The sequence below is a fragment of the Sander vitreus genome, chromosome 9 (assembly GCF_031162955.1).
Source record: "Sander vitreus isolate 19-12246 chromosome 9, sanVit1, whole genome shotgun sequence".
Taxonomy (NCBI): Eukaryota; Metazoa; Chordata; class Actinopteri; order Perciformes; family Percidae; genus Sander; species Sander vitreus.
Genome location: NC_135863.1, coordinates 27371392 through 27441828, shown reverse-complemented (window position 1 = coordinate 27441828; position 70437 = coordinate 27371392). Strand labels below are relative to the sequence as shown.

Here is a 70437-nt window from a genome sequence, read left to right as displayed (position 1 = left end):
GCATGTAATAACTTTAAAAGACCCTCAAAATAAAACCTGAAAATAACCGTTAAAATATATAACAGCTGTTACGTCAGTTCTACTTTACTTATGTTCATTTATAATACAATCACTCAATACTTGTCTTTATTGTTATTACTGTAAAGTCTTAATTTAGCTGTAGCCTGCTTTTCCCATTGTTAAGTCTGAGTTAACGTTATTTTTGACTGAATCAAGCTGTCAGTTAGCGGTTAGCTGAATTAGCTGTTAGCTAAACTAACGTTAGCTTGCCGGTGGAGAACAGATTGTGCAGTGTCGTATCCTAGGTAAAACAGGATTATCAGCCGCGCATGCGCGAACATCTTGCGCATGCGCATGACGGATGGTGCAGGCAGCACAGATCGTGTACCGACAGCAGCGATAGCAGAACACAGATCCAGAAACACTGACCAATCAGAGCAGACTGGGCTTATCAGGAGGAGGGCTTAAAGAGATAGGCGCTCAAACAGAGAGGGCGAATACATGTGCAGTAGCCATGGGCAGTAGGGAACTCTGTACTCGTCATTTAAAGCCAGAATCTGGGCAGTAGTGATCAGAATCAGAAAAGGGTTTTGTGCCACAGTAAGTTAGACTTACATGGAGTTTGCCTTGTTGATTGCTGCATACATAAACCAACATATTAAACATATTAAACCAATATATACAAAATAGCTGTTTTGAATAAGAAAAAGGAGGCTGAATGGGTTGAGTGCAGAATGTGTAAAAATACAAAAAAATCGGGTCGAGTCACAGTACCAGAGTCCTGCCCATACACCCACTTGACCAATCATTAGTCAATTACAGCTGTCAATCATGATGTTACACCCCATTTTTATGACACCAAATAACTAAATAAAAACACGAACATAATGTGATAAGAACTACCTAAAATTATAGAAACCTTTTCTTTGGGGAAAATGTATTTGACGTGTAGATTTTTTTTTATTTGGCCCATTTCCCATTTTCCTCGACACCACACAGCAGGGGTGTAGAAAATAAAAAATAAAAAAAGATGTAACTTATGTAAATTGTTGCATAAAAATTCACCAGAATGCAGGAAATTAAGTGTTTGACGCTCAAAATGTTCTAATGAAGGACCCCCATACCCCCGCCCCCCGGTTATAATGTGTGTCTCCCCCCCCCCCAATGTTGACACAAAACCCAAGCCATTGGTGGGCTGTATATAGTTATATGGATTAAACAAAAGACTAATCAAATTATCGAGTTACTCAAGGAATTGTTTCAGCCCTTTTCACACATTTTAACCTCTCCCACACACTATTTGATCTTCACCACAAGGTCATGGTCATGTCTTTCCTGCCTCAGAAACCTTTCTGTGTGCTCTGCATTCTAAGGGCTTGTTACCTTTTAGGGCATTGTCAGCTCTGTTTTGTTTAGGTCGTAACCGAGCAAATATTGCCCTTGGGATGTGAAAACATACCTTTCTTTGACAAATCTGATATACAGTATGGACACCATTCTACTGTGTGATACACCACTCAGTGATTTGAATGTTCACATTGTCTTGTCATGTTTGTTATCTGCTGTAATGCAAAAATAAATAAAAAATCCCCTGCGGCACAAATACCATTTTCCCCGAAGGTCACCAATATAAAATATACTAGTTTTACCAGACAAAGGAAGGCTGTGGTGGCAAACACCCTGAGCAATATGTTTTATTGCTCATACATGTAAAATCCATTAGTAAGAGGAAAGTTTTATTTCTGACTTAAAAAGTAACTACCGTTTTTTTCACCCTGAATTATTTTCCTATGTTTTTGTGTCTAAGTGACTGATGGGAACAACAATCTTTGACTTTGGTCCAGTATTAAGCAAGATTGCTGCAGTCGGCAGCGGCGAAACAAGCTACAATGTTAATAGGACAATTGTCAAGCTTTTATTTACCTTCACAAAAGTGCTCGTTTTGCCATTGACAGGCTCAGATTAATATTCTAAGTGTCTGACAACATTATGGAAAGGATTTCTAAGGAGGTCTACCTTTCTGTTAAAGAGTAAGATCCTTTTTTCAAACACAAAAACATCCGCGATATTACGTTCGCTAAACCCACCAGACTCTATGTAAATAAACAGTAATTTTAGCATTGTAAAATACACTTCATTCAAAGTCGACAGAAACAAAATAAAACAATGAAAAGCCGTTTTGGGTCATCTTTCCACTTCTCCAACCATCACGACTCTAGTTGTGGTTGAAATAAACACATAGTTTACTGATTTACATGTCAAAATATGTTGGCTCTATAAACTCTAAAAGTATTGCTTTTTTAAATGGAGTCTGGTGGGTTTAGCGGAAAAAACTTCAGAGCTGTTTCTGGTTAAACGGAAAGGTCTCAACAAGGTTTTAAAGGTCTATCTCTGAAGGGATCCTTTCCATAATGTTGTCAGACACTTAGAATATTAATCTGAGCCTGTCAGTGGCAAAAGAAGCACTTTTGTGAAGGTAAATGAAAGCTGGACAATTGCCCTATTAACTTAAATTGTATCTTGTTTCGCCGCTGCCAACTGCAGCGATCTTGGTTAATACTGGACCAGTGTCAAAGATTGTTGTTCCCATCAGTCACTTAGACACAAAACATAGTAAAATAGGGTCCAGGTTGAAAAAAATGGTAGTTACCCTTTAAAGAGTTACACAGTCCTGCGTTAAGAAGCTAAGGAGGGAGCTAAGGGCCTGTCATATATTCATATGTCTTGCTATAGATTTATATGACATGTACATCAGCATCCAAGAGGATTATGGTACATTTGTGAATGTCAGCTGTAGTAACAAGGGGGGTATTGATTGTGTGATTGATAGCAACAATACAATTTTACAGCTCAGTGATAGAGAATATATCTCACTTATCTTAGCTATGTTGTTTGCTTTGAAGATCTCTTAAGAACTAATGCACACGTCTTTTGTTGCATGTCATACCCTTCTCTCTCTCTCTCTCTTTCTCTCTCTCTCTCTCTCTCTCTCTCCCCCATTTCTACAAGGCGAAGATAATTAGACTGCTTTAAATAGCATTTCACATTGTAAAAAGATTTTGTTGGGCCCTTGGCTAAGTTGTATAAGGAGAAGTTGTTCTGTGAGTGAGAGTTAAAACAAACTGAACTTTGAAACACAAAGTCACTAACCTTTCAATACACTCAGTGCGTTTACATTGAGTTTAAAAGAAACGATTATATTTGGGTTAAAGTAATACCCCAATTTCTCAAACACCATGTAAACACCTTACCCCGGTTAAAATCGGAGTTCTCATAACCCAGTTGACAGAATTTGAGAACTCCTTCAGTAACCGGGGTATTCCTTATTGAGGGAACTGTGCCTGGAAAGTCCTGGAAAAGACTGTCAATTTTATGTTTAAGGTGTGGAAACCCTGAATATTATATTTTACTAATCATATTAAGAAAGAAAGCCACAATAGTTCAAAAAGTTCATGTTCAAAGTTTTTTTTTTTTTTTACTTTGACTTCTAATAATTAAGTATTTAATATCAGACAATTACTTTTGATACTTAAGATACAATAAGACTTTTACTCTTAAGTAATATTCTAAAAGGTGACTTTAACTTCTACCAAAGTCATTTTCTGGTAAGATACTTGTACTTTTAGTATTGGTCTCTCAAGTACTTTAAAAACAAGTGATATAAATACATATTTTACCTCAGGGCTAGAAACAGCAGATAGGGCTTAAAACACCACTGCACAATGCTGAGTTAGTGTGATAATAATGCTGAATTGTGGACTGAGATGAATGCACTGCCTGCATGCTGCTCCTGCAGACCTTTTAAAGACGAGACACAGCATATGGTAGGAGCTGCTGCGAACAGCCCTCTCACTCCATTTCGTCAAAGTGTTCTCCACAGAGCAGCCCTATTTATAGAAGTCAATCACAATCTGTCATATGACATGACACGGCGCCCAGAGCCGAAGATTATCAGACTATTTCAGGATACAGAAGACACCATTTTTGATAATCAATTTATTGTCACTTATCAAATGTGACTATTTGTGATGCTATGTCATCCTAAGTATGTATGTACAGTATGTGTATGTATAGTTGTATGTGTATATATGTATAAGTAAAAGCAAATGTGTGTATGTACATGAACATGTATGTGCATATATGTGTGTGTGTATATATATTCAGACTTTTATTCAATATATTCAACGTTCATTCAATATGTTCAGACTTTCATTCCATATATTCAAACTTTCATTCCATATATTCACACTTTCATTCCATATATTCACACTTTCATTCAATATATTCAAGGTTCATTCCATATATTCAGACTTTTATTCCATATATTCAGACTTTCACTTTCATTCAATATATTTAGACTTTCATTCAATATATTCAAACTTTACATATATATATATATATATATATATATATATATATATATATATATATATATATACAGTGGGGAGAACGAGTATTTGATACACTGCAGATTTTGCAGGTTTTCCTACTTACAAAGCATGTAGGTCTGTAATTTTTATCATAGGTACACTTCAACTGTGAGAGACGGAATCTAAAACAAAAATCCAGAAAATCACATTGTATGATTTTTAAATAATTAATTTGCATTTTATTGCATGACATAAGTATTTGATCACCTACCAACTAGTAACTGTTAGTTTTTCTTTAAGAAGCCCTCCTGTTCTCCACTCATTACCTGTATTAACTGCACCTGTTTGAACTTGTTACCTGTATAAAAGACACCTGTCCACACACTCAATCAAACAGACTCCAACCTCTCCACAATGGCCAAGACCAGAGAGCTGTGTAAGGACATCAGGGATACAATTGTAGACCTGCACAAGGCTGGGATGAGCTATAGGACAATAGGCAAGCAGCTTGGTGAGAAGACAACAACTGTTGGCGCAATTATTAGAAAATGGAAGAAGTTCAAGATGATGGTCAATCTCCCTCGGTCTGGGGCTCCATGCAAGATCTCACCTCGTGGGGCATCAATGATCATGAGGAAGGTGAGGGATCAGCCCAGAACTACACGGCAGGACCTAATCAATGACCTGAAGAGAGCTGGGACCACAGTCTCAAAGAAAAACATTAGTAACACACTACGCCGTCATGGATTAAAATCCTGCAGCGCACGCAAGGTCCCCCTGCTCAAGCCAGCGCATGTCCAGGCCCGTCTGAAGTTTTCCAATGACCATTTGGATGATCCAGAGGAGGAATGGAAGAAGGTCATGTGGTCTGATGAGACAAAAATAGAGCTTTTTGGTCTAAACTCCACTCGCCGTGTTTGAAGGAAGAAGAAGGATGAGTACAACCCCAAGAACACCATCCCAACCGTGAAGCATAGAGGTGGAAACATCATTCTTTGGGGGATGCTTTTCTGCAAAGGGGACAGGACGACTGCACCGTATTGAGGGGAGGATGAATGGGACAATGACCCGAAACACACAACCTGGTCTCAAATATTTATGTCATGCAATAAAATACAAATTAATTACTTAAAAATCATACAATGTGATTTTCTGGATTTTTTTTTAGTCTCCGTCACTCACAGTTGAAGTGTACCTATGATACAAATTACAGACTTCTACGTGCTTTGTAAGTGGGAAAACCTGCAAAATCAGCAGTGTATCAAATACTTGTTTTCCCCACTGTATATATATATATATATATATATATATATATATATATATATATATATATATATATATATATATATGTTTTATATCGTAATTAGTTAGATATAATTTGGACGGTTGGTCAAACAAAATGTCAAATGTTGTCACCTAGGGTTCTTGGTTGTTAATTTACCCTAATTTTATGGCCACATGCAGCAGTGGGTGTAGCTATTTTGGTTGGCCCTGGTTTCGCAAGTATAAGATTTTGCTATCTCTGTTCTTGGGATTTATTGGTGTTTGGAGTTTCAGTGGAAGACGACTTCTCATTTTAAGCAGCCAAAATCAGTAACAGTAACAGTAACTGACACTTGGTAGGTTTAATAACTCAGGTTTGTTTGCACACTCTGGGATTTATTATTGGTGTTTTATCCTACCTCCCTCTAAGATCACTCCTCTGTCTTTTAATCTCCCTTTCACTCAAGAGAGTCTTTAACTGTCTGAGTTGGATTTCCTAGTTGTAAACGTTAATGTGTAGCGAGGTGAGCTGGGATCGATGTGGATATTAAACTGACTTTCCTCTCGTTGTCTTATCAGCCTGATAAGGCAGAACACACCATGCCTCTTTCTCATGCGTACACACACACACACACACACACACACACACACACACACACACACACACACAAGCGCAAACTTTCACTTTTTCTTCTCCCCCTTACACACCCAGATAAAAGCCCACACAGACTCATGCAATTTCTGTTAGTCTCTGTCTCCATCTCGGCCGTGCTAAATAATTTAATCACTTAACAGCAACAGCCCCCCATGCTGTTCCAGTCTCCACCACACAGGGTAAATTATAGCTCTGTAGGTAGAGAACAGACATTACTGTAAGGCCTTATGAAGACATATTATGGAGCCATGCTTTGTTGAGACCTTGTCATTGTCAAAGCACTAAAAATGCCAGAGGTGGAGTGAAGTATTATGTCCTTTAAAGTGGATATAGTATAATGCTGGTATGGGTATTTAAGGCCGAGGCTGTTATTGTTGAATGTACAATGAATGAAAAAAGTTGTTAAAGGAAGTGTGTGTGTGTGTGTGTGTGTGTGGTTCTTTTTGGGAAATGATTGTAAAGTATGGAGAGAGAAGGGAGGAGAATGGAGAAGGGAGAGTACAGCAAATCTGGTCTCAAGTAGGCCTATAATGTGTCTTATATATATATATATATATATATATATATATATATATATATATATATAGATATATATATATTTCCTCTTGTACCTCTATCTGTGAGTGTGTATTTCTAGTATTAGGGCTCTAGTAACTCTCACAGTCTTTGTTACCCACGGTGTGTTATTGTGCAGTGCCGTCCAAACTCTCTTAAGTTCCTCTTTCCGTGAAGGTGTATTTAAAGTCATTCTGGAGGCGTTAACGTTTAGCTGAACCCTCAATGTAAACAAAGATATTGCAGGCGCCAAAAACATAGTTGCTAAAGCCTAGTTCAGCCTATCTCTCTCTCTTGGAAGTATGCAAAAGTGTGGCTGGCCCACTGACCTCCAAGAGGAGACAGTCCTGAAACAAAACATTCCCTTATCATGCAGCTGCTTAGATTCCCTGAATCTGTGGAGGTACAACGTTGAAGTACTTCTCTGCCTGGAAAGGTTATGAGGTTATGTTAGACACTAGTCTCGCATTGCCAAACCTTCCTCCGCAGCGCTGGCTAGTCCACACAGCATTCTGGGATGGGAGAAAAACGTGCACTGGTTTATTGGCATTTCTTTAAACCAATCACAATCGTCTTGGGTGGCGCTAAGCACCAGACAGAGCAACGGTGCCTCTGCAAAATAGCCTCAGGAAGGAACTTGTTTTGGTGGAACGTGTACGTTCAAAAGTTGTTTTAGTCATGCAACAGAAAACTCAGATTGGACAGATAGTCTAGCTAGCTGTCTGGATTTACCCTGCAGAGATCTGAGGAGCAGTTAACCATAGTCCTCATAAATCCACCGGAGTTTAGGACGCCAACACAAAGAAAGCGGAAGGTGACGGACATCTAAATCAAAATGAGGGACATCCTCACAAAAACTGTTTGGCTTGCCCAGCTTGTTAATAGCCAGTGCATGTTCATTTTGGCTGCCCAGTTTGTAGATGTTAGTAAGATGGCACAAACATTTGGCCTTATCACTAGGGTTGGGTATCGTTTTGATCTTAACAATTCTGATTCTGATTCCAATTCCGATTCTTCATTTCGATTCCGTTTTTCGATTCTTGTTTCCGGTTCTTCGAGGGGTGGAGATGAAGTGGGTCACATGCTTATTTCACAGATAAGAGGAAGATTTGATTTTAATTCAATGGTGATTTACAGTTTTACCGGGCTTTTTCAATGCAAAATAAAGCCACGCTTTAAAGCGCCGCTTTCTGTGCTCCTTGGCTGCAACATAACGTCCGAAATTCCATACTAACATGGTATTTAGTAGGCTAAAACAGTATGTGAGATTTTTGAGTATGTCCGAAACCTTAGTATGAAACCAATAGTATGCAAATTGCATACTAGTTCCGGTAAAATATTACAGTATGCAATACTGGATACTACGCCGACATAAATATCCTACAATGCAATGCGTTAGTAACGACAACGTTCATAACAGACAAACAGGCAGAAACCAAGGAGCTCTGTAGCGTCAATAACACTCTAATTTACATTTCTACATATTTAAACGACTGCTGGTCCAGGTATTCACCTCTTTCAGTAATTTAAGCATTATTTGGCGATGTCGCTAGAGCGGAGGTCGGCATGGGTTACCATGGTTACGCAACTTCAACAGCAAGGAGGCTTTCAGGAAGTGACGTTGAAAATTACAGCTTAGTGCGTCCGAAAAGATACACACTATTGTTTATTTACGCAAAAGTATGTTGACCGAGTATACATATTGAATAGCTATGTAGTGCAGAGTATGTGATTGCGGAAGCAACCCAAAACTTGCCTGTGTTAAATTTGGAACCGATGATCAGATTCCGAATGATTCCAATAAAGAAACGGTTCCATTGGAATCGAAATTTTTTAAACGATTCTCCAATGCCCAATCCTGCGTGACACAGATACAGAAAATGAGTTTGTTATAGTTTTAAAATCACATCACAGTCACATTTCACAAGATACTTTATCAAAGTATAATCTCATTAGTATTGGTATTGCTATCTTAACGATCTAAGTGCATGGCGTGAAGCGCATGGCGCAGGTGCGTTTATGGCGTGTCCAAATCCACTTTTGCTAGTTTGATGGCGGAAAAAAGGGTCCGTGCGCCGGGTGCATGGTTCAAAAGGGTTGTACTTGGTGTCTTCATTAATTCAAAGGTGTGTTTTTGGGCGCAACATGCAATAAACCAATCAGTCTCTCATCTCCTATTCCCTTTAAAAGCCAGGCACGTTTGTACCTTGGCGCATTGCTATTATGATGCCGGATTTGCACCGTAATATTTTTATTTGTAATCTTTTGCATGTTTGTGTGCTGCTGCGCTTCCCTGTGTGTGTGTAACAAGCATAGTGTGCACGCGCTGTGCATAAGCCTAGGCTGTTAAAATAACAATGAAATGCTGTGCTATTGACTTTAGACCAGCTTTTTGTTGGTCAATGACGCGATCACTTCCCGCTGCCTCAAGATAGCAATACGCCAAGAATTCACCTGAACACACCTCCCTGTAAGACCATGGGTGCAAAGATGGGCGCAGGTGCATTTGCGCTGGACGGGAAATTGACAACTGCGTCGGTCTTAAACTAGCAAAGACACTTGTGTTGGGCTTTGCTTTGTGCTGCGCCGGGTGCAAGGCTGAGTGCTTCATTGAGATGGTGTGTTGTGGTTTCCCAGAAAGTCATTACCCAGACAGTGGACTGCTTCGCCTTGAGGTGCTTCACTTCACAATTTTCCACACTGGAGCGGTTTTCACATCACTTTTTTCCCCCTCTTTATTCATTCAGCAGTGATGGGAAACAAAAGCAGCAACATTACTCACCACTGCTGGGATAGCTGCATTTCCTCCCAAAACAAAACAAGCACAGGAAAAAAAAGTGTTCAAATTAAAACAATGTAAAATGATTGCCATCATCCAAACTGTAGGGGCCCTCTTGTACTACAAACCTCCCTAGGCATTGAGAGTACAGGCTGGGGAAATACACTGATGCCCCCCCTGTATAAAAGTCATTACCCATCCTCCACTCAACTGTTACAGCCACGCTAAAGCTCACACTACACACCACCCTAGGGCTTTCTGTCTGTGTGTGTGTGTGTGTGTGTGTGTGTGTTTGTTTGTCTCAGCTGGGCCTTATCTGTGGTGTGTGTGTGTGTGTGTGTACGCGCATGTTGATGATCATATGCTCTCAGTTAATGCATGCATGCCTGAGTAGTTATCTCTTTTTCATTGTTTACGTCTGCAGAATATGCATCTGTAGGCCCTATGTGTCTTATGCATCAGTCTAGCAATGGTTCCCACTCCAGTCTCTCCCTATATGATGTAGTTAACATTGAAAATATGCTCCCACCTCCAACTGATGACGATTTGTGTGTTAAAATTAAATTCTGCTTATATAAGATGACTGAAAAATCATTCCAGTTTTCGGTGGGGGAGGGGTGGAGCATTTCACAGTTTGATGGAGCGTCAATGTTGCTGGAACTTAATTTAAAAGTATTTTTGTTATCACTGCTAATACTCATTTATTAAGGCAATTATGTAGTTCAAATATTAAACATAAACAACTACATCACATTAATTTAGTGTTACACTTAAAAACAATTCAAATAGAATTTAGGGCTGAACAATATATCGTTTTTTATTGTCATTGCGATATCAACTGGCGCATTAAAGACCTCATATATATATATATATATATATATATATATATATATATATATATTTATTAACAGTATAGGCGTGCCACGCCAGCAGCTAGGCGAGCATTATAACGCGTGTTACAAAATGACGCACATTCGTCACAGAAGTAAAGGCTGGACTACAATAGAGCTGTTTGGAGCAGTTTGTGAACAGTGTTTTCTGTTGGAGATGGTAATTCTCTTTGGGATGGACTTTGGGCTTTTTCACTTTGTAAACCTATAACATGCACAAAAGAAGATATATAACACAGTAAAGGAAGACATTATATGAGCACTTTAAACACATCGTGAAAGGCTGCAACACATATCGCGAAAGACACTGAGTGTTGGTGTTAGTTGAAAGAAAATATCAGTTGAACACTGCACTTTAAAATGGTGGTGCCTTTTATATTCAATTCAATGTTCAATTTGTTCAATAAAAGAAAATTATTTCCTTTGTTTCATTTCAACTAACAGTTTGTTGTATTTTAGCAGAACAGCTACTGAAAGCAGCAGAAATGCAGAACCGAGTAGCTACGCTTTACTATCTGTTCATTTATTACAAGTAATATCATTATTGCGATATTCAACCACGTTATTGCATATTACTACTACATCATATCATGCAGCCCTAATAGAATTGTAGCCTAGTTTATACTTTCACTTTACTGTAGATGGCACTTATAACAGCAAAGCTAGAATGCCTCTACAGCTACAATCCAAAAATAGCTATGCATTAATCATAATATTGAGCTTTAAAAAAAAATCATATAAAATCAATTTTAACTTCAAATTTGTATTTTATTTTTTGAAGAGTTACCGCCAACCTCAGCCCTACACTATCCTTTTCCATACTGCGACACCCATTTTGATGTTTATGTGACTGGAGTGTGCTTCCTGCAGCGAGGAGCTCAGGCCTACCTCATTTTCGCCTGGCAGGTCAGCTGCTCTGTGTTTCAGTCTGAAGCCGTTGGCTGCTACTGAACCGTTTGGCTCTTTTCTCTACTAGCGAGCAAACCTACATTCTAGACCCAACTGTCCATCCAGCCCATTTTTAAGGGGATTTATCATTATATATGCCCGTGTATCCAAAACACATCGGTCATTGGGGATTCCTAGCACCGGTCGGCCGGGTCTGACGGCCGTTATAACGCTTTTTCGAGGTTTAATTAGAGCTAGAAAACAACGGTGGTGGAGGAGGAGGAGATTCCATATTAGGAGCACAGAGGAGAAGGCACCCCCCTTGTGTGATTTGGAGCTTTTGGTGAGTGTTTATCGTAATTTCACGTTATGTTTGCCGTTATAAATTATACCCCTGTGTAGCGTGACCACATATGACTGTAAATACAAGGTTTGGGCGGGTTATTGCGCTGTTTTGGACGTTTATTTTTGTATTTTCTCTCGGAGTGGGGGATGGGCAGCGTCAGCGCGTGAGTAGGCGCGCGCACTATGCATGTGTTTGTAGGGCAGTTCTCGTGGCTGGTTTGTGTTTGTGAGCGCGCCCTTCCTTCCTGCAACTACTGCTAGCTTTGAATTAAAATCACTTTAGTGATTTTTGATCTCAATCATAAAAATATTTTTTTTTATAACTTATCAATTCTACAATCAACACTGGAAATTTCTGTTTTTTTTTTTAACTTAGCAATCTAACTTTTTTACTTCACTAATTTGTTTTATTTTTGTTCATTTAGATACTTTTCCAGTGATAGATTCATGCTTTAATTTGAACTTACTTTGATTACACTGTGTTTGATTGCACTAGTTTTGATACATACTTAAGTGTTAAAATAAGTTAGTGTTATTAAAAAAACAACAGTTGTGAATAGTTATGAATCTAAACAGAAACTGTAGTTTCAGCAATGTTAGCATTTGTCCCTTACTTACTTACCAGTTTGAGGTATTTTGCTTTGCAGGCCCATAGTTATTACTACAGTTTTAAGATGATGTTGCTGTTTAACCTTGATTATAGGCAACATACAGTAGATTCATAAATGTGCCAAAGTGCATTGTTTATGATTCCATTATATATTATTTTATTACCTTTGTGTCAATCTCACTCAAGCTTTCTACAGTGCTTTGCAGCTGGTTGTTCCAAAGCCATGGGCGGTGTGGGGGAGGGGTGAACACACACACACACACACACAGACACACAGACACACACACACACACACACACACACACACACACACACGCACACACACGCACACAGGAGGGCCACTTGCCAACCTTGTGAGGCTCAACTCAATGACACAATGTACCAGTCCCAGATAAGCCTACAGTATCTGTGCTAGTAAGGAAAAGGCTGGTAATAAAGACTCCAGAGTCAAAATTCACAGACTAATTGGGTCAAGGTGTTTTAGATCCCAAATTCAAAATTGAAATCACATTGTTTGTTTTTGGACAAACACCATCTTCTCTTTTCTATTGAAAGGTTTCTACTGCCCTGTTGCCCTCATGAATTATTGTCTTTGTTGTTTTGCTTTGATCAACCTATAAGTAGGTAATAATATTGTATGAAAAGGTGTCCTGATGAGGTAGAGATGCTGAATCCATTATTTAATGTATCGGTAACATAAACCATGGCCACTTACCAAAGGAAATAAGAGGCTGTGTGTTTGTCATTTTGTTATTGGTCGTTTGTGGTAGAGCCCGAACAATACTGGATTTTTGAATCTCATACCAGTATTTGATAATAAATTATTATTGTATTTGTGTTTTCTAATATATGTTATATGTATAATGGTTGCCCAGTAGTTATTGTGGTTTTATCAGGCATCATTGACTTGAGTTGTCCCTTATTATCCGGCATGTAGCTGGTTGAACTTGTTGACTGTATCCCATGCGTTTCTTTCTGACCATACAGTATGACAAGACTATTTAATTAGTTTTTTTTTGGATTAGGATCACTGACTACTGTCTAGCACAAATGTGCATGTGAGTTGGCTGTTGGTCTTTGTTGTGTATTCTAGTGCAACTTATAACAGAAGATGTGAGGCAACACATCTTTTGGTCTTTGTTTGGGCTTGTGCATTGAGGTTAGGGGTGTGCGATATGACGATATAAAAATCATAAACGATTCAAATGTGTCCACGATCTGCCTTTACATAGAGATCGTTAGTTTCCCCTGCATACAACAGTGCAATTCTAGCCGCGCGCTAACAATGGAAACAGTGCTCCCTCTGGCTACCTAATTGCTCTGCTCTGCACTGCGTACAACAGCCTGGACCGGGCTTCCGTGGGAGATCAGTGCCTATACGGAGCTCACACCGCTGATCAGCAGATCACAAAGGGAGAGAGAGGGTGGAGGAAACGGGAAGCTCTAACTTTGATTCTCCACCGGGCGCATCTGTGCTGCGTTCCGATTTTGTTGATACTGGGGGTGTCTTTTGGTGAATTGACTTGATAGTCTCGAGAGCCGCTTTCCGCACGCTTCTGGGACGCGCCGTGGTGCGACTGGTGGAATATCAAGCGTTGACTTGAATGGCTGCGATTGCTCGCGGGGGTCACAGTGCCTCCGGAACACAGCACAGACACGCCTGTTGGAAAATAGGGTTGACAGCGCTAACAGCTACAGTGCAAACGGAGCCTTGATTAGCTCCAGGGCTGTACCGAATACCATTTAATACCAATTTTGGGAGCTTCAGTGCTTTTCAACAGCGGTGGGTTAAATCCAACATTTCCTACCTCACTTGAACGTTTTTTACCTTCATACTGTTTAAAACTTTTTTACAGTAACGTTACGGGACTAGCACGCCGCGACGGAAGAGTATGATAGATACGTGTGACGACCAACACAGGGACACAATGCTGCTACAGTATAACCATACAGACCTCTACAAACATCAGACGCTCGCTTGTAACTCAACATTTCTCTGTCCTTGGCTGGGATGGACGACATAGTGCTGCATAACTTAGCCAGTGGCTAGCGGACGTTTAGCTAACGCTAGCGGCATAATTTTGACAAAACATCACAGTTAATTTCAGCCCGCATGCATGTATAAAATAGTAACTAAAATAGTTGTGCAGCCCTAGTGGCGGTCAAGATCAGTCAACAATACCCGTTTTCTGGTGTGTTTGTGACCTTTAACGTGACACACAACAAAAAAGCGACAGGCATACTCGTCTACCGGCAATGGGAAAGGAGTCTATCGGCTATTTTTTAGCGGGTTTACCGCTGTTCTAAAAGTCTGCATATGCGCTTTTTGGGGCGGCAAAAGGGTATTTGTGTGTCAAGCAAGGACACCTGCCAGACAAAGATCACTTGCACTGATGTAATATGTAGCTGTTTAATTCTAACAAAATAACCATTTTGATGAGGTAGATGTTCAAATGGTTTTAGGAGAACTGAGGGCCTGTTTTAGCTTAGTGTATGAACAGAAACTCCAGTGTCATTGGCCAGCTTTTCAGAATGATGAAAGAAACGCTCTATGCATAAATATATTGCAGAATGGAGGTTAGTTGAACTGAAGCTAGTACAGGAGCGTGGTGTGACTTTTGCTCTATTTTGGGTGTCACTTTGTTGGAAACAATCCAATTCATTGAGACTGGAGAGGATAAGTATCCCTCGATATTTCCTCTTTTGTTTTTGTACTCACAGCCTTTGCTTCCTTTTTACTTTATATTATCTTTTTATATATGTATTTGCCTGATATGGTTATTATATACCAGGTTAAGTATAGGGCCTACTGATTTATTACTAGTTACTACACCAGTTTTTTTTTGGATAATTGACTGTTGGTAACCATATCTCTACCAAGAAGTACTAGATTCGGACCCCTTTAAAAAAATCTGCTCTCTGTAATGCTATCCCATCCGATGTGGGCCGAGGGATCGTGTAAAAAGGTTGTCCTGTGTCCATCATAGATGACCCACGTTAAGATCAGGGTCACACCCGCATGTGCAATGTGTTGTTTGGTGTTCGTCAGGCAGTGATCTGTGGTGTCTCTGTTTGTGTATAGCCACTTGTTTCTTTCAGAGGTACACTTGGTAATTTAGACTGAGAAGAAAGCTGGACGTGGACATTTAAATATTCCAAAAGTGCAGCTAAGCTGGGTCTCTGAAATATAATGTGAACACTAACTGTATCTACTGGCTTTGCTTATTTGTCCTCATATCCTACAGCAAATGTTGAGCACAGGACACAATAATATGGTTAGTTGCAGAGCAGGCAGCTGAGTCATGTTATCTACACAGGACACATTGATTAGTTGGCCTTATTAAATCACAGAGGACGAGTGGTGGAGTAGTACAGTTATGTAACCAGTGCTCGCCAGTGTTGTGAATTGAAAAGGGAAAGACAAAATGGACAAAGAAGTGCAGTGAGTGAAAATGTCTGTCTTAGTTAGGTAATGGCCTGACATGAGATGGAGAGTAGGGGTGCAACGGATCACAAAACTCCCGGTTCGGATTGGATCACGCTTTTGAGCCACAAAATCAATACTGAGATCAATTTTTCGGATCGGCACAAAATGTGGTAACAATGTCTTATGGCAATAATAACTTCTTTCACCAGTAAATTGCTGTTAAACGACAAAAACGGATGAGAAAAGGGTATTTAACAATAACTTTGAATGCACCACGAGGTTTACCAGTTTCAAGTAACAAACCATTTAGTCCCTTCTGTGTTGTTTTTCCGACAACAGCAGTGACGAAGCGCTAGCTTGTGTCTTTTAGCTCATAGCTTTAGCTGCAGACTGTTGTATGTCCCGGTGTTGGAATCTTCTACAGTGAAATACAGACACACTTTTACACCGTTTAGCTGTCAGCATTTTAATTATGTTTAATCTAGCTACTAGCTAACGGTAGGCTAACATCAACGTTACCTGCTGCCAAGTGTAACGTTAGTGTTAACTAGGGTGACATGCAGCAATGCTTCCGTTGCCTGTAACGTCCGTTTCGGAGCATCAGAGAGCAGCGCAGACATTTAAGTGGCACCGAAATCCGCATTGCTATTACGTCCGGTAGATACCGGTTGTTTAGGCACTGGTGCAATATTAGCACTGGATTTTAACATGTGCCGTTGAAGTGAACAGAAAATTGCGTTGCCTGCATCTTTTCACGGCCAACCTCCATAGAGATTTGGGGGTGGGGGTGCGGGGGTCGTAACTCTTGCAACAGAACATCAACAAGCATGGCTATGAGATTGATTGACTGCCTAATCATTATTGGTCGGTATTTACTAAAAATGTGTGATCGGGTGCTCGGCATTAATCTCTTCTAGCCGCCGTTAAACTACTACACACGTTACTACACATATATAGATAAACACTCGGCTGGGAGCAACAACTGCATGCCTGTGATTGGGGCGTCTCTAGCTCCTTGATGTGCTTGCACTAGAGATGGTCCGATACCATTTTTTGCTTTCCGATACCTGAACTTGCGTATCGGCCGATACCGAGTACCGATCCGATACCAGTGTGTCATGTATTTTATTATGTTTTAACAACTGTATACTACTATCCCTGTATGGATGTGATATGATTTCTATCTTTGTTGTCGGTCTGGCTCAGGTTAAACTCTTTGTGAAACATGAACAAACACAAACGATGAATGCCACAGCACTTTCTTAGTTTATCCAGTTTGACAGTCAGTTATAACGGAAAAATAACATAAATAAACTACTTTAACGTAGATTTTTTTTTAGGGCTTTATTACGTGGTATCGGATCGGTGCATAAACTCCAGTACTTCCCTATACCAGCATTTTAGGCAGTATCGGTATCGGAACATCTCTAGCTTGAACCCAAGAAATGGAGGAAAATTAAGTGGAACTTTGGCAGGAGCACAAATGCCTATTTGATGTTTCCTCCGAGCTGTACTACAACCAGGTCCAGAAAGAGTTGGAGAGAAATTGACAGTTCTCTTCTTGTCGTCTTGAGTCTTTTCCCGTATTACTTCTCGTGTGCGTTTTGTTGACTAAACGTAGTTTAGAGACCAGACTGACTTCTCAGGTATTCCTCCTAGTGAAATGTAGTGTGGGCCCCCTGTCACTTGTGTAATGTGCAAACCACAACGACTTCAAGATAAGCCCCACTCAGGAGGTCGGAAGATCGGTGGTTCGATCCCTGGCAGTCTACATGTGGAAGTGTCTGATGGCTGTGCCATCGCTGTGTGAGTGTACGCTCCCTCCTGATAAGCCCTCCTGATTGTTGTCATGTGCAAAAATGCATGTAGGATTGCCTTATATTTCGTTCCTTTTTGAGTGTATTGGTTCCAACAAAATGTTCTACGATTTGTGAAGATGTAAGTGCTCAAACAGCACACAGACAAAACTAGAGGCTCACACATTCTCATACTGCACACACTCAGGCCTGCAAACACACACACACACACACACACACACACACACACACACACACACACACACACACACACACACACACACACCCCCCACCCCCCGTTGACAGCAGTCACATGGTGTGTGTGGGGCACCCCCAAGGGTCAAGTTTAACATTGTGAAGAATGTATCTGTGCTTGGTGGCCCTCCCCCTCTTTACCCACAAGGCTTTGAAGTTTATAGGCCTGCAGGCTCTCTACCCCTCTGCTCTAGAGAGACTGAGGGTGATTATTTGTACTCCAGCTTCAGTCCCAACCTCTGGAAAATCACACTTTAGTTGGCCATATACATTTGAGATGCTGGATCATCTGATATGATATATGATATAATAAAATAAAAAACAAAAAAACACCTCTTTCTCTATCTCCTATTGTCTCTAAATGTAGCACTTGAAGTAGGATAGATCAAAATAAAAGACCCACAGTTTAAACGCTGTAAAAAGGGTTCGGGGCAGTTTCATTGTTTTGTGAGTTGCTTGAATTGTTGTGCCACATGGACCAGCATCTAGCAGAGAGCCCATGATTAACCCTCTGGGGTCTGAGTGTATTTTCAGACACACAGATGATTTTGGCATGATCTGATACTGTTATCAATTTTAACAAATGTAAGCAGTATTTTCAAAGTACCATGACTTTTTTTTTTTTTGTATTCAACACAAGTTCAGCTACAAAAGTTGTAAAAACTAGTTTTAAAAGTGTGCTGGGATTTGTAAAAAGGCTTTTCATACATTACAGCGATAGACGCTAATATTTTTAAGCACTGGGCCACCAAGCCCCTAAATTTGGTAGCCAAAGTACATTTTTGGTGGCGCCAATGTAACGTTAAACCTCTCTAATTATTAATTAATTTTTTTTCCCCGCTCCCCTTCGTGCCCCTGGCTCTTTACACTGGATATGCAAAAGAGCTTTTCACGAAGCCCAGGCAAATGTGACGGTACAAAGCTTACAGCAGGGCTATTCAACTATACTGATTCAGGGGGACTTATTTTCAGGGTTCAAGGCTAAGTGAAGTTTAGGAAGAATGGAGAATGCAGACAACATTGGCATGTCATTGACGTGCATAATAATTAGCTGTGTGCACGTGCCACTGGTAGAGCTGTTTTGTTTCCGCTAGTTTACGAGAATTTGCCAAATTTCAACATGCACGGCAGTCCAAGATAAACGAGACTACATAGAGACCGCTTTGGTTTTAGCTTGTCTGTTAAAATTCATTATTTGCAGAGTAGCCTGCTGTGGTTGTGTGAAAGAGAGCGGTGGTGGGTGAGCGACTACTTGCAGACAAAGCAGGTTGAAATATCGCGTTTCTACATGCTGATTCCTGTTAAACAGGTGTATATTAACTAATATTTAATGTTCATGTATGTTTAATAATGAGGGATTAGTTCTGCCAGCAGAATCCTAATGTAAACTGTGAGAGGAATGCTCCCTTTACTCACTGGCTGATGGAAAGGTCCTGTAGCATGAACTGCTGAACTGCCTCAGTGGACCGCTGCATCTGGCTGTGTGGCCCATTGCAATGCTGTTTTTGTCAGTAGAACGTCAACGTGGGTGTGTAGTGTGACTGAAATCTGAGAATGATACTGGTCTTGGCAAATAGAAGTGTATGTAGGCCTGTAGGCTACATTTCAATTTGATATATTGCTGTGGTGCAATTTAAATAGGGCTGGATCCGAATTAGGGCTGCAGCTATCGATTATTTTAGTAATCGATTATTCCATCGATTAATCGAGTCATTGGATAATAAATAATTTTGTTTTATTGAAGGGCAATAACATACAATAGTTTGGTTCAGCCTACTTTTCGGAAAAAGCAACATTTGTATTGCATACATTGCTTACAATGTCATTTCTCAAAAAACAAAAAATATTAAGTGCATTTAAGTGCCATATTACATTGTTTTTAAAGAAAACATTTTCTGAAATGCAATAATAACCTCAAACTAAACATTACCTTAAGTTGTACAACTTAACTTTCAGTCACTTTAAGTTTCAACCTGAGACTGATCTGTATATAGGCCTATATGTAAATATTAGTTATACTCAACCTATTTTCATTTATACATCTATCTATAAGGTTGCAGGAAGGTCTGTCTGTCTGTGTGTGTGTTATGCGCATATCTCTCGAACCGTCCAATGAATTTCAAACTTGACAGGTGTCTTGCTACGGGCACGAGTAAGTGCAGTGCCAAGTTTGACGTTGTTTGGATAAGAAATGCAAAAGATATCGTCGGTAAAAGAAGCACACGTTGGCTTTTGCCGCTCTAGCCGCTGGCCACTCCCCCTCTGCTCACTGAGTGAGTAAAATGTGACATACACCTCAGGCCCACAAAAATGTGCAAAGTAGCACTACGTTAACGATCAAATGACACGAGACAACCCCTCTCTCTCTCTCTCTCTCTCTCTCTCTCTCTATGCGTGTGTGCGCACACACACGAACGGTCCGGTTCTGGTGGTTGATGAACGCAGATGTGCTGATTAGCTCTCATAACGGGCCGGATGGGTAGAGTCCATGACACTAATGTTGGATTACTCCACATTGTCATTGCGATAGTTTGTGATTACATTCTGAATCTGCCGCGTTCTCTGTCAGGTAAATACAGCAGTAGACGTAGCCTACACTGTAAGTCAGTAGGATAGGCTATACAGTGGAGTTGCATTGTGGTTTGGGGTCCTTCTGTAAGTAATTTCAGGGTGCAATTTGGTTTTGAAGAATTCTACAAGCAGCAGTACCACAGGCCAAGCGATCGGCCCGTTCCAAACAGGCACATTTTCAACGGGCACTGCACTAGTTTGATTACAATGTCACACAGCTCTGTTACACTTATGCTAGTAGATCGTTCATCAGCTGTTTCTGGTGGCAACAGTCAACTGTTTTTTCCGGCTCTTTAGATCAAATTGTGGTCACTACCACGTATTTTCTTGTCTTTAATTTTGGTAGTTGTTGTGTTTGGTGTAGTTTCATCGTCCATACGACTCTGTGATTTACTTTTGTCGGGTCCGCTTCGTGGAATGGATGATTAAGTTAGACTCAGTGTTTTCTGTTGAGAAGCGTTGACGTCGTGCTATTATTGTGGTAAGCTAGTTCGATTTTGCAGCAGACACGCTGTACAGAGTTTTTCGTTTGAGCTGATTCCAAACTTTGGAGACTTTTCCGTCGTTTTCTCCAGCCTGTCTCTTCTGTTAGCCCCTTACGCTCTTTCTTCATTTTGTAATGTCTTCATGGCATGTGTCGCCAGCAGCGTCAGCCCGGTGTGCGACAGTAGTAATCCCCCCGTGCGGAAACACCGCGAGCGAATCAACGTTGGTAACGTTAATTAAACGAAGCGTTTTTCCGAACAAAACGTGCACGCGAGCTGAACTTCACTGTGGTGTTTTGAGATTAAGCTGCTTGCTAAATGTCTGCTAGCTGCTGGCTAATTAATGCAGCACTATGTCGTCCATCTCAGCCAAGAACGGAGAAATGTTGAGTTACAAGCAGTCGGATGTTTCTAGAGGCCTGTCCAGTTATACTCTAGCAGCCTGGTGTCGTTTTCAGGCGATAAGGTGAAAATGGTAAGCTAGTACGGCCGTGCATAATGCCAATACAGTGAGGCTCCGGCTGGCTGAGCATTCATTCACACACACTGCGTCGGTCGTCACTCGTCAGTCTGTTTAAAAACGCAGGTATTTCCGTTATTTCCGATTCAACTTTTGGAGAAAAGCAACCCGACATCAACCTGCTGAGGACAATCATGTAACCTTAACTCGCTATCGGACTCGTCCGTTTACGCGAGGAGGCGTAAAACAACACTCGTTCAACACTACAAATATGATTACGCATCCTAAGAGCCGTCATCCTGAGCAGCACCAAGACCTTTTGAAAAGTAAGAAGGAAAAAACACCCATTAGCAGTCTCTACTTCAGTCACATTTGAAAAGCTCCTCGTCGGCGCTAGTCACATTAGCTTTACAACGGACATTTGTACATCAAGCGCGAGTCCTATTAGCACGTTCAGCCTCACTGCCCAGTGGATAGACGAAGACTTCACCCTTAAAAAAGCTGTGTTACACTCACAGGAATGCTCAGGTTCTCACTCAGCAGCTGCAATTGCATCCTTATTTGATAATATGTGTGGGAAATGGAAAATAGAAAGAGAACGAGGGCATGCCGTGCTACGTGACAATGCCCGTAACATGGCTATAGCTATGGTGGAGTTTGGTGTGGCAAGTCTACCGTGCATGGCACACACACTGCAACTGGCGGTGAATGAAGGTGTCATAATTCGGCCTGTGTATTAATAATAAACGTGCAACTAATAAATCATTTGATTTCTGGAAGAAAAAAACTCTCTGCTCTGTTAATGCCTAAAAAGCATACAGTAAAAAAAATCTGCAAAAAATCAGTAAGTGATATTTCGGTATTCTGTTACTTCATAGGTCATCTCATACCTGGCCGAACCCACAATTCCCAGGAACAACAGTCCATTGGACTACTGGAAACGCAACCAAGCCCGTTTCCCTTCCCTCGCTCCTGCTGCACGCAAATACCTGTGTGCGCCCTGCACAAGTGTTGACGGTGAACGGCTGTTTAGCATTGCCTGTGTGATGTGTGCAGATGTGATAGACGAAAAGAGAAATTGAACGGACGGTGAAAAAGCAGAGATGCTCATTTTTATGAAGAAAAACATACCTCTGGTATTAAAAAAATAAATAAATAGCTGAACAGAAGCCTACCCGTCAGCTGAAGTTGTCACCCTACTTAGTTGGACTGAAAAGGTTTGCACGACTCAAGTTCAAGTGAAGGATAAAATGTATTTTCTTTGCAATACAGAGCACACTGTTTGTCACTGAGTTGTTACAGGACTGTCTGTGGCTCACAAGGCAATACTGTATATGGAGCTTGGTTTTAAGTTTGATTATACTTTAAAGTGGGTCCTAAGGACTGAAGTGTAGGTCTGGACTGCAGCTGCCTTTTTTGTGCACTTGACCACTTTAAGTTTCAGTACAATGTCAACTACTACACCACTATGTCAGGGAAGCATTTGGCAGACCTGTTCAAGTAGGAGAAGATGTACATTTTTCATTTGAAAATGTATTTTTTATATATTTTACTCCTAAGGACTGAAGTTTGAAGTCTGAACTTAAAAATAAAATGTGGCACTGTCATATCTATATTCTTCTCCTCCAAGTGAAATAATTGACCTATTTTTCAGCGGTTAATGTCTGTCTACATTTGTAAAATGATACATTCATGGTAGAATCAAATGTTTGTCTTGTGTATTGCCTTATCTACAACACATGAGTGTAATAAGGTAAAAATAGAATTAAAAGTGTATATATATCAGGGGAAAAATGTGTATACATCGGTATCGGCATCGGCCAAAATCCAATATCGTGCATCCCTAGTCACAATCTCTGTCTCCACCCTTTCACTAACATGTGGGTAGCAGCTACTGTGTGCTTGCTAGTAGCTTGCTCCTGAACTTGTAACTTCTGAATGGCGGTTTTTCATATTAGGGATCAAACTGGCAGTGTTGGAAGGATTTGACACGGCCTCTTTATATTACTTCGACCTTGCATGTATTGCATACTGCAATTTCCGTGTCTTTTTTTTTTTTTCACTGTGAAAACCATCCAGATCATAGACATTGCTTTGTCTTAAGCATGTCCACGCGTCTGCGTGGCAAGAAAACACACACACACACACACACACACACACACACACACACACACACACACACGCATACACGCACCGCCCTGACAAACAGGAGGAACCAGTTTGGCTCATCGGACTGATGCCAATGTATAAAAAAAAAAAAGACTAACATTGGCCGGTAACAATGTGATTACCGATACATCGTGCATCCCTACTGCTTTCACTTCTATGTTCTGCTACATTGCTGCAACACACGACTTAAAATGTTCCTGAATTCAGTGCATCTCCTACACGAAAAAAATATATAAATACAATTGCACCAAAACTTTCCACCCAAAATTAAATCAGTTCGATTCCACGTTGTGCTACGTTTCTACTGATTAACAAATCTTTGCATCGAAATTAGACTAAGCTAAACACACACACACACACACACACACACACACACACACACACACACAGAAGCGGAGCCTACGCACTGTGTGTTCACAACTTGTATACCACATTTTAGTTAAAAAAAACACATCTTAAACATAGAATACATAAAAATATAATACATAAAAAGTCCCCAACGCGTAAGACCGGCAGGCGGTCAACCTGGGCTAATTTGATATACAGCGTAAGTTTATATGAGCTAAGAAAGCATTTTAAACGGCAATATTGCATTGTTGATTAATTGTGCAGCCCTAAAACGAGCTTTGTCTATGTTGACGTCAGAAGCACTAGTTGTATAAAACTGGCGCCCTGGGTATGCTGCCTGTGCTTCTAAAAGGGGTTCGGTGTCCACATTTGTTATTCTGCCTGTGCAGTGGAAGATTGTCCACCGATATATGACAACTGGCCTGCTCCTGTCTGTGCACTCCTGCTACTTCTGTTCCCGCTGAATATGTTTTTTCTCTCTTTTTATCTGGTGCTTTTTCAGCTTTTGAGAGTAACTTCAATTGATCATGTTGCTAAGCGCGACAAGCTTTCCAATCCAGCGTGACGCTGGCATAGGTAGTTGACTAATAACAACTCAAAACTTACAGCAATTACTCTTTCATTTCAGATTTCACAGAGAAGTAAACAAAAGCTAATTAACACTAACTCTCTGTGGTTGGTTTCCAGCTGACTTGTTTTTGAAATGAGAAACATGTGAAAGGGTCTAAATATGCCATTGATAGCCACATACTGTACATAATAATGTCCTAAAAGGCTTGGGCTAAAGCTACATGCAAATAAAAATAATAATGTTGGGATATGAAGATGAGGACAAACTGATGTTTTTGGCAAATGGTACTCTATATAGTAGAGCTTGGCTATATGGTACGACAGAGCATCAGGGCCACATCAAGGGAAAAAAATTAAGGAGGAAGATGTTTTATTTATTTTGCATTTTGAGAATAAAGTCGAAATGTCGAGAATAAAGTTGAAATGTCGAGAAAAAACTTGATATTTCAAGAATCAAGTCGGACTTTTGAGAATAAACCAAACTACTAACTTTACCTATAGTATTCTACAAAGTGCATGAACTCTTTCTCTTTTAGCGCATAAACACAGTGTGGTGATAAGTATTAGGACTTTGAAGAGATTGTGCCGAAAATTGCGTCTCTTCAGAAGGAGAAACCACACAAACTTGGAAGAGGTGGCCGTATTCCTGCAAACTGAAATAGCTTGTAATGGACAGATGCAAGGGTATCGATGGTTACACCTACGTGCAATACAGAGAGGATATGTTGTATCACAATACACAATAAGACAATTAATCAACTTGTTTGATCCTGAAGGAGTGGCGCTCAGGCGAGCGCGGCACTCTAAGGATGTAACCCATATCTATGATGCTGCCTACATGGCAGCTGGCGTGGCGGACAGTCGCTCTAATGTGATTAAGTGATAAAGGAGTTGAATTTATTCTCATCATTTCAACTTTAATCTCGACATTTCGACATTCTCGAAATGGTATAGTTCAACTTTATTCTCGTCATGTTGACTTTATTCTCGACATTTCGACTTTGTTCTCGAAATGCAAAATAAATAAAAAATATCTTCCTCATTTTTTTTCCTTTGATGTGGCCCTAATGCTCCGTCGTAATATGGAGAACGTCAAATATCACGATATTTTTAGCCAAATACATCGATGTCGATATTGCGGCGATATTGTAGGGTTGCCTACTGGTGCTTTCACAAAATATTTACACAATGAGAGTTTTGATTAGTAATCACCAATAATGTGGATATAATGACTAAGTTGGTAAAGGCAAATAATAAAACAGCTAGCGAGTCTCGTAAATTCAGAAAATGACATCACTTTACTGTGATGCAGCCTTTAAAACCAGGAAAAGACAACACTTTGTTTTCCAAAATGTAAGACGATATCTAGCCTCATATAGCGATGTCGATATAATATCGGTGTATTGCCCAGCCCTACTATATAGGATAAAAAGTTTCTCTAGAATAGCTGGAGTGTTACGTTTCCCAAATCCAATAAAGAGCAGGGCAGCTAATGTTAGCTTAAACTCTGCTATAGTAGCATCCAGTGCCAGCCACCTCACATTTCTAATGTAATTTATAACTCAAAAAAACAATATAGTTAACACAGCTAATGATGCATTATGTAGCTTTGCAAGTAATGCAAGGTTACTATTGTAAGTATAGTAACCTGTTTACAGCTATATATATATATATATATATATATATATAGCTAACTAGTTAGCTGGCCATGCTAACGTTTGCAGCTTACATTAGAGCGGTTAAACACTCATCTAAACGTTTTTGCTGCAGTGTATTTGTGAGATATTAGGGGTGGAACGGTACATGTATTCCTATTGAACCGAAACGGTATGGGCGTCACGGTTCGGTGCATGAATTTACACAGATAATACACGGTATAAAAATAAATAAAACTTGCTTGCAAATTAATTAATGTAATGCGGAACTAATCTGTAGCCCCACTTTAGCTCTATAGCTCTGGCGCGCCGCCTATGTAGCCGAGCTCCGCATATGCATGCAGTTTTAGTTACTTTAAGATCGCAAGTTTGGGAAAACTTCGGTTTCCCAGTCAGTTACGGTAGTACAGGCGAGAGAGTGGTGGATAAGTTTTACGTTTCCCAGCGTCGCGGCTCTGAACCGTAATGTTAGGTAGGACAAATGCCTTGTTTCTTCAGGCTAACTATATTAGCTTTAGCCAGGCAGGGAGCAGCTTTCTGCGGTGAAAAATGGCCCGGGAGACGTCGTGATAACGTTGTATTAATCAGGTAATTTAGTTTGTCTTTGCAGAGAACAGATATGCTGTATGCGGTACTTATTGTTTACTGTTTACATCTTACTTTACACACTTCAGGCTGTTGCAGCTAGCTCAGGGGAGAGACTGTATGACACTAGGTGGTACAGCCTGAGACATGCACAATAAAAACAATTTGCGTTCTGCATTTTTGTTTTGCTTTTCCCTCCATTGTACCGTACCGAACCGTGATGCCTGAACCGAGGTATGAACCAAACCGTGACTTCTGTGTACCGTTCCACCCCTAGTAGATATGATAAAGCAGACCACGTGAAATTTGCACCGCTGATGTCAACGATATACCAATAAACAAATTATGAGTGACACACCTTATGGATGCCACCCTACATAGAACGCATTATTGCAATATGAATTTTCATTTAAATAAAACGTGCAAGCCCACAGCCTATATCAATTGCTTGCAAGCTCTCTGTGACTTTAATTTAGTATGGGTGGGCGGGTTCTCCCCTCTGTTGAGGTGCTGCCTGTGTACTTCATGAGAGAGCTGTTAACTCCAGCTAAATGTCCTGGGATCCTTGCAGTGCTCTGATGTACTGTATTGCATTATTATCAGGAAAAGCCGGGGTTTAGCGCTGCGTCAGAAGTGCAGGGTTAAATCTGAAAGATCTCTGCTTTGTTTGAGCTTGCTTCATGTGGCTTGGATTGGGCAGTATGAAAAAAGACTGATCTCATCATGGATTTGTGGTGTTAACATGTACTTAGTGATATGACCCATGTTTATGATGTGGCATTGTTGTTGAGTGAAAGGCCTGTGCTCCATAAGCTCCCCATATACAAGGAGGCTGTTATGGGACAAAAGAGAGATTTAAAGGGCTGCCTAATAACTAAGTCTTTATTGCAAAGTGAGAGGGTTCATAGGAATTGAAGAACTTGAATTTAAGAGAAACAAAATTGTTTATTATTCACATTAAGGTTTTTTTTTTCACTTGTCCGCTTGGGCAGGTGAACGTTTTTTTTTCCCGGAAAAAGAACGCGTCAAAGAACTCCGAAAAATATGCTGAGAAAAGCATTTACAAAAGCGTCAAATATTGAAGAAAAAGTCAAAAACGTTGAAAGCATCACATGTAGCGTAAACACATGTCGAACAAAAAAAGTCAAAAGTGCCAAGCACCAACTCAGTTTTCGATTGGCCAACGTAGGGCTGGGCGATATGGAGAAAATCAAATATCACAATATTTTTGACCAAATACCTCAATATCGATACCGCAACGATATTGTAGTGTTGACTATTGGTGCTTTCACAAAATATTTACATCATGAGATTATTGATAAATAATCATCAGTAATGTGGATATAATGACTAAGTGAGTAAAGGCAAATAATGAGAACAGCTAGAACAGTCTGGTAAGTTCAGAAAATGACATCACTTTACTGTAATGCAGCCTTTAAAACCAGGAAAAGACAACACTTGTGCCATATTATGATATCCAAAATCTAAGACGATATCTAGTCTCATATCATGATATCGATATAATATCGATACATTGCCCAGCTGTAGGCCAACGGCACATTCACAAATCGTCAGCAAGTGTTCTACGATGGGGGCAAGAGAACAATAATGCCATTCATGATACCATGATGCCCCAACGGGCAAGTGGGTTGTTTTGTTTACTTGCCCGACGTGGCGTTTTACTTGCCCCCGGCCATCGGACAAACCCTTATTGTTGAACCCTGATATTATTGTGCTGTTGTTTTTCATACATAAAAATTTTAAAATTGGATAAAAATAATAATATATATTAATCGTTTTTAAAGCTGTTTCTTTAGTAATTGTGTATGCCACCGTGTTTCTGTGAGTCTGGTTACTCCACATAGCATTCAGGGATGGGAGGAAAACGTGCTCTGGTTCGTCTTGGGGCGGTGCTAAGCACCGGAGAAAAGCCGCGGTGCCGCTGAAAAATAGGTTTGGAAGGAACTTGTTTTGGTGGAGCGTGTACATTTTAAAAGTTGTTTTAGTCGTGCAACAGAAAACTCAGATTGGACAGATAGTCTAGCTAGCTGTCTGGATTTACCCTGCAGAGATCTGAGAAAAGGTTAACCACAGTCGTTTTAAATCGACCGGAGTTTAAAATGCCAACACAAAGGAAGCCCAAAGCAACGGATATCCGGCCTAAATGAGGGAAATCCAGAAGTGGAACGTCAAGCATATAGACTAACGCGATATCAACTGGCGAATATACATATCGGGAAGGGCTGCGACATTTTGCGAAAGACACGCCGAGATGTTTTGTGTTGGTTGAAAGAAAAATGGCACTTACTGTAATATATATATGTCATTCTTTTTTAGTGGTGCTTAGTGGAAATTATTTCCTTTCTAAACCACTGGGAATTCCTAATGCATTTTCAAGACAGTTTTTCAACTACAGTTACAGAGGGGTGGCTTGGTTGGAAACTTGGACGTAATCATAAAAATTCCAGTTAGCTTTCAACACTGACTTAATGTAGGTTCGTATGGAATCTGTCTTATAGCTTTCTTAAATGCCATCAGCCTGTGACTGGTTCCTCTTTGAACTGCTTTCTAGCAGCAGCGTCAGCAGTTGGGTTAGTGGATGGGTTATATTATATTAGCCTTTGTGTAATTAATAAATATTTGTGTGGCAAGCCCACCCTCAGCTACTCCCCCTGAGTGCTGCTGTTGGTGTTCATCTTTTCCTGTTAAAGAGTAACTTCGTTTTTATTTTTTAAAACCTGGACCCTATTTTCTTATTTTTTTGTGTAAGTGTCTGATGGGAACAACAATCTTTGACATTGGTCCAGTATTAAGCGAAACCGTTGAAGTCGGCAGCTGCAAAACAAGCTACAATGTAAGTTATTGGGCAATTGCGCACCAATTTATGTCCACAAAAAGTGCTTGTTTTACCACTGACCTGCTCAGATTATTATTCTAAGTGACTGACAACATTATGGAAAGGATTCCTACAGAGGTCAACCTTTTTGTTTAAAGAGTAAGATCCTTTTTGTTCAACATGAAACAGCCCCGAAATTGCTATCGCCAAACCCACCAGAGTCCATTTAAATAAACAGTTAAACACACTTCATTCAAAGTCCACAAAAACTAAATAAAACTGTCCGTTTTCGTTCTTCTTTGCACTGTTCCAACAATCACCACTCTGATTTGGCTGAAATAAACCCCCAAAGGAAAATATGCTGTCTCTATACACACTAAAATTACTGTTAATTTAAATGGAGTCTGGTGAGTTTGGCGATAGCAATTTCTGAGCTGTTTCTGTTTAACAAAATGGATTTGACCCTTTATCAAAAAGGGCTATCTCTGTAGGGATCCTTTCCATAATGTTGTCAGACACTTAGAATAATAATCTGAGCCAGTGGCAAAAATAGCATTTTTAGTGGACAAAATTAACGATGCACATTTGCCCAATAGGGTTACATTGCAGCCTGGATTACGGCTGCCGGTTACAGCATTCTCGCTCAATACTCGACCAATTTCCAAGAGTGCGGATACCCGACCCAAGCCCGACAGGACGGGACCCAACGGTGTGTGTGTGTGTGTGTGTGTGTGTGTGTGTGTGTGTGAGAGAGAGTAAAGTGGGCAGAAGAGAGAAAGAGGAAGCAGACGTGTAGATGCGACCGGCGCAGAGTTGGTGGAATAAGTAACCCCAGGTTGAAAGCCAAGTTCATTCGTTTGCTCACCAGAAACAGGATTTTAGACCCGATGTTATTCATTTTATAACGCCGCCCCTGGAGGTAACGAGTCTCCCTGGTTTTCTGTCCACGGTCGGGAACAAAGCAATCAGGAAAGGTTAGCACTTTGAACATTTTAAATTAAACGGCTTATTAACGTGCTCTTGTTGCCCCATGTGCGCTGATGTGCTCATCTGTTGACATTTCCGAATGCCTTCCTACAGTTGCTTAATAAAAGCGGGCTTTCCACACAAACAAACGTACATGTGTCATTAGTATGAGAAAAAAAATGAGATTTTAACTGTGTCGGGCTCAGGTCGGGCTCGGACATAAATATCTTTAATGCCTGTCTGGCTCGGGTCGGGTTCGGTTACTGCTCTGTCGGACGCGGGCTGGGCTCGGACAGAAAAATGCGGCCCGATCAGCACTCTAATAGGAAAATAGGGTCCGAAAATACCGAAATTACCCTTTTTTTAAAATGGTTACTGATGAAGGCAGAGATAAAAGAACAGGTGTTTCATATTTCACGTTTGATCAAGAGATAACCAGCTGCTTACAAATCCTCATTCCTCTCATGCCAGGGCCGTGTACTCCAGCAAGCCCTCGGCATCCCTCAACACTTCAGCGTTTCTCTGGCCACACCCAACTACCTTTGCTTTCTTTGTGGTAACATTATCTCTGGCTTTTGCTCTGCAGCCTCTGACCACAGCCTCGCCAACACTGTACAGAGAGGCAGCAGGTCCAGCAACAGGAGGGAGGGAAAGACAGAAGAATCATAGGATAGGCTGACTAAAGAAAGAAAGAGGCATAGAAGGAGTCGAGGCCAGGAAAAATGGTGAAGGAAGTAGTAAGCCAAGAGAAGGAGCCTGAAAATGCTGAATATGATTTCCAGTGCACTTCTTAGTATTATGCAATCCAGCAACACTCTAAAGCCCTTTTCCATACACATTTGCTGGCTTGGCTTGCCTCGGTTTGGCTTGGTGCGTCATCCCAGCACGGCAGGGCTTTGCATCTCCATTACAACGGGGCTACCTGCTTGAAGGTGTGTCTTTAACTGTAACATGCTTGTCTTGAGTCAATGAGCGCCGTGGATAGGGATAGAGATTGGGCCGTTTTTTTTGGCAGTTTGCATATTATCTGCATCGGCATTTTATTTGCCTGATAACCGATAAAGTTAATAAATTAAAAATTGCGCTATTTTGGCTCGGCTACAGCTTTGTGTCTGTCCCTCTGTAAATAATTGCTTAAAGCATTTAAACAAAGTTTTGTGTCGGAGTTTGTAACATTCCAAAATCTAATTTTGATTTAAAGATTTTCATTTTCACTGTAAATGCATATCGGTTCCAAATATTGGTTATGGGTTTCATTAAACATACAAACAATCGGTATCGGCCTTGTAAAACCAGTATCGGTCGAGCCCTAGACGGGGATAAACTCATTTCATTTTCTATAAATTCTTCACAATAAAAGCCACACATTATTTAAAAGCTTTTGTTGTCAAGCATCGGAATCTGAGTTTTCATCAGCAGTAACTTAACAAGACTCTACAGCTGAACGCAAACCTCAAACTAAAATAAAGCAGCTATCTGAAAGTACAAACGGGGATGCAGGAGGGCAACAAGATTTGAATCCACGTTTAAACTGGTAATTCGAAACGTCAATCGGTGCAGCATGGTCCAAAGTGCCAATGGAAAAACACCACGACACCACCTAAGTCTGCAGCCTTAGTAATTATTACCACAGAACTGAATCACAGTATCACCAAAAAGGTGATAGGGGAATTACAGGCTTCACAAAGGTGTTGATTGCAGTTTTGTTTTGTAATGCATTGCTTTACATTACATGTGTTTCTTTTATGTTGGCCATCTGCTGTAAATGTAGGCAGAGCACATTGTCTAATGTGGTGTAGTATCCATTGTTCAGACTTCTGAATGAGTGTCAGTCACATGGTTAGACCATTCAGTCTCCATGTACTGCTGGCTGACGCTTCATGGGGATTATTTTACATTTTGATCATTTTTACACATGTAGGTAGTAAAGTAAGTGGCATGTGCATGACATTTGCTTTAAAGGTGCCCGGCGGAGTAATGCAGTGTTTGATTGATTGACTGATTGATTTGAAATAGTTTATTGACAAAAAAGTGAAAATTATTCACTGTCTCACCATGCAGCATTGTGTGTCATTGAGGCCTGACACACATGCATTTCCATCCTCATTTGCAAAGCATATTTTTAAAGCACCCATATTATGCTCATTTTCAGGTTCATAATTGTATTTTAAGGTTGTACTAGAATAGGTTTACATGGTTTAATTTTCAAAAAAACACCATATTTTTGTTGTACTGCACAGCTCTCTCACTGCTGCAGATCCTCTTTTCAGCTGGTCTCTGTTTTAGCTACAGAGTGAGACCTCTTTTCTTCTTCTTCTTCTGCACGATCTTTGATTGCACTCGCACATGCGTAGCTCAGATGTAGATCATGTCAGCTAGCTAGCTCCATAGACAGTAAAAGAAGCTGGGAGACTTCTAAATGAGGGCGCACATGTAAGTAGTTATTTTGTAGATTATGGTGAACTTGTGTGTGTTATAGCAGTGCTTTGCTATTGAGAACGAGGTAGCATGCTAGCGTTAGCATTAGCATGCTAGAGCTACGGCTCACCCGGAGACTGAAGGCAGGACACATTCAGAAACTGTATCTCACTCAAAACAGCATGGATGGAATTTTTTCAAAGTTTGTATGTGTGTGGAAGCACCAGAGACACAAAAGAACACCCCAAATCCCAGAAAAAGTGTTTATGGGCACTTTAAGAGCTTATAACTAGTATTAGTACTAGTTTACGTCTGTTTGTCTGTCTGTTTGTTACGTCTGACGTTAGCACCAACAAGAAATGGAATACTATGCATATTTTGTACAGCCATTACATTTTCAGGTTATTATAAACCTCTTTTAAGTATACGCATGCAATGTTACATTTATGTGAGGCTCTGTCAAATGATAAATAATTCAAGTTTAAAATCTGTTTACGTCTACAAAATAAACCTTCCATTTGCCTTTTGGAGATTTGTGAGAAATGGGTTATGTGTCGATTCATCTTGTACAGTCACTTAGCACAGAAACTCTGTGATACTTGGGTAGTGTTTGGGTAAAATTTGAGTATAGTTTTATTTTATGATGTGAGCTTTGACTTGCGGTAGGATGCCACAGTTCTGTTGATTTCCAATACGCTTACCAAAATACTTCTGGTCGTCTCTCATCTGATATAATTCAAAAGCCTCTAACTGAGTTTCCCACCCTTTTGTTGCTGCAGGTTCTGAGCCCATGGTACTAGGCCCTGACTGAACGTACTGGTGGGGCGTACAGACTTACTACTGTGGTGAGTGATCTATATGGAAAAAAAAAAGTATATCAGCCTATTCACATCATAGGACATGCAGAGTTAGTTTTCTGAGCCTAGACATGAAAATGTGAAATACCTGATTACCGACTGACTGCTACTAAAATTTGTTGTTTATTCTCAGGAGAATTAACATCTCCCTTTTACGAAATGTATACCCTTGGTGATGTTCACTAAATCTATCTCTTAGATCACATTTGCATTTTTAATTGCTTCAATTATGTGCTATTTGTGAGTGGCTTTTTTGAGTTACTGGGAAGTCGCTGGCTTACAAATGATTGGTTTTCTCTCGGTCTATGTCATGCAGAGAGCGTTAACAAACCTAAACAAGAAATATTTTGTATTCCAGTCAGAGGAATGTAGCAGGTATAAGGTCACGTTGCAGGATTCAAATAGAATGCATATGGGTGGCTGGCAACATGTTGTTTTCCTGTAGTTTACCTTTTCCTTTCTTTATTTTTTAACTAAAATATATGTCACTCATTGGTTAAAGGTGCTGTAAAGGCCCTGACACACCAATCCGATAATCGGCCGTCGGACAGTCTGGCGAGGTCAGTGACTCGAGTCTGTTCGGTGTGTTCTGTGCCGTCGTCCATCGGAAGGGCCAGTGGCCTTCATTTTGGCCGACCTGACTTGCTGGGTCAGAGGGCGGGCAGTCGGACTCAATGACCAATCTGATTGGTGGATTGCTAACCCGGAAATCAGGCTGTATGAGTGACGGACGCCTCTCACAAATCTTTTAAACTGGCCTTTGTCGATCTGAAATGAAGACGGATTCAGCAACTGCATGGCCTATTTCTCGCTTAAAATGTTTTCAGAAACACGTTTCAGTGAACTATTTTTGTAAAATACAAGATCATATTTCGAACAAGCCGCCATTATGTTCGGCTGGAGAAGCCAGACCCACGTGACGCGTTCGTCATTTCCGTTTTTTATTTTTTTGGGGTTACAATACAGATTAGCGCCGCCTGCTGTTATGGAGACGTATTACGTCTCGCGTAGAACGTACGCTCAAGTCGGCGTCGCTTCGGTGTGTTCCGAGGCACTTTTTGGACCTCAGGGAGCCAACTGACCAGTCCGACTGCCTTTTCTGCCGACGGTTGGCCGATGCTGTGCAAACATAGTTGATATTTGAACTCAACTGACAAAAAGGGTTGGGTATCGTTTGGATTTTTTCCGATACTGGTACTAAAACGATTCTTTTGAAACGGTGCAGGTGCCTAAATGGTGCATGACGCGATACTTTTCAAAAGATATAAAGGAGCACCAAACGACAGTCGGCGACATTTAAGGCCATATGGTTGTAATTAAATGATTTATTACAAATGTAATAACGATAACTTATGACAATAACTTACACCAGTAAATTTATGGTAAATGACCAAAACAACCACTGGATGGGAAAAGGGTATTTTACAATAACTTTGAATGCACCACGAGGCTGACGAAGTGCGTTTCAAGTGAACACACCATCTGTGTTGTTTTTTGCAGCTGCAGACTGTTGCCAAAAAGTTATATTTCCATTAGAAGAACCGCACACTCTTGCATCCTCAGCGAGTTTGCCAAATTTTAAGATTCATGGCAAGCTATGATAACTACATACAGACAGTTTTTGTTTGAGCTTGTTTGTAACAATTCACTTTTAGCTTAAAGGTGCAGTAGGTAAGACTTATAAAGACTTATAAAACAAACTTTCTGTCATATGGGAGGGACTGAGAAGTTGTCGATGTTCAGATTTTTTTGGCTAAGTCCTGGATCTTCGCAATCCTACCCACAGCACCTTTAAGTAACAAGCGTGCTGTTAAGCTAATAGCATCAACAACAATAGCAACAAACAACAACTGCGGATAAAGCTGGTGGACATTTTTCCTCTTTTCGTATTTTACTTACTAATTAAACGTTACCTTCACTTCACCTGGTTCACTGTGTGTGTGTTGAGCCCCACCCATAGTCAAACGTGTAGGAGTGGACAGAGAAGCTAGTGCAACCATAAATGACATGGTAGAGAATAGTTTTTTTTTCTTCCTTCTTTTTATCGGGAAGGGCGCTGTGAAGCAAACACCTGGGCGCTTTGCCTAGTGTTACAATGGTAGCAAAGATCCTGGGGTGTGTTCCCTGGACACGCCAATAATGAGTTTACCTCGTCTTTTCAGATTTTAATGCATCAGTGACGCAGGGCACGTACACACAACAACAATGCTGGAAGCGGTCATGTCTATTTACGCATGGATAGCCAAGGACTCTGCTTGACACAATAAACATTGGTCATTTGGTTCTCTGGTTGAACCATGATGCTTTGCTGTGAGAGCTATGCTACTGCTCCCTAACCCATTTTGGCAACTCACTGTGATAAAGTCAGGTCAGCCAGTTATTGGAAGGCTCTGTTCTCCTCACTGTAGAGCCCTCTGCTCTGCTTGAATTCCATTCACAATGCTAGAACTTACACTGTAGTTCTCAGTCATCCAGTTTGTTATTTACATAAAAGGCCTATAAGCACTGGTGCATGGTTCTCATTTTCATAACCGTGAGCACGACAAACCAAGAATCAAGACATTTTTGCACATAGCGCTGGAAAAAATGTTCTACTGTGATATTGATGTAACAGATGGATGAAGTTCAGCGACAAGGAACGAGAGTTGTGCATATTGACCTCACATTGGGCGAGTGTTTTGTGTTTTTGTTCTGACCACGGAATGTAGCTCAGCTTGCACTGGTGTTTTAGAATAGCTCTATACTGAGCATGCAATCCAGCAACACTCTAAAGTAGTGCTGGATGTAATTATTATTACATAATATTGGCGATTAATTTGATAGTTGACAATTAATCGATCAATTGATTCATCTCTGCTCTTCAGGCCCGGAAGTGTTTTATTTATTTATGTTGTATGGACAAGAGAAGAAAGAAGACCACAGTTTCAGCCCACAGTATTGATTCAGGGCAGCAGTTTGCCTAGAAATGAGCTTGTATGATACACCTCTTCCTAGGGTGAGCAGTCGTCCCAAAAAAACCTTTTACAGTTATTTCGAATCCTGTCCCGTTTGTCCCGAAAACCTCTTATAACCAAAGATGTTAAATACGAGTACATCATAACTGTTTCCAGCAAAACAGACCAAAAGCAGAAAATCCATGTAATGTTCTTTACAAATGAAATAAATGTCAGACTGACATGTGATGTGCATTGTTTTTAGGAAACAATTAGTTTTTTAGAAATGTCTCATGCTATATTGTCTCTAGAAGTGTATAATTCAACTTTAGTTTTTGTTAAAGAAGGAAAAGAAAATCGCAATACAAGTACTATGGAATCGCAATAAATGAAAATCGCAATACAAATCGAATCGGCACCCATGCATCGTACAAGAATCGAATGACCCAATGAAGAGTCGCCTCTTGTCGTTCTGTCTCTTTGCTAAATCCATATTTTGATTAGTCGTAGCCACAAAGTAACACACGTGCGTGCTCTTTTCCTCTTTTTATTTTCTAGTTTAGATGAAGATGGCAGAAGTTGCCGTCGCAGGGACAGGAGACGGAATGAGATGACATGCGCGTCGTGCTGACAGATGTGACAGGCCCCGCACCGATGAAATGAATACAATGAAGTGAATATTGTGCAACGATAACGATTTACGCACTGTTACAATACACACAGCACACACGACGGCTTTCCTTTTCCCAATGACTGACAGTTGACTTCATGTTCGTAAACTTTCACATGTTTTACTTTTACTGTGACACTGAATGTAATGTACTGAGACACATAACCAAGCCCACCCCTACCCCCGAATGCTTCTGTCCCCAATTTCACCCATTCTCATCTGGTCACGCTATACCTCCTCCAGAGTGTGACCCCGTTCTCAAAATACACCATGTATATTTCAGACACTTCTCCAGTGAGTACTAAAGGAAGCTAAAAATTCTTTGCCTCTTGCGAAAGAGCAGAAAAATCCGAGAGGAATGTGAGAAAGTGAGATAATGTTAAATACAGATCAGGCTTGGGTGATTGGCCATTGTTCTATTTTCATCTGTCCACATCTCTGGCACACATACAGAATTAAACATCTGGGATCTTAGTAACAGTGGTGTAATAAGATGATTACCTGTTACCACGGAAACAATATTGTGACAACACTGATGGCCGGGCTCTCGTATGAATTGTTCATATTTGAATTTTGGAATTTTAATAACTTCATAGTTTACTGACTAACTGAGAGATGCATGGTTTTGCAGACAGTTATGAAACAAGATTTGATGGTGCAAATTTGTTTCTTGAATAAACTGTGTGAACTTATTGTCCCATTAGTGACCAACATCGGAGAGTTTTTTTCCCTCTTCAGTAATACATTTGTGTACAATCCGGAGAACAAAGTGCCAGCAGGAAGTGAACGGTACAGCGCAGGGAAGATGGAACGTTATCGCGACTGTCTAGGGCTCGCATTTTTCCGGTCTGGTAGCGTCTATTAGCGGTTAGCTCGCCAGCTACATTGATTTACTAACCATAACCATAACCCTGCGAGAAGTCACTACATCACCTTCTAGTACCACATGTGTGTGATGATGTGTGGCTAAATTTCGCGGTGCTACCGTCTGGTGTGAGCAGGCCTTTTAAACTAAAATCAGTCCAGCTCAATGTAATACTAATACATGAAATATATCATGCAGAGAGCACAACAAATTCACTATTCATTCTTCACGTAGTTGCACATTTTTTTTTTTTTTTATTATCTCAGATTTTTTGTCCTCTTCTTCCTTTCAAAGTAAGTATCTTTTGAACATTATGTGGATAAATTGTTGTTCGAAGGGGTGGTATTTTTCTAAGCGTGACCGACGGTAAGGAGCTAAAGGAGCCAGTTATACGTCCAGTTCAATCGGCTGTGAAAAGAAATAACACTTTCATGGGAAAAATATTTTGTACCATGCAGGGTTTATCAAGGGTCTGAAGCTTCAAATGCTCTATTTGAGCATGCCTCCCACCCAACCTCTGAGCTCTGTTTTGTAAATGAATTGTCAACTGACTATCCACTTTACAGAGCTTGTACATGGCTCACACATTTGCTTTTTTTCTTCTTCCATGAACAACGCTTTAAGTAAGCCATATTAGTTTTCCTCTGTATAAAAGTTCTGTGGTGTGCTTGTGGGTCATTGTATGCTTACACCGATAATGGGGTTTGCCATATCTTAATATCTATTCTAACCCAAGAATCCGGCCTCAATCACCTGTGGTCACCTAATACCCCCAGCTGTCAATAAATTGGCTCATCCAGTTTGTCTGTCGCACAACCTCTGTTTCCTCAGTCTGTTACTGGAAATAGATGCTTGCCAGGTTCTTAGGTAAGAGTGTGGATTAAGAGCTTACTGCAATAAAACCACTCTCAACAACTGAAAACAAGGCGTTGATCTGGGACGTCATTAAAGTGTAAAGCCTGTAGAAACTTTGTACGGAATCAATTCATTAGCATCTGTTGGGTGTGATGAGATGTTGTACTTACTGTATAGATCAATAAAAAAATCACCTAAAACAAATGAAATCTAAAATATTAAAATCTGTGTCAGGTGACAATGTTCTTGTTTGAATGGGAGTGCTAGGGGCACTACTATGATAGCATCAAAATCGCTATTTTTCAAACGCTAAGAAGGCTCGACAACATGAAACTTTGCTCCAAGTATCACCAGGGTCTCTACGCATGAACTCAAGCATTGAGAACATTGTTTGTGTACACAGAGTTTACTAAAAAAGGTTTTGAACAACTCACTGTAGCTGTTGTTTACGCTATCCGTCATCTTCTCAGTTAAAAAGTGTTGATCTCCGAATGCGAATGAACGGACTCCATAGGAGGAAATGTCATTCTTATTTGAGGCTCCTTTTTTCAACTACAAGGTCAATATTGTTTTTCACTAACGACAAAACAACAAATTATCCGTGCATTTATATGGAACTAAGCTTTAGGAGCTTTCCATCTTTACTCTCCTCCCTGTTACGTTGTAATAGGGAGGAGTCGATAACCTTCCCTGTTATCGACTCTCTTTGACTGGCGAGATGGCGGATAGCGTAAACAACAACTGCAGAGTGAGTTGTTCAAAACCTCTTTTTTTTGTGATAATGTAGTAGTTTGCGAACACAATAGTGCCCCTAGCACACCCATTCAAAAGGCCATTTGACCGAAAACGAAAATACGGTAAATCTTAAAAGTGGCGCTTCCTTCCTAATTATGCTTTTATACGAAAGTTTGACTCGGGTATATTCATAAAAAGACCCTAGGTTGCATTTTGGCGAGAGGTACGCTTTAACCGATGTTTAATTATTAGTCATTGCGTCATGATTTACAGCCTGATGATAATTTGTACCATCATACATGCAACCGATGCTCCTGACTTAATAAACATGTTGATAGCTCTAGTTTCTAGTTTTATAGTTTCTAATTGTAGTGATGTAGTTTTTTTGGGCCTTTTTTTATGTCAATGGTTTGAGTGTTTGTCCGTAGGAACACATCTCTCCCTTGATGTTGACTAGTGTACCCCATGTACCATAATGGTTTTACTTCGTATGTCCACTATAATCTGTGTTGTGCTGTAGACTGTAGGGTTGGGTACCGTTACCGGTACCAATACCGGTACTTGGAATTTGGTTCCGGTACCCAATGGCACCTTTTTTGCTCTATAGAAATAATGTTGCCTTGCCCGACAACCAGTCAGTCGGTTAATAGGGCATAGTTAACCCATACCGTGACTGCTTTCGCCTCGCCGTTATATATGCTGTCAGCGTGGAGTTTTGAAAAGTGTAACCACACTCGCAACCACTTTACCGGTGACTCACTGTGACTTTAACAAAGTCTACGTTGTATCGCTCCGTCCACCCCACAGCTCTGCGTGTGTCGTGTTTTTAAAATGGAGTCTGGTGGGTTTAGCGCTAGGGACTTCAGAGCTGTTTCTGGTTAAACAGAAAGGTCTCAAAGAGGTTTTAAAGGTCTATCTCTGAAGGGATCCTTCCCATAATGTTGTCGGACATATTAGAATATTAATCTGAGCCTGTCGGTGGCAAAACAAGCACTTTAATTAACTTTATCGGTTATCAGGCAAATAAAACACTGATACAGATAATCTGCAAACTGCCCTAAAACGACCCGATAATCGGCCAGGGCCGATAATCAGCCAGGGCCGATAATAGGTCTATCCCTACTAAAGAGGTTCTATATGTGATTTTTGGCATCTGGCTTCGGCAAAGTCTTCTAATCCAAGCCTAGAGCAGGTTAAGCTGCCCATCAAGCCAGGCTTCCTGGCAAGGCCTACATACTACCATCTGTTACCGACAGGCAGCTAGCCTCGCTGACCTCACATAGGCCACGTGAGGCAGCGCTAGACTTGTCAATGCAATCTGTCACTCCAAGAGACCAGTAACCCTGGGAGAGAATGGCTGTAAAAAGTTGTCAACAGTAACTTTACCTGTATCAGTGTCTCTGTGTCCCAACTGGCACCGGCAGACGCCCGCCCACCAAGAGCCTGGGTCTGTCCGAGGTTTCTGCCTAAAAGGAAGTTTTTCCTCACCACTGTTGCACTAATTGCTTGGTCTGTAAAGTGTCTTGAGATAACTCTTGTTATGATTTAATACTATAATAAAATGTATTTGAATTAAGTGAAAACCTTCCTTTTTAGCCACAGTTTGCTTTATTTGCCAGCGTTTCTCAAAAGCATTATGTTATACAATCTATTCCAGGATATAATCTTAGTGACCCTAGTTTTTGGATCAGAATAAAATCTGTTTTAGCCTACTACTCTGAGTCCGTTCAGCTTTACAGATATCCCACATAGCTAATGAACAATTCCAGATGCATAACACATTTTGCAATGTGCATCTCAGATCACATTTTCACTCACTACGACCGCTACTACTGTCAATACTAAACATTGGGCAAAAATATGAACAATAACATCGCTGTCAGTTGGTTTATTTGCTAGCGTTAGCTACCGTTACCTCCGAAAAATCCAGCAAATAGACGGTACCCTAGGACACCGTTGTCGCTCATTTTACACAATATGAACAATAACATCGCTGTCAGTGGGCTTATTTGCTAGCGTTAGCTACCGTTGCCTCCGAAAAATCCAGCAAATAGACGGTACCCTAGGACAGCGGTCCCCAACCTTTTTTTGCGCCACGGACCGGTTTAATGTAAGACATATTTTCACGGACTGGTCTTCAAGGTGTGGCGGATAAACACGACAAAATAAAATGATACGACCAGCACAAAAACAAATATCTAATAAAATATATATATATATATATATATATATAATTTAAAAACTTGTGGGAGCCCTGCGCTTGTTTCTGTGCAACCAAACGGTCCCATTTGGGGGTAACGGGAGACAGTGACACCCAAAGTGCGTTCCTTATGTCAAGTTTATTCCGTGATTTTGTAGAAAATCTCGCTTCACAAAGATAGGATGTTGGAAAAGGAAGCAGGGTTTTCAGTGCTTTTGTGGCGATGTCAGGATTTTCAGCCTTGATTTTCATCCAAAACACCGGCAGAGTTGTTCTCTCAAACATACTTTGAAGTCCACCGTCATTTGTAATCTCCAGCAGCTGATCTTCCTCTTGCACTGACAAGCTCGATTCACCTGGTTTGTTCAGAAATGGGTCGAGAGAAACACCTGTTGCGATAAATCTGTATTTTAAGTAGGCGGTTCAATTTCTTTTTCTTTTGAAGTTGTAGGCTCCTCTTCTGTCTCCACCTCCGCGGGCCTTTTCCCCTGAGCAAAAAAGCTCTGCAAAGACGTTTTGTTTACTCATTTTTTAGCAAGTTTGTGGGCTTCATTGAACGGCAAATCTCACCTGATGTGTCAATACGAAGAGAGACGGGAGAGAATCTGGTCATAGTAAAAATAAATCTGGTCAAAATAAACCCCGGACCGGTAGTTGGGGAACACTACCCTAGGATACTGTTACCTGAAACAGGTCATTTAACATCACTGCTCTTTAGCAACAAACCAAAATGCTGAGGGAACATTACTAAATTCTTTTCATGTTGGTTTTGAGCAGTATGCAGTGTTTCCTCTGTTGATTTTGTAGTGGCGGCCCACCATGGCAAAATTTCTGCCACCACAGTATCAGAAATAGGGCTGTACAAAAAATGTAGTCGCGGTTTCCTTTTAAATTGTCCTGCCAACATAATGCCGTTGGCTGCTGCTCATATTGCAATTTAACAACAAGTAGAACTACTCAGAGGTTATTGGGCCCATCCAGTTTAACTCCACATACTGTTCTGTTGATGTAGTTTATTGTCAAAACGTTCGCTTTCTTCCGAGTCGACTATTAAACGAACAGCTCCACAGACCTGCCCCCGCTGGAGGAAACACTGAGTATGCTTCCCCACTAACCTGGAAAAGTTTTAAACGGTAACGTTAATACAGCATGCCGGGGGAATAGACCGTCTCCTGAAGCAGGGAGTCGGAGGGACCACAGCGTCCGCTAACGTTAGCTCCCTGTCTCATCTGGGGTCTGATAAACAGTAAATTCATCTAATTCAGTGTCCATAACGCTATTTTTCCAATACACTGTAGCTGTCATATTTCACGGGACCCGCGTGAGTGCGGTTTTTAATGTCAAGGCTTGTTATTTATTTATTTATTTTTTATATAATGGTCTTAAATTTGACTTGGTGAAACCTGCAGAAACTCTGGAGAGCGAATGGCCGGCCACTTGAGTTCAGTAGAGCAGACGGCTCTGCAGAGTTGTGTAATCACGACTTCATGACTCTTCATAAACAGCTGAAGCTGCGGCAACAATTTTTTTATGGCGGTGCGCCGCTGCTGAATGTATAAGAGGAAGCACTGGACTTGACACAGCTTCCTCTGGAGAGACAATAAGCTTTATACAACTTTTTTTCCGTATATGCTATAGCACTCCCTAAGAGCTGTAAACAGACTTCCCCTTGAACATAACATAACACAAAAACCACGCCACCTTCTTAAATGAGTAAATCAGTTGTTTTCACCACAGGTACAGTATCTATTTTTTTATAGTACAGTTCCATGTCTTGCACATATGCAGTTCTTTTATCATGATTATAGCCATAGCCGTGGATTTCTGCAGGCTGAGAGTAAACCATCTCTAGCTTCTGTTTAGAACATATTATGGCTGGTTGTAGTAATAGTATAAATGAGAATATTTCATGTGTGACTCTAACTGGGAGACAGAGCTATTTGATGTGTATTAGAGCAAGAGACTATGAAAAATATCGTTTAGTCTTAAATCGTCCAATTCCCCGCTGCCTGATTTCCTTCCTACTACTTTACTTTCTGAGAACAGGGCCACACTCTCAGGTCTCAGACAGATCCTTTAAATAGGAATGAGCCCCTTTTCCACCTGCAGAAGTAGAATCGGAGCAGCAGCCATCACAGCTTGGGTCTTCTTACATATTGATGCAGACGCAGCAGTCTTCAAAGGAAATGAAACCTACACGTTGTATATTATTATCACAGACCGGGTGGGACAAAAGAACACACATGGTGCAGTGAGACATGTCAGTGTGCGGCGGCTGTTTGTGAGTTTCCTCAGACATTTCAGTCTTAAGTTTCAGGACATGCACCTGCCATTTAAAGAGGTACTTTCACATATGTACCATGAACAAAATAATGATTCAGTGTTGTCCCGTAAAGGCAACCGCTTCAGTTGTTAACGTACTGTAGGTACATTCATGTTAAAATAGAATGGCCATTCACATACTACCACAAATGTAGAGAAAAGGGGCGTAGGGCTGCAGCTATCAATTGTTTTTGCAAGTATTCTACTAATTATTCCATCGATTAAATCAAGTAACCCGTATTTTCCCATGTTTTTGTGTCTTAAGTGACTATTGGGAGCAACAGTTTTTTAACATTGGTCCAGTATTAAGCAAGACCGCTGCAGTCGGCAGCAGCACCTAGAGCTGTGACAATACCCGCATCCACCGCACTACCGGCGAGGACGTGATGGCGTTGATTACATCATCACTGCCATCACCGCAATTTTTTAAATTTTAATTTTTTTTATTACTTTTTGCTGGCAAAAGTTACAGGAGAACAGATGTCGTGTGATATGAAATATAATGAAAGCAATAATCATTGTGTAGTTATCCCCATCGACTGTTTTTCTCCTTTATTCAAGAGATTATGGAGAAAAAACTTAAGTTGCTCGTCACTTCAGCTTTGCAGAAGAGGATGGACAGTCCATTACATAGGCTATATGGGGGATTTGTTTTGTGTGTCAGATTATTATGAATTATATCTACAGGTAACGTTTAATATAATACGCTGGAGGGAAGGCAAAGACATTTCTCTGTTCTCAGCTGAAATGGACGCATTGCACATTAGCCTCGCAGCTAGCGGAGTTTCCTTCTGCTTATAGCTTAATCCCGACAAAACCGCACGGTTAAATTTCAGCGTGCGTGCACGTTCTGTAGCCTAAAACAAAACTCTCCGTTACCGCTCGCTCTCCTTGCATGACCACACGGGCACTGACGTCACTCACTTAAGGCACCCTGCCATTCTCGCTCTAACTTGCACTACTGCTGGTGAGACTATAAATTTTTATTATTATTTCAATTGTTAGTTGTTGGCACTTGACCCTAAACACGTTCATAGCAACACAAATGACAAGGGGGGGGGGGGGGGGGGGTACAGTTAGACAAAATGTTTTATGATAATAAAGAGGCATGTTTACTTCATAGGCTGTGTACCTCTCTTACTACATTATCTGGCTGACATAGCAGTGATAGAACCAAAGGATCTGTATCCTGGGATTGATTCAAAACTTTACTGTGTTTAAAAAAAAGTAATAAATAAATAAATATTTATTTTTTTGACTGAAAGAGACAATTATATTGTTAATTGCAATTATTTCTGCGAAAATGTATTGTGCAGCAACATTTGGAATTGTTAAACTACAAGCTGTACGTGAATTTGGCAACTTCACTATCGGCTCCGATACTGCCTAAAACGCTGGTATCGGTATCGGGAAGTACTGGAGTTTATACACCAATCCGATACCACGTAATAAAGCCCGAAAGAAAATCTACTTTAAAGTAGTTTATTTATGTTCTTTTTCCGTTATAACTGACTGGGGCATTCATCGTTTGTGTTTGTTCATGTTTCACAAAGAGTTTAACCTGAGCCAGACCGACAACAAAGATAGAAATCATATCACATCCATACAGGGATAGTAGTATACAGTTGTTAAAACATAATAAAATACATGACACACTGGTATCGGATCGGTACTCGGTATCGGCCGATACGCAAGTTCAGGTATTGGAATCGGTATCGGGAAGCAAAAAATGGTATCGGACCATCGCTACTTCACACTGAATTTGAGAGATTGGTTGAATTTGCGTGAATTGTTTGCGATCGCGAACTCCTGGCGGGACTGGCCAGTACACAGCCTGTAAGCTCATTGTGTGACAGTAATAATCATCCATGTGAAAACACAGTGGGCTGTACATAGTTGTATGGATTAAATCAAGTGCATTGATGATTTTTAGTTATTGAATCGTTTCAGCCCTTGTAGGGAGCATAAGCTTTTAAAAGCCCAGGCCTGTAATCCATTTTTCTAGAAAGAAAATAGCAGGGTGTGTTGTACAGTGTCACTACATGCATGGTCATTGCACAATGTATTTGTTGTGTTTGTATTTTAAAAAAAGGCTCAGCAGACAAATGCAATTAGGTAGGTAGTAGGAGCAGTGATTGTGTTTTCCTATAAGCCTATAGTTGGCGTACTGTATGTGATGCATGCACACGGCAGTAAAAACAATCGCCCCTCATCCACTACCCTAATGTCTGCAAATACATCAGTCGTGCATGCTATCACATCTGTTGCTAAGAAGAATAATTGATTGATATAAAGCCAAATGTGTTGTGACAGCAAGTAGCGCATTATTGATAAGGTGTTATAATTTTACCACACTTCTTTGAGTGAGCTAAAGCCTTTGATTGAATTTTTCATTAGCCAGCGTTTGGGGTTAATGAATTAGGTATGCTAGTTGATAACCCAGGGCAAATATGATTTACTTAGTGATCTTGATTTCATATTGTGAGGGACAGAACCTCCCCCGCTCTCATCAATATGAATTCAGTATTGCTTTCTCAGTACCAATCACAATTAGGGAACAGGTTGTTTGCTGCAAGTATTAAATTGCAGGGTTTTCCCTACCATTGTAAGGCTCGGGTGCAGCACCCGCACCCCTAACCGTCAACACCCAAGCTGAATGAATGTAACTAAATGACTTCTCAGATCGACAGATTGTAGTTTTGTCCCCCAGTGGACTTCTTTAGCAAGGTTTGTCTTTAAGCTTTTTGAGTGTTATGTATTTCTGATCTGCTCTAGCTTTTCCAACGTGTTAGACACAAATGGTGATAATAATGGTCAAAATGTATGTGCAATTGCATCATTTTTTTTTTAAATTGAAAAACGTAACATTTTGTTGACGGAGGACGCCTAAACACCCACCAAATTTGTGCACCTAAGCCTTTCACAAATCTAACACTGAAATTGTCCTGTCCTTATTTTCTTTTGGTGTTAATCGATAGTCCTCGTGGGTCTCTCTCTCTCTCCCTTCCTCTCTGGTTGAGCTGTGACTTGATTTAAGATTTACTGTACAGTCCAGTTTGCCACTGGCAGCAGTCGAGAGAGAGAGAGAGAGAGAGAGAGAGAGAGAGAGAGAGAGAGAGAGAGAGAAATATGCAGAGACTCCCTCCCTCCTCTCCCATCCCCCCTCTGTTCTCCCACACTGTCAACACAGAGGATCCTGGCTGTGTATGGTGGCTCCACAGCGCCACTGCAGCGGGATGGCGGTGAAGGGAACGTTCTGTTTACAAACCGGTGGTCCTCCCCGGGCACTGCTGCTGTCAGCTGGGATTTGCGCAGAGGGTCTTAGTGATCTGTGACTCAACAGTCTGCAGGTTTTCATTTCAACCAAAACACAACAGCATACGACTTGACTTTATACTCAGCCTCCCATCTTGTTTTAGGTGTATTGATTAAAGCGGCTGTTGTGTTCGATTTAAATACACTCTTGCATGATCTTATACAGCCTATACTCTCAACCCACTATAGCACATGAAATGTATTGTTATAGAAATGTGTCTTGACTAATGTTTAGATTAATATTTAGAGTAATGTTATAATCTGTGTTAGATTCATCCTCCATGAATTATGTTTTTTTTTTTTTTTAAACGAACAAATTCTGTCATGAGTTAATTACTTCATGCAGTTTCCTGTGTTTGAGGAGTATGACTGGGCAAGGCAGAAGTCAACACAGTGGAAACAGGCAGAAATGATCTCACTCGATTTGTTTGCCTGGTTTAAGAAGACAAGATATTTGAACCCACTATGTGTAGAGTTCAAGATTACAATGCATATTGCTACACTCAGTACTGTGCCTGAAGGCATCTTGTCTACACGCATGGAGGACTGAAGCTGCTGCTTTAGCAACACAGGCTGTGTAAACACATCATTGATTTACATTAATGGGCCTGAAAGTTGCATGGGAGTGTAGTGTGGATGTGGTTGGTCTAAATTACAGGACACAATTGTACATTTGTTGGGTGATTTATGTCTGTAATAAGCTGCAGGCACATTGTACTACAGTGTATTGATCTTGTCCACATTCAAGCTGGTTAACTGGCAACCAAAATAAATAGGTAGGTAGGTAGTTAGATAGATAGATACATACTTTTTAGCTGGGAGCTTCATGGAGACAGCTAAAGTTAATGTTAGCTGCTCTACAGCTGTCGGAGTTAGCTTTGACTTCTTATATTACCTTCTAACAGCTGTATTCTCAGTAACGTGCAAGAAACAGGTTGCTTATAAATCACTAAAAAAGTAGTGGCAGCACCGTTTGGCTTAGTTATCAAAGCCGTTAGCATCGTGGCTAACACTATTGTTACTTAGTTAATGACAAATTGTTTCGGCTGTGCTTTCTAACATTATGTTATTGTGCTAACCAAGCAACGTTAGCCTTTACAACAGAGCCGCTTCACTACACTTGTTAAATAATATTTTATTACATAGTTCTCTGCTGATTTATGGTGGAAAATAATGTAAACCGAGAGCGGCGTGCCAGAAATGCAATGCGCCATGACGTAGATCCCCTTCAAGGCCAGGCTGATGTTGGAAGTTCCTCTAGTGGACAGAACGTGTAACAGCAACCACATGCCTATAGTGGCATTGACAATGCATAAGCCTGAGTAGTGTAGTACATATTTATAACAGGCTGCATTAGAGCATTTAATATTCAAATATTATTTGAAAAATTAAAAAAATAAATGAAATTCAAATGGTATTATAGAGGAAGACTGACAGCTCTAATACATACATACATACATACATACATACATACATACATAGAGTGAGAGAGGGTGTGTGTCTGTCAGGGAGAATGAGATTGCCTGCTTGATTTGTCTTTTTATAACAATATTTTTTTATGTGAAGGTATTTTGCAGCCAGTACAGGAATTACTATACATATAGTATGTGTATGTATGTGTATGTATATATATATATATATAATATGAAAACTGTAATTATGTAAAATGTAATTTCTTCCATACGTCCAAAATGACTCGCTATGTGTTTTTCTTTGCTGATTTTTCCCACTTACAGTAATAGTAAGAGGAAATACTACAGTGTTTTGATCAGGTTTTAGTGGTAATGCTGTGAATTCTGCTTCACCCTGCCTCAAACAGTTGCCAACTCAGCTGTAATGTGGCGTTTTACATGGTACCTGCTCGACTCACCTCGACTCTACTCGCCTTTTTTGGTTTTCCATTATGAAAAAAAGTCCGTGGTACCTGCCAACAGGTACTTTTTTTTAGTATCACCTCCGTTGAGGTTCCAAGTGAGCTGAGGCGATACCAAAAGGTGACGTGAAAACCTGCAGACTACTGATTGGTCGGAGAGAATCGTCACTAATCGCTGCGTCATCGTTGCTAGCGACAGACGGGTGTCCTTAACAAACCCGCCATTTTTAAGTAGTTTAGCCAGCGGCGTTTTTTTCTTTTCTTTTTTGCTGCCTCCAGCTTCTTTTGATACAAAATTTGTCTTCTGGCTGTGGCAACAGCCACATGCCGAGAATCAAAAACAACACACCTTCGTCGTTCTATGTGTGTGGCGCGTTAGATCACGGCAGTTTCCTGCGGCGTCGCTATGACGACCAGCCACGCTCGCCTCAAGCATGAGGCGGTACTAAGTCTGCAATGGAAAATGGAGGATGGGGCACCGCTGCCGATCCGAGTAGAGCTGGTACTAGCAGTGGGTAAGCGCCAGTCATGTCATTTGTACAGTATCAGTTTCAGTGGAGAGTTTCTATGGAAATGTTGCTTCAGAGCGAAGTCTGCAAGAAACACTATCTCTGGCGTGACTTGTCATGAATGTGGTCAAATGTGAGGATGTTGAACATTGACTTTAAGCCAGGTGCGGCATTAAGGCAATGTAGTGTATTAAGAGTTGAAGTGGCGTTTACACTGAGCAAAAAAATCTAAACACCTGCACAATGCAACACATAGCTATTCGCATGGTTTTTGATTCAATTTGGATTCAACTCTGGTTGTTTATGTGATTTTGTGATATTATTATTATTACTTTTTAATAAACGTGCACTAAACAACTTCTAGGACTGTTTTTGCCCTGCTGAGGTATTTTCAACGGTGGCACACCAACCCCATTGTGGCATATGCTGTGTGTAATGTTTATGTGTGAATAGTGTTCTATTTTGTCCATGACTGGGTGCTCTTAGTTCATTGTTATATGGGGTGCTCTCACATATAGAGGTCTTTGAGTAATTCCTTTATTGTGTCTGAGGTGCTGTTGGTGATTGTTCCACTTCAAGGGATACAGTACCTTAGCTCCAATTCCTTACAGAAATCCCTAAAGCCCGTCCCGTCAACTACACTGATTGGCCTCATTTCTTGCATAGGAAAATTGCAAGCCTCTTCCTGCAAGCCTCTTGTCGTGCTGCAGAAAACGAGCTTGTGGATGGCTGTGTAAAATACGAGTCGAGCTGAGTCTGTGTAGGCTGAGTTCCGTACTCCAGGCCATGCTCATTTGGGTGCATATACTCACTGACAGTCATTAAGTCATTTCCTTTATATCGGTAATTTAAAGAAATATAGACACTTTATGATTAATTTCTTTGTAAATGGGCCGCACACATCTCGCGTAAAAATATAAATATTAGACTCCTATTTTTACGCTTGTAGAGCAGATCGCTGCGGTGCATACGCACCACTACGCGCAGCTCTCACGCCCGGTGTGGCCAGTTTCACTGAATATAGTGGCTGCGTAGTGTTGGAGCATCCGCTCCGCATACGTTACGTGTGCAATGTAGCCGGCCCGTCAGGTTGCTAGTTGTGGAGTGCTATGCAAACTAACTTACATAGCTTACACACAACTTTATTCCGAGGTTCCACAGTTTTCTGAAATACTTCCAAATGGGGCTTTTCAGGTTGTTTGGAGTGTGAATCTCTCTCTGCTTCTGAGGCCGAGTTCTCTGCCATGACGGCAGGGCTGCATGATGTGAGGAAAATATCTAATTGCGATTTATTTTGACCGATATTGCGATATGATTCACGATATTGGAGGGAATGATCATTTTTGTATCCTTATTCCCATTTATTTAGATATTGATATTAAAAAAAATATATATATATATATATATATATATATATATATATATATATATATATATATATATCTTTTTTAAAATCATTATAGTGTGATTTTTGCAAGGATCTGTACCAATCAAAGTTTTTTTCTTTAGTCTGTAGGATAGGATTTGTAGGCTGCAACGTCTCTGCAGAACCGCAATTCTTAATTCAGAATGGTTGGACACACATTTTGCCTTAACAAATATTGTGTTCCCCCCTGCGATCTGGATATTGCACTTGTCCATATTGCAATTTCGATAAAATTGTGAATAATTGTGCAGTCGTACATGACGGTTGTTGAATTATTCCTCCTGGTTCTGCTAACATTACATTTCTGTGTGACTCCCGTCATGCAGTGCAGCGGCCCAGGCCCAGGCGAGGACACCCGTGGCAGATAGCCACGGTAGTGTCGTTATTTATTTATTTTCGTCACAATCATATATTGGTTTTCATATTAGAATGTTTTTTTTCTCTCTCTGAAATTTGAATATATAACCAAATTTGTTTGTTTGTTGACAGCCCTACTTCTGAGTTGACCTCCTCATCTGAGGTACTTTGTATTATTTGTTCTGCTTGCTGTATATCGGACCCTCAGAAACTGTTGTCTCTATGGAAAATGCAATCCTCTCTCACTAGAGACAGAGCGTCCAGGCATAAGTGTCGCTGAGCCAACATGCCAGAGAACAACTTCACCTCTTCTTCTGTTGTCTTGGCCACAGAGTTGTTGCCAGTCTCCTGGGTCACGGACACATACCCAAACAGATCAGCCGTGGCAGCCTTATTCTCTTGTGAGGGTGATGCAACTGGCTCTAGTGGAAAGTCTGTTGTTGTAGTTTGATTATGCAGGATTAGCAAAACTTGTCAGTGATCACAGGAGTAGACACACTGGCCATCTTCTACTTTATACAATGCCATGTGTATTGTGTTTGCTGTTGCGGTGACCAGTTTTTACCTCATGTTATCGTTAAAGAATAATCTAATTACCTGTGGAAAGTATATAAGATGATATCTACAGTTTGAGGAGCAACTAACATGATTGACAAACGTGTTATTGTTAACGTAAATGTTAAGGCCACAAGTCATGCTAAATGTTTTGGTGTTCCATACCACATAAATCTAACATCCTGGGAAATGAAACGTAAACTAGAGCTCACAGTAGTGTTTCACCCGCCTAAATGCCATTAAATGCTTCAGACGCTGAGCTCCAGGCATTACATGGCTCATTATTCTTAGGGGAAATGGGCTTTGAGCTGGTCCTTACTTGTGATAGGTTCTCTGGCTCTCAGGGAGTTTCTGAAGTTGTGGTTTCCAACCTTTTTGGTTCATGAAACCACGGACAAAAGCAATGTTGAATCACGATCCCCGGACATGTTCATGGATGCACAAACTGAAGAAGTCATACCGCAGGAGGTGTTGCAATCCTGGTGACCTTTCCCCCTTGTATTTTTCTGTTGACAGTTTGTAGTGGATTGGTACTTAAATTAGGGCATTAGGTGATTCACAGTATAAGTGGTCAGGTGGAGAAGCAGCTTAGGGAGAAGAGTGAGACACTATTAGTGAAAACTAGCTGAAGAAAAAATTGGCTGAAGTACTGCCCCTCCTGAGAAACAGATGTATTGCATACCAGCAGACACCTAGCAAGTGCTTCGTTCACAAAGAAATTAGGGGTGGGGAAAAAAATCGAAAACCTTATATATTGTAATTTTGACTACTATTAATGTTGACTACTTGCACATGAGGAACAGAATAACGTTTTGGCAATGCACTAGTTGTTGTCGTCCAGCTCTTTGGGCTGTTAAACTGTGTTAGTCGCCTCCTCCTCGGGCATATCACGCAGCTACCAATGCGGCGCAACAGTAGGTTGACACCCTCCCCTCTCCCAACCCATGTGTGTAATTTATGGTAGGGATGGTGGGGTATGTACCTACCACTTTTCTGATCATTTAAAATTGCCTCCAGTTATTTTGACTTCAAAAAAGTTTGGACTGCAGTGTGTCGTCTTTCCTCTGACCTGGATCTCTGTGTCGCTGCATCTGCTTCCCACTGAAAAGCTTGGGAAAACGACTCTGAGCTACACTTTTATCGGAGGTGGTGACGTTAACATTTGTGTAGACAATGGTGAGATTTATGCCTGATCAGAAGTGTAGGGATAGTGTGCATATTCGAAAGCAATGCTGAATGTCTGAGAGTCTTTCTGCAATACATTCCGGTCAATTTTTGTAGTTTTAATTGTCACCTGCCACCTGAAATCTGCGTTTTCTATTGGACATTTTCACTATAAATTGCTTTAAATGCAGTAAATAAGGAAAAAGGCCTAAATTGAGGCCTCTTTCCTGATGCCGAGCCATGCGTCCATATTCAAATAGTCTTTATTATATGGCAGTCACATGTAGGGCTGGGACGATATGCTTTTGTCCTGATTCGATTCCTCCTCCCCCTAGGAGGTAGTAACTCCCAGCTCACTTGGCAAAGTGTGTAGTTTAGTAAGCGATATGATGTGGTTTTGTGTTGATGTGGATGATGTGGATGATGATGATGATGATGATGATGATAATGATGATGATGGTGGTGATGATGATGATTAGGATAATGATATCTATGCAGCTGATGTGGACAATTTGTGTTATGATGGAAGAGATGTTGGTCATGTATTCAACATGCCTGGTCACTTTGCACTTTATTGCAGGCATTTGTAGCTTTTTTGTCATTCTGCTTTTTTTTTTATTTTTTTTATAGATGTTATTGATGCTGTGCTTTGTACACTGGAGATGTCAGTCAGTCACCAGTGACTATTGCTGATCGTCTAGCCCACTGGTATTCAGCTCACCCCCCCCATCTCCTTCTTTGTTGTATGACTATGTTGTTTTTCATGTATTGGATACCTTGCTGCAAAACCAATTGCCCCACAGATGTGATGTAGTCGCCGTCGGCGGTACCGTATAACAGAAAAGATTTAGGTGAATCATCTTAAAAACAAAATAAAAAGATGTCGATTCTGAGGGGAATTTTTGCAAAAATATCGCGACACATACGATTTTCAATTTTTTTTCTCCCACCCCTACTATATTAAATGGCAGTCACATGTATTGCATATATCATGTACATTGAGCGGTGTTGTTTCCCTTCACTGATGATGTCTCTCTCTCTCTGTGTTTTCCAGGCTAGGTGTGTGCGTGCTGACCTCATGGTGTAACAGGAGTAAAGATGAGCATTAGCAGTGATGAGGTCAACTTCCTGGTCTACAGATACCTACAGGAGTCAGGTATCCTCTCAAGATCCTATTATATTTATCAAGACAATTTTCTTCAAATCTTAAAATTTCAGAACATATTGGTAATCAACTTTGTTTAGGGGTGTGTTTTCCTACCAATCTATTGTAAACTATCAAACGCTCTAGTAGGGCTGTACAATATATCGTTTTTTTTTATCGTCATCGCGATATCAACTGGCGCAATAAACACATCGCAAAAGGCTGCGACATATCACGAAAGATACTCAGAGATTTTTTGTGTTTAAAGGAAATATCTGGCACTTTAAAATGTAACTGTCACTCTTTTTTTAGTGGCGCCGTTTATATTCAATTCAATGTTCAATTTGTTCAATAAAAGAAAGTTGGAAATCATTTCCTTTCATTTGTTTTAAATTCAACAAGCAGTTTGTTGTATTTTAGCAGAATACTGAAAGCAGCAGAACTGACTACACTTTAATATTTGTTTATTTATCGCAAGTAATATCGTTATCGCGATGTTTTGATGGTACGCCCATAACAGGCAGCACTGCAGGATATCAAAAACACTGCTGACAATCTCTTCACTTCAGCTGCAGTTGTTCCGAGTGACGGATGAGTCAAGGCAGTCTGTGCTGGGTTTTCCCTGCCATTATAAAGCTTGATTTATGGTTCTGCGTTAAATTGACACGGACCCTACGCCGTAGCCTGGCGTGCACCTCTCAAACAATGACACTACACATCGCGGCCATCACGTCGCTTGGTCGTGGCTTGGTAGCGCCGCATTTTCCCCGACTCATTTCCTGGTTCTCCTTCTCCATAAACAACATGAAATCAAGGAGAGGGTTAACTTTTCCTGCTACAGATTTCCCACCGTGGTCAGAAAGCACAGGGGGAGACACTTTGTTTCTTGCCGTCACTCTCTCACTCTCTCTACCACACACTCCCCATGCGCGCACACACACACACACACACACACACACACACACACACACACACACACACACACACACACACACACATAGGGTTGGGCGATGTCCCCTAAAGTAGCAGTTGACGATGCTCACAGTAAAACATGGCGATGGACGATGATATCGTCGTCGGTGGGGCTGGTAGGGGCAGTTTTTTACAACTTGACCTATTTTCACTTAACTACGGTGCATTAAAGTCAATCAGATGTCCGTGATCTGCGTAACGACGGTACAGTGGGACGTTTGCCTTCAACAGAGCGACTGTAATAACCTAATATACCATCATTACTGAGATTAAACTACAGTCTCGGTTATGTTTGCACTGAATAACGCATTCAGTAAACGGAAACATAACTCTTGCAGCGCACATGAACAGATGCGCAATATTAGCTCACACATAAAATAGCACCCTTGTGAATTAGCCTACTGTTGCTGACGTACATTCATAAATCCTGCATAACATCGTCCGTACCCACAGGACATCAGACTTACTTATTGATGCACGCACACAGTAGTGTCGACAAACTTGCAATTCCAATGAGGGGAGAAAGGAAAGTGTGATAGCGCTCTGTTTTCTCTGTTGCTCAAGACCGCTATGTCCAACGTTACTAGCAGGTAGAGCGAGTAGAGCAGGTAGAGGGGGAAAAAAGTAGCTTCCACTTAAGGGGCCCATCTTGCATCCTGCGCAGCACAGCGCAAAGCCCGACGCAAGTGTCTTTGCTAGTTTAATACCGACGCACTTGTCAATTTCCTGTCCATCGGCCGCAACTAGGATTAGTGTGTATCTGACAGGGTGGGGGGCGTGGTGACATAGTGATGACATCGGCACAACCCTACACACACACACGCGCGCCAGCCCTGATATTGTCTTAAAGAGATTGACGCACACACCAACCCACAAGTATAAACTTCAGGCCACTTACGTAGGCTACGGCGAACCATAAATCCAGCTTTAGGCGCAGCGGTATGGTCGTAACACAATGTGGAGAGCATCTAGGCGAGCCGACGCACGGGATGGATCAATTTTGGGGTGGTGGTGATGATAATATTACCAATGACAGCGAATCACCTGCCAGTCATTCTGTTGTAGTGCTGAGTCGGAACTGGTTGTTTACTAATGCGCAATGATAAGCACACACAAAATAATGTTCATCACACTAATTGAGTGCCAAATAGCTAGCTAGTTAGTGAATAAGACTGTCGCTTGAGTACTATGCCTGTGTTATAAATGTTAACTTTCCATACCCTGTGAATCCATAATGCGCGAGTGCTTTCTCTGTAGCCCATCTAACTGGAGGCAGCTGTTATCGCAGTGGAAAATAAATCCGCCACACAACAATGGAAGTATGCTCATCGCGTTGTTTTACGTTTTGAACACGCCTGGCGCACCCAATGCAACTCACGTGCTGGCCCAGGGCTTGAGCATCAGTTGGTTCAGGTGTGCTAAAGCAGAGAGGACTGGAAAATGCAATACAGGTTGCAATACAAGCAATCTGTTTTGTAACCTCCAAAACAAACACGTATGAGAAATGCTCAACAATGTGAAAAGAATAGCAGCAGTGGCGTGCAAGTAACACGATATGGCAGTGGAGAAAACACAAAATGTAGTTCTTAAATATGTCATGATTTACTGTGGTACACAGCAGGGATCGACCGATTATTAGTAGTTAATGAAACCGAAAGCCGATATTTAGAACCAATATGCATTAACAGTAAAATTAAGATTTTGGAATGTTACAAACTCCCACACAAAACTTAATAGCCTACTTTCAGAATTGCCCAGTGCCGATAATCGGTCGACCCCTAATATACAGCATGTCATTGCCTTCCAACGTTGAAAATATCTTCTCCTCCCCTGCCCTCTTCCTCCCGCTCTTTTCTTCTCCAGGGTTCTCCCACTCAGCATTTACATTTGGCATAGAGAGTCACATCAGCCAGTCCAACATCAATGGCGCTCTGGTTCCCCCTGCTGCCCTCATCAGCATCATCCAGAAGGGCCTGCAGTATGTCGAGGCTGAAGTCAGCATCAATGAGGTGGGTCCTCTCATCTCCTCTCGTATTGCGATTTTGTTTTATACAAAAACATAAGTTGAATCATACACGATGCACATCACGTCAGTCTGACATTTATTTCACCTGTAAAGAAGAACATAATGTGGTTCTTCTGCATTTTCTGCTTTTGATCTGAAACAGATATGATGTAGTTGCCTTCGGGGGGTGTTATGCTCTGTGGGAGGAGGATGGCGAGTTGGTGGTTTTTGATTAAGAAAGCACAGTTTTTTGTTTTTTTGTTTGACTGTTTTTTTGTGTGTGTTTTTTATTTTATTTAGGATTTTCTATTAGGATTTTTGTGATTGTGATTCTTGGCTGAAAATGGTCCAATAGAAGGACTTTTGAAACCTGAAACCTCTCCTCTTCTCTTCTCTTCTCTAAACTGGTCATTTCTCCCACTCTATAGGACGGCACATTATTTGACGGGCGGCCCATAGAGTCTCTGTCCCTGATTGATGCCGTGATGCCCGACGTTGTTCAGACTAGGCAGCAGGCCTACCGGGACAAAATGGCCCAGCAGCAGGCTGCCGCTTCAGCACCAACATCGGCCACGGGGGGCAGCATCGCCGGCAACGCCAAGAACGGAGAGAATACTGCCAACGGGGAGGAGAACGGAGCCCATGCCTTAGCTAGTGAGTAATACGTTCACCAGTAGAAAAGGACGTGCAATGATGATGCTACCTGCAATGGCAAAGATATTTGAGCAATATTTTCATTAAGGAAGAAATATTATTTGACCTTTGGAATAATAGTAAAACCCGAAAAAGTGGAATTCATAAGTGAACATTTAATTAAGATGTTTTGGTCAAACATTTTTGGTATGAACACTTTACATCCATATTTGGCTGTTAGTGAACACTGTGAGGGTAGTTCACTCACACTAATAGTGGTAAAGAATTGCAAAGACCTTACAGAAAGGTTGTAGACAATGTATTTTCTAGACATTCCTGGCTAGCTAACCTCCTGCCTCGCTGTGTGTCACTCATCCAACTCTGTGCTTAGACAACCACGCAGACCTGATGGAGGTGGACGGAGATGTGGAGATCCCTCAGAACAAGGCCATGGTCTTGCGGGGCCACGAGTCCGAGGTCTTCATCTGCGCCTGGAACCCAGTCAGCGATCTGCTGGCGTCGGGGTTGGTCACCTTCCCTTTCCTAGCATACTCTGACACTGGTCTCTCCCTCTATATCAGAGGTTCTCAAACGTATCACTCAAAGGTCCGCAGGGTTAGGTTAAGATTTTTATTCTAGGTCAGAGGTCCGGAACGATTGGCCATAACAAGTTAACTAATCAACTAACTATTAACCTATAAGCAACATTCAAGTCAAGAGCTCTGTTTTCCTGCTCAGCTTTTGGACCGATTTGGGTATCGTTACATGGAATTTGGTACTGGCACTTTCTTGCAATGTTTATTTTCCCGCATTTTATTTATTTATTTTTTTTTTTTTCAACGTTTTTTTACACCCTTTTAAGCTTTTTTTGTCTACCTTTTGGACATTTCTTTTGTTTTTTCTCTGTGTGTATTCAACATTACAATTTATTGATAAGTAGAAAACGCCTTTCAAAATAGAAAATATAACACTTTACACACATCAATGTATTGTACTCATAACATGATGTGTATGGTCTGGATTGACTTGCAGTTTGGTCCGTATTTTGAGAATCCCTGCTCTATATGGATCAAAAAAGTCAACTCTACTTAAATGCTAGTTCCATGCACATTTTTTGACATTGTATGCCTTTATTAGACAGCGCAAGTAGAGAGATGATAGGAAACAAGGTAGAGAGATGAAACGAAGGTCCCCAGCCCGACTCGAAAAACGTTATGGTTCAAGCCCTGCCTCTTAAAGCGTCGGGTATAATCGAGCGGGCCGCCGTAGATAGTGTGCGCGCTACGAGCATATACGGAGATGTTTATGCTTAACACATTGTTCGTTGCAGTATTCTCCAAAACACCAGAGGGCGTACAGACAAAATAATCTGTGAAAAAGCAAGTAGTAGTAGAGAAGAAGAGAGCGGAAGTAAACAAATACATGTTAAACACTCTAATCATTAACGTGACTGTTGTTTATCTCCAAATCTAAACTACTGTTTGCCTGTAACACTGTTAAGAACACTCTTTCCATGAAGCCGTTTTTTTAGCTTTGACAAAACAATCTCTCATGTTTTTCCACACTTTCTAGCAAAATGTTTCTTCTTTTCCCAGTGTGGTGTCTCTCTCTGACCACATATTTAAGGCTGTTTGACTCCCTGTGGTCTGTACATGAAGAACCATACAGATGTTTGTAGAGACGGACCTGCTCTTCCCAGCCAACCGTGTTGAATGGAAAGTGCAGCGTGGTTACAAAAATTCAGAGGTGCACGACCACGCGCCGCGACAGCTTGCGGAGCTTTCGGGCTGGAAACGAAAGCCATGGTGACGTCATTTTATGGCGCGCGTGCACCTCGCGCCCAGAACACCGCGGGAACCATAAATTAAGCTTAAACCTAAGCCACGGGGGTGCCCCTTTATCTCTTGTGCATACTACAGCTCATTACCCAAATCATTTTCCAGCGACGTCTTTCAGTGACATCGTATTGTGATATTATGATCATATTGTGTTTTACGCATTCCAGTTGTCTTAATTAATGATGGCAAGCAAATTGAAATTGAAATACTAGAACTGCAAGCAGTTATGACGGGGTCCAAGCCTCCCCGAAATTTTAACCCAAAGTGCGAAGGCGGCGAGGCAAATGTCAGGAATTATAGCAACACGTGAGGTCTGTAGTAAATTGTAAAAGCAAACTTTCCATTTGCATCTATTCTAAAAGCATCAATGCATTTCCTTTGTGTGTGACAGGCCACGCCCATTTCGACCAATCAGTATACCATCGTGGGCCTGGCCTCAGGAGTGGCCCTAGATCGTACCCTCCAAGTTACGTAAAACTTGCACGAGCCCTTCATGAGATGAAGACTTTTCATGTTTGTAGAGCCCCCAAATGGCCAATCTTTGCCAAATTTGGTCCAGAGCCTCAGAGTGGCATGGCAAACATTGATAGCATTTACTTTGGAGAAGCTAACGTTCATCTTTGGTCCGAGCTTTGTTCGTAATTTGCGAATTTTTGAACAGAGCAAAATTCTTTTGATAGCTTTTTGTCAGGGCCATCTGAAGATGATATATGCAAAGTTTCAGGCAGATCAGGCGAAAACCCCAGGAGAAGTTAGAAAAATTAGGTTTTGCACATTTCGTGATTTTGCGAAAAACAATTCTGCATTGAAATGGTAAGTCAGCTTTATTCAAGGAACGCGTGGATGTAAGGTTTTTAAATGTGTAATGTGGGAGTAATAATGCAGAATACCTCACTGCTACAACTTATTTCTTTTTTTGTATTGATTTTTGAATGCAACAGACACATCAACATCAGCAACAGAAAAAGTATATACATATATATATACAGATATTTAGAAATGATGTCCGGGTTCGGGTCTGGCTCGTTCACATCAACGCAATAAGGCATTTGTTGTAAAATGGTGCTGCGGCTCCTTTAAGAGAGCTCAGTGCGTGTGTAAAGTGGGCAGAAGAGAGATGGAGAAAGAGGAAGCAGACATGTAGATGCGACCGGAGCAGAGTTGGTGGAATAAGTTTAAGTTTTGTAGCCAACAGTGTGTGCGGTTTCCGAGATAAACCCCAGACTGAAAGCCAAGTTCATTTATTTGCTCGCCAGAAACGGGATATAACCCTAACGTTGTATAACGTCGGCCCTGGAGGTAACGAGTCTCCCCTGGTTTTCTGATCACGGTTGGAAACGAAGCAATCAGGAAAGGTTAACAGATTGAACATTTTAAATTAAACAGCTTATTAACGTGCCCCGTGTGCGCTGATGCGCTCATCTGTTGACATTTCCGAATGCCTTCCTACAGTTGCTTAATTAAAGCTTTCCACACAAACAAACGTACATGTGTTATTAGTATGAGGAAAAAAAATAGATTTTAACTGTGTCGGGCTCAGGTCGGGCTCGGACACACATTTCTTAATGCCTGTCGGGCTCGGGCCAGGTTCGGTCACGGCTCTGTCGGACGCGGGCCGGGCTCGGACAGAAAAATTCGGCCCGATCCGGACTCTAATATATACACATACAACAGAAAAACCCCACCCCAAACAACAACTGATGCTGCAATGAACACAAATTAAATTGGAAGAATGATAGAAAAATATATTAAATATGATTACAAACTAGGACTGTACAGGAAATACAAAGCAACGTCGCAGCAGAAAGGAATGCAACCGTCTCCAAAGTCTCCTGAATTTGTCTGAATTATGATCAAGGTCATAACTCAGTTTCTCCAGAGGGAGAAGAGTCGATATCTGTGATAACCACATGCCGACTGTAGGGACCTGCGGAGCGGACCACTTCAGCGAGATCCATTTAGTTTTTTTAGCCAGAAATAAAAGAATTATTAACTTAAGATGTTTTTGATGAAATCCAGTTAGAAATTGTCTGACAAACAATGTTAAAGCGGGAACGTGTTGTCTGTGGAAACATGCTTCATGTTGAAACGTGTCCGTCTGTTTTAGGTCTGGGGATTCGACGGCTCGCATCTGGAACCTGAGTGAAAACAGTACAAGCAGCTCGACACAGCTGGTCCTGAGACACTGCATACGAGAGGGAGGGCAGGACGTCCCCAGCAACAAAGACGTCACCTCGCTAGACTGGAATGTAAGCCTGCTAACACACGCACACTCACCCATCATGTTACATGCGAGTCTCCCTGCATGGGCACATTTGTTCAAAATATGGGAGCAGGTCAAAGTTGTAGGAATGGAAGAAATATTTGTCATGTAAATCAATTACGCTACTTCACTTCTACTACACTCACTTTTTTTTTTTTTTTTTGCTAATGCTTGTTTTATAAAATGTGAACACTTAACATACTGTACATGCATAGAAAGCAAACACAACAACAAAACATGCTCTTCACTTAATGTACAGTGTGTGTGTATGTATGTATGTATATATATATATACTATATATATATAGTATGTATATATTATGTATATACAGTCCTGTGTACAGAAGAAAGGCAAATTGCAACAAATGCCGCATCCCCGAGGAGCTTCCAGAGTACTATGTCTAACAGTTGAAGAGTGGGATTTTCCTTTAGTTCAGCCAGTGGATTGTAAAACTGAGCCAAGGGCAGAGCCAAAAAAGAAATCCTGGAAAGTGTCCCTGCCGATGAATAACACAGGCCTCTCTTCTAATCCCCGCTGAATCGCAGCACACGTTCATTCAGCCTGGACTAGAGGTCGACCGATTTTTTTTTTTACATAATCGGCATCGGCCAATATCCCAGTATATCAAGCCGATTAATAGGCAGGCGCATCTGCGGGCAGCCTAGTGTTAAAAACATGAATAGGCAACATTTTTTACAGCGCACCCAGACCAGCTGCCTGCAGCCCCTCCCCTCGTGAAGTCTTGCGAAGTCACTTCAGGCTCAGACGCTACCGTTAGCAGTAGCATGTTGCTGGTGTTCTTGCCTTGGGATTAACTGTACTAATAAAACCGTACAAAACACCGCGGCCACACCGCTGTGGAAGCTCCCCGAATGTCATTTATCAGTCTGGTTGTTACCCCTGTCTGTGGCGGTCTCATCCACTCCTATAACGGAGCTAACTGGAGCTAACCGCTAACGGAGCTAATCGTTGCTAACAGAGCCTTCAGTTCTCCGTGCCTGTATCCATTAACTACATCTATGGACTCAAGCACGAATAAAACCCTTAATTTTATTAAATTGGCTGGACGAGTTTTAAATTCCAACTCAGAGTTGTTTGAATGACAGAAATCTGCTCAGATAAGATCCTAATGAGTGCTACAGGACATGTAACAGTAGGATCCCCAAAACACAGATACAACACTTCAACAAATGATCAATGATCTAACAAACAAGGTGACCAAGAACTGACTTTAGAGAGCCCTAGTCTGATGTGATTCAACAGGAGTTAGGAGGAAATAGTGTTGAGATTAATAATAATATGTCACCTTCTGTGAAGCTTGCAGATTTGTATTCTCAGAAGTTTAATAAATGCTGCTAAGTGCACTAAACTTTATTTTTTCATTGAAAAGTTTATTTGACAAAGTTTATTTTCTTCTTACCGGTTTTGTTTATTTAATATATTTTTCATACATTATTTATACAATATACAGTATGTTTTTACATTATACATTTTTAATTGAAGTATACAAGTGTAGACTGGTGAAGTGTTCAATACATGTTTTTGTTGAGAAATTCTGTGTATATTAGTGTTACATTTTATCTTTCAAATAGAGGTTTAAAAACAAGCACATATCGGCCAAAATAAATCGGCAGCATTCATCGGCCGTCGGCTGACCCTGATTTCTAAAGATCGGCATCGGCCAGAGAAAACCCATATCGGTTGACCTCTAGCCTGGACTCTGCAAGGCAAATTCTGCAACTGCAACAAACAACGTTAAGGCTTTGCCATGCTTATCTATCCGGCACGCACACTGTATAAGCCACTCTTACTACTTCTCTCTCTCTGGCAGAGCGAGGGCACGCTGCTAGCAACGGGCTCCTATGACGGCTTTGCCAGAATATGGACGAAGGACGGTGAGATGACTTTGCATTTATTAAACACGTACATTGTACTATTTGATCTCAGGAAACCCTGCAATTTCAAATCAAGAGTTCTAAAACAAGATACAAGTGTATTGATGTACATATATTTATATATTAGCAAGTATAAGAGAATGAATACAAGTGTTGCTGTGGAAACTCTAATAGTGATTGTGCTGTGGTGATTTGGTTTGCTTATCTTGTACTACAGCCTGTATGCCACATGGTTTAGTTCATCCTTGAACAATGCTGCCACCTAGAGGCAGGTTTGCATATTGCCATTCAGGTGTTGACCCATTTGGTGTCATTCAGACCCTTAGTGGCTTGTTGTTATTTTTGCCACAAATCATACTTATCGATTTTTTTCCCCTTTTGCTCCACAGGGAACCTGGCCAGTACACTTGGCCAACACAAAGGTCCCATCTTTGCCCTTAAGTGGAATAAAAAAGGCAATTTTATCCTCAGTGCAGGAGTAGACAAGGTAAACCAGGCTCTGTTTTCAAAATATGAAATAACTTCTAGCACGATTTCACTATCGTGCTAACTGTTTTAATAAGTGGATCAAACAAATGTGCTGTGTAGCCGTTGTTAGCTCTAACTGTACATGTACATGTTGTCCTGCCAGACAACAATCATATGGGATGCCCATACAGGAGAAGCCAAACAACAGTTTCCCTTCCATTCAGGTACAAAACGCATCTCTTCTTGTCTCTTAGTATTTTCCAGCTTAGCTTTTGATCTCGCTGACGTCCATCATTCCATCCCCCACAGCTCCAGCACTAGACGTGGACTGGCAGAGCAACAATACGTTCGCCTCCTGTAGTACGGACATGTGCATCCACGTCTGTAAACTGGGACAGGACCGACCCATTAAAACATTCCAGGGACACACAGTAAGTAGCCTGACAAGCCAGACCCACATCCAGATGTTGGGTCTGGGAACTCACCATTTGGCAGGGCTCAATCCCAGGGGCGGGATAAACGGTTGTCTTTCAAATTCCCTCTGCACACAATAGGATAGAGCTACAACCAACCAGAGCAACGAAGAAGGTAGAGGAGCTAGTTGATAGACTTAACTTGATAGATTAAACTCCGAACACATCTTCCTTTTTTAAGAATGACTTCAGTGCCGTTCTTTGTTCTTTTCTCAAAAAAAAGCTTAACTCCGAGTCTTCCAAGCCGTTTCGAAAGACCGCTGTTCGCCAGCAGCAGCAGCCATCTTCTTTGTTTTCAAGTAGCAGGGAATTCACGCGGAACCGTCGTAACTCTGCCGTCATTATGTTAAGCCCGCCCACCGACTCTATACACAATGCGATTGGCCCGGCCAGAGTTTGGCTTTTCCATCTCGCAAGCCAACGGAGAGTTGCTAGACCCCCTGGCTGCAAATTACATTTGCTGCCGCCAGGGTGCGTCTAGATTTCTAGGCTACACAGTAAGTGGTTTTTGTTTGTTAGTTACACATCTGTGTCAGTAATACTGATGTGTGCCTTCTACTGTGTTCGGAGCACCCAAAGGAGATTAAAAAAGTGTTGCTGTCACTGTTTATGTGAATATTTGGTCGTAACTGGTTTGGATGATGGTATTTGTTAGCATTCAATTAGACCTAGGATTGACATAATCCCCTTTCTTTGCATTTAGCAACGCCTTCCTTTCAAATGGTATCATTGGAGAATGGCTGGACAACAGGGCTGCACAATATGTCGTTTTTTTATTTTATTGTCATTGCAATATCAACTGCCGCAATATACATAGCGCGAAAGGCTGCAACATATCGCGACAGACACTCCGAGATTTCTTTGTTAGTTGAAAGAAAACATCGGTAGAAACTGCCCTTTAAAACGTAACTGTCATTCTTTTTTTAGTGGTTCCTTTCATATTCAGTTTAATGTCTTCAATACAAATATTATCAATGATTTCCTTTTATTTGTTTTAAATTCAACAAGCAATTTGTTGAGCACAGAACGGAGTACATTGAAATACCTGCTTGTTTATTGCAAGTAATATCGTCCGCCACATCGACACACACGACATGCTGTGTATACATCACAAACACGATCTCTTCTCTCCCTCCCAGAATGAAGTAAATGCAATCAAGTGGGATCCCACAGGGAACCTGCTAGCCTCCTGCTCAGACGACATGACGCTGAAGGTGAGCGCTAAACCTGGTGGTAGTGGACATCTTGTCTTATTAACGTAACTATCACTGCTACCTGTGAGCCATGAAGAAAGGAATGATGTGTTCATGTTACAATAAATGTTTACCTTATTTGTTTCCCCTGCTCTTCGTGTGCTTTAACGAAAGATGCTATCCTAAGATGTGTGCTGCTCTTTTAAGAAGCCAAGCATTTTTCTTTTGGGCAGCCTTCTGTGTTGCTTGAATCGTCTTAGGTAGGAGGCAGGACATTTCCATTATCAAGTTTCCCTGGTATTTGCTGTGTGTGCTGAAGATAAACTGCAACAGTTCCAAAATGTTGCTGTACAATTGATTGTCTCAGAAATAATTGCGATTAACAGTATAGTAAACAGTCTTTAACTTAAAAAGATTTATTAATGTCTATGAATTCCAGGATACATCTTTTGGTTATATCTTTGTCATGTGACCCATAATAATAATGCAATAACGCAAATACACAGCCTATGGCGTAAACAACGCCTATTTATTATCATAAAACATTTTTTCTAACTATATCCCCCCCCCCCCTTGTCATTTTTGTTGCAGTGAACGTAAATAGGGTCAAGTGCCAACAACTAACAATTGAAACAATAATAAAAAATATATAGTCCGACCATTAATCACTTACATTTGGCATATGTAAACAAAATATGCCTTAAAGTGCTCGTATTATGCTTATTTTAAGGTTAATAATTGTATTTAGAGGTTGTACCAGAATACGTTTATGTGGTTTAATTCACAATATTTTTGTTGTACTGCACATTGCTGCAGCTCCTCTTTCCCCCTGTGTGTTGAGCTCTCTGTTTTAGCTACAGAGTGAGACATCTCACTTCTGTACCATCTTTGTTGGGAGTCGTACATGCGCACTACCTAGGTAAGGTCTACTAGCCAGTCAGAGGCAGAATATGAGGGCGTGCCACGCCAGCAGCTAGGCGAGTATTTTAACGTGTGTTACAAAGTGACGCACGTTTGTCAGAGAAGTAAAGGCTGGACTACAATAGAGCTGTTTGGAGCAGTGTTTTCTGTTGGCGATGGTAATTCCCTTTGGGGTGGACTTTGGGCTTTTTCACTTTGTAAACCTATAACATGCACAAAAAAGATATATAACACAATAAAGGAAAGCTAATGTTAGCAATTAATTGCGGTTAAACAAAGAAACTGCGATGATTTAAAACAAATTGACAATTAGACATTTATGTAAAAATTGATACAGGCCTAGCTGTGGACTGCATTTCGACACACCTGTGATTTCATAAAGTTGTTGATCTGTGCTTTTGTGTTTTGTTCAGATCTGGAGTATGAAGCAGGACTTGTGTGTCCATGACCTGCAGGCCCACAGTAAAGAAATCTACACCATCAAATGGAGTCCCACCGGCCCTGGAACCAACAACCCCAGCGCTAACCTCATGCTAGCCAGGTGAGTGTCTGTGTGGGTTACAAACAACACAGCAACAGTTTGCTAGTTAGTTAGCCGAGAAAGAAAGAAGTACCCTCCGGCCCTTTTAGCTTGCTGTACACACAACAATGAAGCTCTCTAACCCCGTTTGTCCGCGTCTCGCCCTCCCACAGTGCATCGTTTGACTCCACAGTTCGCCTTTGGGACGTGGAGAGAGGCATCTGTATCCATACGCTGACTAAACACCAGGAGCCAGTCTACAGCGTGGCCTTTAGCCCCGACGGGCGACATCTGGCCAGTGGCTCCTTTGACAAATGCGTGCACATCTGGAATACACAGGTAGGAAGAGAATGGGAGGGACTGTGTGTTTGTGACGTGTGCAGCTTAAAAACAGTGTCAGTTCCCTTTAATTGCCATGGAGATGGAAATCTTTTTGGTCAGTCGGCAGCTAGTCTATATCCACGACGTTAAATTTCCTGGGATTGTTCCGGTGTCGCCGGATATTCTGCCGGGTTGTCCCTCATTTCGACCGGACGTCCATGACCTTCCGCTTTCTTTGCATTGGAAGTTTAAACTCCGGTGGATTTCTGAGGACTATGGTTAACTGCTCCTCAGATCTCTGCAGGGTAAATCCAGACAGCTAGCTAGACTATCTGTCCAATCTGAGTTTTCTGTTGCACGACTAAAATTATTATTTTATGCACACCATTGGGTTGAGTTATTGGTCATAATACAGCATAAAGGGATTCAAAAGGAATTTCCATTTGTTTCTGTAAAAACAGCCTAAAGCCTACCTATTTTCTGTCCCTTCAATCTGCTCTTCTGTCTCTCATGCTGCAGACGGGCGCTTTAGTCCACAGTTACAGAGGGACGGGGGGAATCTTTGAGGTTTGCTGGAATGCAGCAGGGGACAAAGTGGGAGCCAGCGCATCAGACGGATCTGTAAGTATACACCGGACTGACTTCTATTGTCTTTATTGTGGCAGATGGCCGCCCACCAAGAGTCAAGGGTCTGTCGGAGGTTTCTGTACGTTTGAAGGAAGGTTTTCTTCGCCACTGTCACACCAAATGCTTGCTCTTGGGGGAATTGCTGGAATTGTTGCATCTTTGTAAATTATAGAGTGTGGTCTAGACCTACTCTATCTGTAAAGTGTCCTGAGATAACTATTGTTGTGATTTGACACCATAAATAAAATGGAAATTGAATTGAAATTGTACTGTTTGGATGGGCGTTTCTAGCTTCTTCTTTTTTTGGGACAGTTTTTCAGTCCTACAGATTGATCTCTGTCCTCTTCTGTCCCAGGTGTGTGTACTAGACCTTCGGAAATAGTGCTGCTGTTTGTTGGAAGCCATGGACCGACCATGAATGTGTACATAGCCAAATGACTGTCCCAGCCTGCCCTGCGTACTGCTCGCGCTTACGACTATTGGCCCCGCCGACCGACAGACAGGAAGCAGGAAACAGGAACAGGAAGCAAGCAAGCACGCACCCACCCGACACAGCAGGTCCAGACACAGGGATGAACAGATGGACAGACAGACAGACGGATGGATCAACGGGCGGATGGAAGCGCCCCTCTCTATCTGTACAGACTCTTACAGAGATGCAGAAGGGACGCAGTGGAAAAAAAGTAAAAACTGATAGACAAGAGTTACAGATCCGTATATGTACCAAAATTTGGAAGCTATTTTGCTTTTTTTGATCTTTAAACCATGCTCATTGTCATCAAAATGAAAAACAATGAAAAAAGTGTTGATCTTTGTTACTAGTTGGATCTCATTGTGCAGACATATCAACTTCTCCACCATAAAATAGGATGGCACTTAGTTTTTTTTTTGTTTTGTTTTTTTAATTTCGGATCTCTAGTGTTTTTATATTTTTTATCTTTGGGAGAGGGGACGGGCTGGTCAGGTCAAGAGTTTTAATATTTGGAGAAGTACATGCAGACAAACACACTGAGACATCCACACCCAAAACAGTTCTGGAAAACGGTGACCTCGTCAGGATTGCAAACCAATGTGGCAAATCGAAAGGCTTCTCCTAATGGTTCAGTAGTGGTTCTTGCAGTCACACGGTTAACCTCAAAATGCAGTAGCTCATGTGTTGTCTTTTCTCCAGAGGACAAACTCTGGATTCCCCCCCTGTACATCCACTGGGACGCGACACAGATGATGTCCATCTATATGGCTTTAAAAACAGGTCCTCTGTGCACTATTTGATCTAGATGGTTTTACCCACAATTCTCCTCTCTGGACCCTTCGGCCATAGCAGTTACCTGTGTGATGAAAAAAAAATATAAATAAATCAAAAGCTTCTATTGACAAGAAGCTGACCTCTACTTGTCTGAATGTTTAAGGCTGTTGAGAGTTTCAGTAATGCAACAGTTAAGTCAGGTCCCAGCTCACATTACATTCTGTCCTCAGCCAGTAGGATTCCAGCTGTTCTTTTTTTTTGCTAACCCTTTACCAAACGGCATTCACTCAGCATCTGCAAGACTTCAAACATTTCTAATCGTGATTCACCCTCAAAGGTCTCCGATCACCAAACACATGATGCCCTGAAGTGTGGTGGTGAAAAAA

The 70437-nt window shown here is 41.1% G+C and overlaps 1 protein-coding gene across 3 annotated transcripts; it reads left to right on the top strand.

The window, feature by feature from the left end:
• The first annotated feature begins 11435 nt into the window (after positions 1-11435).
• Positions 11436-69506, top strand: tbl1xr1a (TBL1X/Y related 1a). 3 transcript variants are annotated; one of them, XM_078259499.1, is made up of 17 exons: positions 11436-11743; positions 33676-33741; positions 37245-37359; positions 54587-54688; positions 57512-57657; positions 58082-58307; positions 58678-58810; positions 62232-62373; positions 64219-64282; positions 64672-64769; positions 64914-64974; positions 65060-65181; positions 66363-66437; positions 67751-67878; positions 68031-68196; positions 68698-68799; positions 69161-69506. In XM_078259499.1, the coding sequence occupies exons 4-17, from the start codon at positions 54631-54633 to the stop codon at positions 69185-69187; spliced, it is 1548 nt and encodes a 515-aa protein (XP_078115625.1). In that variant the 5' UTR covers positions 11436-11743; positions 33676-33741; positions 37245-37359; positions 54587-54630; the 3' UTR covers positions 69188-69506. The 3 variants fall into 3 exon arrangements, with proteins under 3 accessions (XP_078115625.1, XP_078115624.1, XP_078115626.1); XM_078259498.1 differs by lacking the exon at positions 37245-37359; XM_078259500.1 differs by lacking the exons at positions 33676-33741; positions 37245-37359.
• Positions 69507-70437: the final 931 nt, after the last annotated feature.

Excerpts from the sequence above, each read along its gene's own strand:
- tbl1xr1a (XM_078259500.1), top strand. The coding sequence starts at position 54,631 with ATGAGCATTAGCAGTGATGAGGTCAACTTCCTGGTCTACAGATACCTA. Across the intron at positions 62,374-64,218 it reads TCACCTCGCTAGACTGGAAT|AGCGAGGGCACGCTGCTAGC; the intron begins GTAAGCCTGCTA and ends TCTCTCTGGCAG. Across the intron at positions 66,438-67,750 it reads CAGACGACATGACGCTGAAG|ATCTGGAGTATGAAGCAGGA; the intron begins GTGAGCGCTAAA and ends TGTTTTGTTCAG.